The 59,289-nt window shown below is 46.3% G+C and overlaps 1 protein-coding gene across 3 annotated transcripts; it reads left to right on the top strand.

The window, feature by feature from the left end:
• The first annotated feature begins 17,761 nt into the window (after nucleotides 1–17,761).
• On the top strand, nucleotides 17,762–55,401 carry LOC102574907 (albumin). 3 transcript variants are annotated; one of them, XM_014609379.3, is made up of 14 exons: nucleotides 17,762–17,897; nucleotides 18,713–18,773; nucleotides 19,591–19,723; nucleotides 25,426–25,640; nucleotides 26,406–26,538; nucleotides 29,979–30,076; nucleotides 33,636–33,765; nucleotides 34,588–34,802; nucleotides 44,934–45,066; nucleotides 50,572–50,669; nucleotides 51,025–51,163; nucleotides 51,827–52,050; nucleotides 53,519–53,651; nucleotides 55,200–55,401. In XM_014609379.3, the coding sequence occupies exons 1-14, from the start codon at nucleotides 17,813–17,815 to the stop codon at nucleotides 55,287–55,289; spliced, it is 1,887 nt and encodes a 628-aa protein (XP_014464865.1). In that variant the 5' UTR covers nucleotides 17,762–17,812; the 3' UTR covers nucleotides 55,290–55,401. The 3 variants fall into 3 exon arrangements, with proteins under 3 accessions (XP_014464865.1, XP_006265717.1, XP_019349099.1); XM_006265655.4 differs by having other exon boundaries at nucleotides 55,029–55,291; XM_019493554.2 differs by lacking the exons at nucleotides 18,713–18,773; nucleotides 19,591–19,723 and having other exon boundaries at nucleotides 17,812–17,897.
• The last annotated feature ends 3,888 nt before the right edge of the window (nucleotides 55,402–59,289 follow it).

Below are 59,289 nucleotides of genomic sequence, written 5' to 3'. Positions count from 1 at the left end.
GGGTGATTAAGTAATGAAATAAATTACCTGCAGAGGTGGTGGAATCTCTCTCCCTGGGATATTTTATCTGTGAGGTAGACACACACTTGGCTGAGATGATTTTGTCAGAGATGTTCTGCTTTAAGCAGGGGGTTGGACTAGACAACCCAGCAAGGTTCCTTTCAGCTCTATTCTTCTATGCCTCCATAAAGAAGACAAAGATTTGCAGGGCATCCATAACTCAACATGTTACTTTTGGGAACCTTTACGGCCTAAAGTTTTCATAGTTTCATAGTTGGTAGGGTTGGAGGGGACCTGAGTAGATCATCAAGTCTGACCCCCTGCACTGGGCAGGAATGAATGTTGAGGTCAAATGACCCCGGCTAAGTAATTATCTAGCCTCCTAAGAAGGTGGATTCCTTCTTACTCCTTCACATTCATGTCTCAAAAAAGATTTGTATAGTCCACTAATTTATAATGGCTGGAGTTTGTTTGGGTCATATTTTGAGTCCCTTACTCTTTTTAAGGAACCCCTTTGTTCCACACTGTAACGTTCTTCATATTTTCTTCATGCAATAGGTTCTGTTGGCAAGTTCTTTTGAGAGATCCTCAGATTTTTGGAGGAGTGCTTTTGTTTGTTGCCAGGGGCAACTTCAGGGTGTCAAGGAGCTCCAGGGACAGCTTTGGGCTAGTAGGAGTCTCCAGGGGCAGCCTCACAGTCATGAACGACGCGTGCCCCCGGTGGCTGTAGGGGGCACAGAGGTGGCGGGAGCACAGTGGTGGGATGGCAGTGGCAGTAAGCATGGAGCTCTCGCAGATGCTGCTGGTGCTGTCAGTGGCAGGGGGGAATGGGGTGGCCAGTGCCAACCAAGGGTTGGCGACCACCCACAGGCACCACCGGCAGCATCGGCAGCAACCAGCAGGGATCATGGACTGACCACAGAAGCTGCCAGTGGTGTTGGTGGTGGGGTGGTGAGTGGTGACCTTTTTGTAGGGAGTGCACCGTTATGCTCAGGGGGTGCACATGCACCCGCATGCACCCCCTACATGTTGCCCCTGCTCACAGTGGCAGGGGCCTCCAGGGGTAACCTCGGGCTGGCAGAGGACTCTGAGAGCAGCCTCAGGCCTTAGGCTGGCTAAGCCTCTGGCCTGCGCACCATGGATGCTCCTTGCCCTCCCCCTGCCAATGGCAGTCAGGGCACCAGGTCCATGAGGGGCTCACTGATCACCTCCTCCTCCACCCCCACAGTAGGGTACCTGGAGAGCTCTCCTCTAAACCCAGGCCTACAGGGCAACCCTGAGACCATGCACACTATGGACAGTTTGCAACAAACACTGAATTTTATTTTCCTCCCGCACACAATAATAGACCCCCCCACAACAACAGACCCCCTTCTTTCCTCCCTCCCCAAAACAGATCCTGTCCTTCCCTCCTTCCCCAACAGCACACTCCCACCCTTCCTCCCTTCTTCCCTTCACCACAGTGACCAAGCAGTTTGCTGCTGTGTCACTGGGCCCACAGCGCCAATGTTCTGGGGGTGAGGGGCCTCCACCTGGCTGGGACATGAAGCTGGTGATGCCCCCGCTCTTCCGGGCAGCCCTATCTGGAGAGGCACTCCAGGCCAGGACGCCTGCTGTGCATGACCTGCACCACATGTATGCCCCCGGTTAGTGTCACCCAGAAGTGTTGTGATAAGCTGTTTCAGTGCACTAAGGGGTGCTCGACCCCCTATGCCCTGCTGATGATGATTACCATGGTTCTCTGGATGCAGCTGAGAATGTGGCATGGGGTCCTAAGCTTCAGTGGTGACCCAGGCAAGCCTGCACTTCCCTGAAACATGTGCCACCACCTGGAGGGGTATCTCTGCCTATGCTATGAGTGCCTTATCCCTGCAGCTGAGGAGGAGATCACCACTGCCATTGATGAGTTTCTCCACATGTGATGGGACACTGGCTGCTTATCTCGGGGCCTGTGGGGCACTCAATAAAGTCCTGAACTTCATCCTGCCCCCCGCCCCCTGCCCCGCATTTGTGTGTGTGGAGGGGAAGACTCCAGCAGGCAGGGGGGTTGAGCTCATCTAGGCAGGGTAGGGAGGAGAGGGGAGGGCTTCCCCACTCACCCATGCAGAGCCCCTGGTTCCAGACATGCACCCTGGGAGCAGGTGAGTGAGCTGGTGTGGGCATAGGTGGGTGCAGCACCCACTCCCCCCAGACCTCCTCTCTGTGCAGAGCTCACTGGGTGGGCATGGCAGGTGCTCCCAGTGGTTGGACTCCATGTCCGGTTTCAGAAACATGGTCCAGCTGGCTGCAGTGTCCTGGGGCACCAAACCATGGAGCCTGGCCACCTAGACAGTGGTCCCTTCTGGGAATAAGCTACAGCTGCTCAGTGCAGGGGCCATCCCTGGCTTGTCCTCCATGTCAGTGGCATGCTGCCAGAGTAGCCAGGGCAGGGGGTGGACTGCACTGCCCAAGCTGTTGGGTGTGACTGAGAGTGGGGAGTGCACCAGGACTTGGAGCTGGTGCCCCAAGGGGCCCTCCCCTGCTGAGTCCTCTTGCTCAGTAAGCCCTAGTGCAGGCTCTGGCAGCCTGCTCGTGCTACAGGACCTGTGGCAGGCTTCGCTAGGGTCTGTTGGGCCCAGGATGCGGTCAAGCTCATGCAGGAATGGCATGTTACTGTGTGCAGCCATGGATCGCTGCTTATGCTCCCACACATGGACCCACTGCACCTACAGGGCCTTCATCTTTACACAGTGCTGTATTCGCTCAGCCATGGCTGCATAGATATGGGCACTGGTCCTCGTCACCTGTCTAAATTTGCACTGGACCTCTACAGCCCCGCAAATTGTGATTAGGTCCACCATCTCCTCCTGGGTCCAGTTTGGTCCCTGGGCCTATGTCTCCACTGTCAGAGAGCCTGACATAGCAGCAGGTGCCAGAGGCCTTGTTGGGGGAGGGAGGGGTCAGATGGGGGCTCTAGGTGGTGGCGTCGGGTACCATGTGCCTGTTACCATGGGGTACAGTGCTTGGGAGGCAGGCTCTGCCTGGCAGGAGTCCCAGGGGCTAGAGCTGGGGTCTGGGTGGGCTGCAGTGCCCAGCATGTGCCTCCACCAGGAAGGCATGGTGTCCAGGGGCCAAACAGCAGCCTGCATAGGCCACAGGGGTCAGAGCCAAGGTCTGGAGGGCTGCAGCACCCAGCATGTGCCTGTAGTGGTGGAGCACTACTCATGGGGGACACAGCAGCTGGCATAGGCCCCAAGGGTCAGGCCAGGGGTCCTGATAGCATCCTCAGGCAGCCAAATACCTGCCTCTGGCACATGGGTGGACAGGCTGCCAGCCACCTGGCTCAGCACCAAGCGGGAGGCTGCCCTCTGCTGGTGTAGCTGACCAGGCACAAACTGTGCCTAATGTTAATGTCCACATGTGTGCTAAGGTGCATTAGTTTAAAGCACTGTTGGCTAGTAGCTGTATCTGTCAGTATTAACAAACGGTGCTGTGTATTAATCTAATGCACAGTAATTACTGTGTATGTGTAGATGGTGATGCTTTACTGAACATTAGATTAGTTTAATGCACAGTAAAGTGCATATGTAGACTTGCTCAGTTACTGTCAGAAATATTTGGCTTGATACTTCTCATAACACTTAGATTGGAAAAATAAAAAGGATTATGTTGTAAAATTCTGAGGTACATCAAAGTCACCAGTGGGTACAAGAAAGATTAAATTCATTCATCCTCTCCTGAACTTTGTTTCTTTCTTGGTGATTTACAATTATGTTTAAAATATTACCAATATTTTGCAAAAAAAAATCATTATTATTTTCAAGAAATTTAAAAGAAAATCTTTAAAAATCTTTATTTTTCAAATCTGCAGATTAATTAATTGGTCATTGCCCTGTTCACAGGGAAGAAGCAAATTTTTTGTTGTAAAGACTGCATTTCTTGCATATCACATGCTCCCAAATAACTTGTTTTGGGAAGGCAGAATGAAAGAAAAAAAAATCTTCCATCATGGCTAATTGCTGACTATAGGGAATCCTTCTGCTGTGGTTGTGAGAGGATCAACAGTGTAGCTCTAACCCTGAAGGATAAACTCTGCCCTTCCCTTCCTGAGACTGGCAGAGGGAGAAGCACAGCATCCATATTAGAAGCATAGGGTATGTGTAGACAAAACAATATTTCCTGTTTATGCTGACGCAACTGAGTTTCTGTTTGCATGACCTTGGATTTCCCACCACTCTAAAGTCCATTTAGCACCTTAAACTAACACTACTTGGAGATGTGTTAATTTGCAGTGTTCTCCAGTTACGCCTCTCCAACTGTAGATTTGTTTGTGCAAACAGCCAGAGACTCCAAAGACTTCTAATTAATCTCCTTCGCCATGAGGGGGCACTGTGTTCTAGCCTTTAGCCAGTAGGTGCTGCTGTGTGTTCTTTTTTAACTTCCTCACTCCTCCTTTCTGCCTCCCAGCACACAGTGGAGTGGACATAGTTTCAGGTCAGGATGGGTTCACTCCGAAAAATTTATTATTATTTTAAAATAGGGGAGGCCAATAATATCTTAATTTTCTACTCCCTCTTAGTTCTTCTGCCCCCCACCACCTATATTGTATGTCATCCTGCCCCTGCCCATGTACCCTCCTGTCCTTGCACCTCCCACACCCTCTGTCATGTGCTGATACTGCAGTGGACATAACTCCCGAAGACAGCTGCAGCATCACTATAATGGTAAGTTTTTTGCAAGTAGTTTGAAACTTTGCAGTGAGTGGTTTTACATGATTTCCTTCAATCTTGCAAACCTTCTGAACTTCATCACATTCCATTTCAAAACCACAACAAAAAAAGTCCAGGGGCAGGATACTGCTTGCCAGACCTGACATCATCCAGGATATGCAGCATCCTGGGTGTTTAGATAATATGTCCCACCGACCTTGTGTGCATGTGGGGTGGGGGCAAATATCCGGTTTCTCAACTGTGCTCCAAGCCCCCCTCCTCTTTCTGTTCTTTCTTTCCCCCCCTCCTTGCAGAAAACTTTCATGGGTGGAACTTGCTGGGGGCAGCAACCAGCCCAGTAATGAATAAAGAGAGTGAAGAGAGTGAAATATTTCAGATTTGCAGGTTTGTTTGTTTTTTTAAATATTTTGTATATATTTGATATTGTTAAGCTGCAGTGTTTTTAATAAAGCTGGCTGGCTGAGTTGGGCCATGATAATCTGTTACAATGTAACTTTCAAATCTTTGCTGGCCATAACCTTAGGTAGGGAGGGAGGGGCCTCCTCAGGTGGGGGCCTCAGGCACAGTCCCCTAGGGGCCCTCTCAGGTAGAATCCCTAGGCTTGGTCCCCTAGGGGCCCCCTCAGGTGGAGATGTATGATTGGCTGGACCAACTCAGCTGGCTGGCTGAGTCAGGCCATTCTAATCTCCGTTACATTGTAACTTTTGAATCTTTGCTGGCCACAAAGCTTAGATAGGGAGGGAAGGTGTGTGTGTAGGGGGGAAGCTTTTTACTTTCTGTTATCCTTATTTATTTAAACTACATTCTGTTATTTAAACTACTTTCTGTTATTCTTATTTATTTAAAATCTTCCTTCTTTCCGCAAGTCAGAGAAGAAACTCAAGGAGACAGAAGCCTCAAGGAGAAAGAGTGATGGGTGGGTGTCAAAAGACATGTACCCCGGTCCGAATTTGCTGGGACATGGCCAGTAACCAGGAGGAGGGTGAGAAGACTATGAAATGGGCCTGCAGAACTTGTGCAACTTGACAGATGCTCGGGCAAAAGCCAGTGAAGAAAGCTCAGCTTCCTTTGTGGCCAGCAATGATTCCAAAGTTACAAGGGTGCAACAGACAGGTGTAAGGTAGAGGTGGGCAAGTGGGGCAAAGAGCCTGCAGGCCTAGGCCTACTACCCAGACTCTAGAAGTCTTGGCCAGCAACCAGGAAGAAAGTCTCCAGAATTCAGAAAAGAAACTCAAGCCTCAGCTTCTGTCATTGCAGAGGTTATAGCTCAGGAGCACAGTTTCCTTTGTGGCCAGCTATGATTAGAAAGTTGCAAGGGTGCAATGGAGAGGTATAAGGCAGAGGTGGGCAAGTGGGGCAAAGAGCCCGAAGGCCTGGGACTACTACCCAGACCCCAGGAGGAAATTTGCTGGGGGTCATGGCCAGCAACCAAGAAGAAAGCCTCCGCATTTGTGGCCAGCAACAATCCTCTAATTACAATTCCATAATACGCTCATTAGCAAACAGGGCCAGCACCCAGAAGGAGGGCTAGAATAATATGAAATGAATCTGCAAAACTTGTGCAACTCTTACCATACTCGAGCTGATGCTCAGGCCAAAGCCTGCAAAGAAAGCCTCCGCAATTCAAATAGTACACAGAAGAGAAGCCTCAGCAGTACTTGTGACCAGCAACAGGAGGAGAGCGAGAATAATATGAAATGGACCTGCAGAATTTGTGCAACAATTCAGGTAGACAGAGGAGAAGCCCTAGCAGTACTAGTGCCCATAAACAATTCAAATATTAAAGTGTATAAAGGCAATTCATAATAATTCATAATTCTTAATAATGTACATATTTACTTTAGGGGTGTAGGTTGAAGCCGTGTTGGTCTAAGGACATAGGCAGACAAGGTTCCTTGGGTGAATCTGATATCTTTTATTAGACCAACCCAAATAGTTGGAAAATAGTTATTAAGCAAGCTTTTGGGTTCAAAAACCCCTTGTCAGGCTAAGGAAGTTTCAGCAGTTGGTGTGTGCTTTTCCTGGATGGAATGAAAAGTAAGGAGATGGTCTAGCTCCATCTTCTTTCAAACCACCCTTCAGGTAGTTGAAGGCTGATATCAAATCCCCTCCCAGTCTTCTCTTCTCTAGACTAAATAATCCCAGTTCCCTCAGCCTCTCCTTATTACTCATCTGCCCCAGCCCCCTCACCATTTTTATTGCCCTCTGCTGGACTCTTTCCAGTTTGTCCACATCCTTTCTGTAGTGGGGGGCCCAAAACTGGATACGGTACTCCAGATGTGGCCTCACCAGTGTCAAATAGAGGGGAAGAGTCACTTCCCTTGACTTGCTGGCAGCACTCCTACCAATGCAGCCCAGTATGCCGCTAGCCTTCTTGGAAACAAGAGCACACTGTTGGCTCATATTCAGCTTATTGTCCACTGTAACCCACAGGTCCTTTTGTGCAGTTGCTGCCCGGCCAGTCAGCACCCAGTCTGTACTGGTGCATGGGATTGTTCCATCCTAAGTGCAGGACTTTGCACTTGTCTCTATTGAACATCATGAGATTTCTTTTGGTCCAATCCTTCAATTTGTCTAAGTCTCTCTGAATCCTAGCCCTACCCTCCATCACCCCTGGAGGACTGGAAAAGGGCTAACGTGGTCCCCATTCTCAAAAAGGGGAGGAAGGAGGACCCGGGCAACTATAGGCCAGTCAGTCTCACCTCCATCCTTGGTAAAGTCTTTGAAAAAATTATCAAGGCTCACATTTGTGAGAGCCCGGCAGGGCAAATTATGCTGAGGGGAAACCAGCACGGGTTTGTGGCGGGCAGATCGTGCCTGACCAATCTAGTCTCTTTTTATGACCAGGTTACGAAACGCCTGGACACAGGAGGAGGGGTGGATGTCGTATACTTAGACTTCAGGAAGGCCTTCGATACGGTATCCCACCCCATACTGGTGAACAAGTTAAGAGGCTGTGATGTGGACGACTACACAGTCCGGTGGGTGGCGAATTGGCCAGAGGGTCGCACCCAAAGAGTTGTGGTGGATGGGTCGGTCTCGACCTGGAAGGGTGTGGGCAGTGGGGTCCCGCAGGGCTCGGTCCTTGGACCGATACTCTTTAATGTGTTCATCAGTGACTTGGACGAGGGAGTCAAATGTACTCTGTACAAGTTTGCAGATGACACAAAGCTATGGGGAGAATTGGACACGCCGGAGGGCAGGGAACAGCTGCAGGCAGACCTGGACAGGTTGGACAAGTGGGCAGAAAACAACAGGATGCAGTTCAACAAGGAGAAATGCAAAGTGCTGCACCTAGGGAGGAAAAATGTCCAGCACACCTACAGCCTAGGGAATGACCTGCTGGGTGGCACAGAGGTGGAAAGGGATCCTGGAGTCCTAGTGGACTCCAGGATGAACATGAGCCGGCAGTGTGATGAAGCCATCAGAAAAGCCAATGGCACTTTATCGTGCATCAGCAGATGCATGACGAATAGGTCCAGGGAGGTGATACTTCCCCTCTATAGGGCGCTGGTCAGACTGCAGTTGGAGTACTGCGTGCAATTCTGGGTGCCACACTTCAAGAAGGATGCGGATAACCCGGAGAGGGTCCAGAGAAGGGCAACTCGTATGGTCAAGGGCCTGCAGACCAAGCCCTACGAGGAGAGACTAGAGAAACTGGATCTTTTCAGCCTCCGCAAGAGAAGGTTGAGAGGCGACCTTGTGGCTGCCTTTAAGTTCATCACGGGGGCACAGAAGGGAATTGGTGAGTATTTATTCACCAAGGCGCCCCCGGGGGTTACAAGAAACAATAGCCACAAGCTAGCAGAGAGCAGATTTAGATTGGACATTAGGAAGAACTTCTTCACAGTTCGAGTGGCCAAGGTCTGGAACGGGCTCCCAAGGGAGGTGGTGCTCTCCCCTACCCTGGGGGTCTTCAAGAGGAGGTTAGACGAGTATCTAGCTGGGGTCATCTAGACCCAGCACTCTTTCCTGCTTATGCAGGGGGTCGGACTCGATGATCTATTGAGGTCCCTTCCGACCCTAACATCTATGAATCTATGAATCATATTTACTACTCCCCCCAGATTGGCGTCATTTGCACACTAGCTGAGGGTGCACTCTATGCCATCCTCCATGTCAGTGGTTACCAACCAGTTGATCTTGATCGACTGGTCAATTGTGGAACCTCTGACAGTCAATCTCAGTCTGTCAGAGGCTCCACGATTGGGAGCAGCAGGACACATGCAGCTGGGCTAAGCCATATCCCCTGCCACCCAGGCTGGACTGGGTGAGTGGGGTCAGAGCCTGGGTGGCTTGTCCAGGAGGTGGCAGGGGGGGACAGGCAGGAGATGGGGTGGGGGGGATGGGACAAGGGGGTGCATGGTAGATTCTGGGATGCCAAAAAGTGATTTTTCACCATAAAAGGGTTGGAGACCAGTGCTCCAGGTTACTGATTAAGATATTTAACAAAACTGTGCCGAGGACCAGCCGTTGGGGCACTCTACTTGATCCCGGCTGCCAACTAGACATCAAGCTATTGATTACGACCTTCTGAGCCCAATGAGCCAGCTAGTTTTTTTAATCTACTTTACAGTCCATTCATCCAGCCCATATTTCCATAGCTTGCCTGCGAGAATGCTGTGGGAGACCATAACAAAAGCCTTGCTAAAATCAAGGTATACCATATTTACTGCTCTCCCTGCACCCACAGATCCAGTCATCTCATCATTGAAGGCATTCAGGTTAGTCAGGCATTACTTGCCTTGGGGAATCCATACTGACTGTTACTAATCACCTTCTTCTCCTCCAAGTGCTTACAAATGGATTCCTTGAGGATCTGCTCCATGATTTTTCCAGGGACTGAAGTGAGGCTGATGGGTCTGTACATCCCTGGATCCTCCTTTTCCCCCCCTCTCAATTATGGGCACTATATTTGCCCTTTTCCAATCATCCGGGACCTCTCCCAATTGTCATGAGTTTTCAGAGATGGTGGCCAGCAGCTCTGCAATCGCATCCGTCAACTCCCTCAGCACCCTTGGGTGCATCCTGTCTGTCCTCATGGACTTGTATATGTCCAGCTTTTCTAAATAGTCCCTAACTGGAATTGATTTGGGCCATATTTTGGGAACTTTACTTTAGGAATCTCTCATTTCATAAGTGGTCCTGTTGACTTCAGCAGACCTGATCAGAGTAAGCTTAGTTTCATCCTGAATAAGGTAGTCAGTATCTGGTACTTTAAGAAAAGGAGTAGCGTTTTATCCCTTTAAGATGGAATCAAATACTGCTGGACTTTGTAAGAGATCTGGATCCAGATCCAGATTTTTAACATCTCAGTGGGCATCTATGTGTGTGCTTTAACGCACAATAGCCTATTTTATTGCACATTAAAGCATCACATAAAAATGTGCAATTATGCTAATGTGTAGTAAAATAGCCTACTGTGCATTATGTGTCACTTAAAAAAGGTGCACTTTTGGTACTGTTCATTAGGGCAACCTAATGTGCATTTATACCACAGCACTGGATGCTTTGAAAAATACCTCGGAGGTGCTTTAGTTCAAAAGCATGCTGCCGCCAATTTCTCCATGCTGACACGCGTTTCGCAGCTTATACAACTGCAAGTGGTGCAGAGCAGTGTGCGTCAACTCCCATGTGGAGCAGACTTGATTAATTGAATCTGCTTTGAAGCAGCAGATCTCTGGTGTGTGTGAGAACCAAAAGGTATGTGTATAAATGCCCAGAGGTACTAAATTTATGCACATTAGGAAAAGTGCATTAATACACGGGTAGACGTGCCTAGTTAAAAACAGCCACAGACAGCACAACTGGTTTTGACTTCAGAGGTGACCCAAGGAAAACATTCAGTTGAATTAGTGCTCTTTCACCAATATTATAAAACAAATCAACATCAGACCACTAAAGCATTATATTTCTCAACAAAATACATAGTGGCAGCCTGTTAAATGTAAGAAAACACTTTTAGCCTGGGTTAATGCTTTTACATGCCTTCCTCTAAAAGGAACATAAGATTAGGGCCAATCTTTATTTTGGAATCTTGCCTTCTGAGAAATATTTATGGGCAGTATTAGTGACTTGTACCATCAGCCTGTACAAAAATTTAAATGCTCTCTCTGTTCACCAGAAACCTTAGGACCATGACAGAAGACATCAGCAAATAGTGACATATTCAGAGATGAAGGTTTGGTCAGATGGAAAATTTGAAAAGGCAATTCAGATTTATGAATTCTCCTATGAACAAATGCCTCAAGTCCAAAACACTATTACTCAGGGCTTAACACCATTCTTTATTTAAGATTATTTAGAGAACCCAAAGGTATTCACAATGGGTGCCTGTACACATCATGGTTTTAATCCTATTTAAATTAAATAGGTTTATAAAATTTAAACTTGTTTATTTTGGAGCGTTGCATCAGTGTTTGCATGCACTAGGTTTTTGAATGAATTAAGCCCAGTTCCCAGCCGGCCATGCCCTGCCACATAGCTATGGGACCAGGGAGCTGGCACATGGAACAAGGGGGCGAAAAAGTGGAAGCAATGAAAAAATGGCAGCAATTAAAAAAGGTGAACTACAAAAAAGTTGCAGTGCCATCTGGTGGACAAAGAGGCTTATTACATGTCTTTGAGCACCTTTGTGTTTACATGCAACAAATCCATGGATATGACACTTAATTTGTGCTGACCCAAACTAAACTACATCTGAGAAGTTTCAGTTTAATGCACCAGAAAGACTTTTAAAGTATCCAGAAAACCTGCTTGTGCAAACAGTCATGCCTTTGCAGCGCAAGAAAAGGCAAATACCTAGTGTGTACAAATGGTCAATATTGTGACTGGAACCTGAAATATTCCATTGGACGTAATAAACTGTGAATGGCTTATGTCAGGGGCCAGCAACCTATGGCCTGTTAGGACCTTTGGATCTGGCCCATGGTTGCAGGGCTTTAGTGGCATTTGATGACAGGGGGCTTTGGCTACAGGTGCTCTTCCATTGCCACCATGGGGAGAAGTGCCAGTGGTAGGTGATGACCCCTTGCCACCATGGAGAGGTGCTGGCTATGGGTGCCCTCCCTTTGCTGCTGCAGAGACAAGTGTCAGTAGCAGCAGGGCCCTAGCACTCACCACAAACCTGCCTCTGACATGGGGTCATTCTGGCCTATATCTGGAAAAGGTTTTCTATCTCTGGCCTATGTGACCAGGCAGCAAACTCCCACAGCCTGAGAGTTGTTCATTAAAGCTATATCTAGCTTGGAACTGCAAATAGCAACCACACAACATGTAGCCATTTGCATGCTGGCTTCAGTTTAGTTAGGTTGAGAAGAACTGTAGTGAAGATATAAATGCACAGGCTTTGTATAGACTGTGTTGCCCTGCAAGGACCCTGGAAATGGACCTGAGCTGCTAGCCTGTGCTCAGGGTTCAAATTATACTTTGACTCTTTGGGTGGGAGGTCTACAAAGAAAATTGGGCTTCCCATCATAATGCCCTAATAAAATTGGAGACCCCCCAGGTTATGATTTTCAAATCTTACAGGGGACTCTCATTTCTTATGGCAGGGGGGAGGGGGCTCAGTTCCCTCAAGCTCTCCCTTAATTCAAACCCTGCCATGCCAACACTGTGAACTCAACCTGGGCCAGTTATACTTTCCTCCTACCTGTGCTGCCCTCACATAGCCTGATGAAATGCAGTTGGATATTTGATGAATATTTCTGAATTCTTTCAGCCTGCAGAACTGCTAATGTGTCAGAAATGTGGTCACAAAGCCTAAGATTGGTTTGTTAGTGATTCACAAACAGGAACTGATTTATAACACGTCTTCTGTGGAACAGTAAGTCAGCCCATAGGACTTAGGGGTATGACTCCAATTTGGATAATCTTCAGAATAAAACTCTTAATGCTGAGATGTGTCCTGTGACAGGCAGAAGTGGGAGGCCAAACAGCAGTATCAGAGACACAGGCGAGGGGCAACAACAGGCTGGTGAGAACAAAGCAGTGTCTCATTCAGATAAGATTTGGGGGGGGCTTTACATTCGCTTGTTGGGTAACACAGAACCCCTCAACGTTCACCAAGCACAACAAAGATGTGTGGCTTGAGAATGAACAGCACAAGAGAAACTAATTAGTAGGGTATGAATTTATGAAGTACCTAGCAATCTGGCAAGCTGTTGGTATTTTACTAAGTTTGTGGAGGGAAAATACCCAAGAAGCCTTACTAAATGATGTTGCTATGCTGCAGCACTGTTGCCAGATCCCTCACCATAAGAATGAAACATTTTGTTTACTTCCTTGCCCCTTGGATTTCAAAGATTTCTTGATTCTTTAGGCACTCCTGATACTCTGTTGCACCCTCAGCTAGGGCTCTCAAAATTCCCCTATCTTTGAGAGATTGCTTTTCAGGCTAATTTTACCCTCTGCCAAAATAGGGTCAATAGCCTCTAATCTGACTGACCTTGTTTTTGGCCAAGAATCCAAGAGATTTTGGTGGTCTAAGGATATGTAACTAGTGCACATTTCTTTCAAGTTCCATGCAGGTGATTTTACTTCTCCTTTTAATATATTTTTTTTATAGTTGCAATTTCTTTTTTGTCAGTACCTGCTGAATTATTGGGTGCCAGAGGTTTTTGTTATGCAATCCTTCTCTAGGGACATGACATGGCCTCTGCTGCCTGTTTGGTAAGTGCATGTTGAGAGCTAATCTATAGTACACACAAATCCACCTCTCTCCCTGGCTGCAAAGAAGGAAACTTCACTTAGATTCTGATCACGCATGAGAGAGAGAATGTCTGTTCAGTTCTTGCCATTGTCTTGAGTCCAATTTTCCTTGGTGATTCTAGTCCTCTCCCTCCCCCCACTGTCATCAGGGCCAATGCATCTGGAAAAGGAGTGTAAAATTTTGGGAAACACTCCTTTCTAGGTATCAAGTTTTGTAAAGATTTTTCAGTAAGTGTGTGATGAAGGAGCCTACTCATGGCTGGTCACCATACTGGCCACCCCTCCATCTACGGCAGTCTGTCCAGTCTTGTCTGCCATGACTTGCTGAGATATACATGATGTAATAAACAGGAGGCTGCCCATTTAATGCCCTGATGCCATGGGGTGTACATATGGCTCCGACCTCCCCTTACCGTGTCCCATGCCTCACAGATGGCATCCAAAATTGTAGTAGCTCCATCCAGAAGCTGGACCAACCTCAGCCCTTGCTGGGCCTTTCACAGTCTACACATACACCCCGCCCCCTCTCACAGGGCCTCATTCACTCCGCCCCCTCTCACAGGGCCTTTCACACCATTCTTCATTGGGCCACTCTCAACCGCCCTGTTCGTTTGAGGGCCTTTGGGCCATCAGGCTTGCCTACTTACACTCTGGGAGATCTGCCCACAGCCATTCAGGTTCCCCATGCATCCTACTCTATGGGTGATGGTCCTTATGCCTAACACTAGGCTGACTTTTGCCACTAGCCCCTCTCTGGGCACTTGACTCTTCCTAATGCTCTTTTGAGGTTGGCCCATGTGCAATCCTTTAGGTCTACCTCAGCTATACATACCCCAAGGTAGCCCTCCAGGCCTGGCTCAGCAAGCCCTACTCTATGCCTGTACATATAGTCCTTCAGGCCTGCCTCAGCAAATCCTACTCTGTGTGGGCCTCTCTGCATAATCCTGCCCCCCTTCCTGGGGCCACTCTTTACCCCCTCACTGGAGCCAACTCTATACCCCCTTCCTGGGGCTTGGGGTCTTACATCCCCAGGGGCTCAGGTGCCTCTCCCCAGGCATACCAAGGCCCCACTGTCTGTTCTATAACCACTGGGTAGTGGGGCTAGGGTTAAAAGGTGCCCTTACCCACCTTTCACTGGGGAGGCAACTGGCCTGGCATTTCTGGGGAGCTACCCCGACACATACAGCCCCACCAGGCTGTCATTCCCCAGCAGGGTGCAATTTTAAGTCATACCTAGGACCAGGAGCTTCCTACCATCCCCATAGCTCCTGCCCTTACCTCCAAGGTATTCCTGAGCAGCTACTCAGCTGGGTGGTGTCTCTTCAGCTGCCAGCAGCAAACTGCTGGCTCAGCTGTGAGGGCCTGAGCTAAAATGGAGTCTGCTCAGCTTTCTCCTCCAATCACATGGTCCTCACAGGGTCATATCAGGGCTGGCCTGCACCTGCCAGCTTCCCCGCTGCCACTCAAAGCCCTTAAAGTGACAGGCAGTGAAGGTGCTCTGTCACAAAGTGTTTATGTGAACAGCTAAGGTTTTCATATGTTATCTTTACAACACTTACAATTTTGCTAATTACTAGAAGGCTACTTTTACTAAAGGTGTCACCTGCAGGGTTTCTTGACTACATGGTTTCTAATCCATGAAGTCCCAAGCACAACTTTTTCTATCTGAGTGCTATAATAGTGTTTAAAACTTTACTTTTTCCTGGAAAGAAGGGGTATCTCCTGAAGGGTGTCTTGACTACATGGGTTCTGATCCATTGTGTGCTGGTTTTAACAGGTGTCATGATCTCTTAAGCAGCTCCCCCACAGCCAGAAGAATACTTGCTACCTTACTGGCTACATGTGAAGAACTTTCTAAGTACAGCTTGCTGTTGGGTATCACTTTCCATGGAGTATCCCTACCCTGTCCTGGAACATTGGAGGGTGTCATCAGTAACTGTTCTCCCTGTCCTCCATTAAGAACTCCATGTCAACTGCTATGAACTCCATATGCTATTGTCTTGTTTTGTTGCTTTGTCCACTGTGTGGGAGTTCAGTGACTTGACAGTGACTGATCCTTGGCTTCTCCCTTTCACTCTGGGTTGTTTCCCTTAATGTTCATCTGCTACGCCTTGATGTTCAAAGGAAAAAAATGGAGAATAAGGGGAGGTAAGGTGTTTGCTACCGTTAGTGGTTGGGGTTGAGGTGAGATCTTTCTTCACAGGGCCCTTACACCCTGCCCTTACCACACCTATGCAGGCACCAATGTGTAGCCTATCTCAGGGTCTCATCCCCCTGCTGGCAGTGTATTGAAGCCTAGTAAACAGCTAGTTGTTCACACAGTAATTACCTGAATTTACCCCTACTTCAATTGGGTGGGAGTCATTGATGAAGACATTGAACACAACTGGGCCCAGGACCAAGCTCTGGGGGATTCCACCTGATACCAGTGGCCAACTAGACATTGAGCCATTGATTACTACTCTCTGAGCCCAATGCTCCAGCCAGTTTTCTATCCACCTTACAGTCCATTCATCCAGCCAGCCCATACTTCCTTAGCTTGTCTGCAAGAATGCTGTGGGAGACTGTATCAAAAGCCTTGCTAAAATCAAGGTATACCACATCTACCTGTCTCCCCACATCCACAAAGACCGTCATCTCATCATACAAGGTAATCAGGTTGGTTAGGCATATTTGCCAGTAGTGAATCCATGTTGACTGTTCCTAATCACTCTTTTCTCCTCCAGGTGCTTACAAATGGATTCCTTGAGGATCTGCTCCATGATTTTTCCAGGGACTGAAGTGAGGCTGACTGGTTTGTAGTTTCTTAGATCCTCCTTTTCCCCTATCGTAAATATAGGCACTGTATTTGTCCATTTCCAATCATCCGGGACCTCTCCTGATCACTGTGAGTTTTCAAAGATGATGGCCAATGGCTCTGCAATCACATCAGCCAACTCCCTCAGCACCCTTGGGTGCATCTCATCAGGCCCCATGAACTAGTATATGTCCACCTTTTCTAAATAGCACTAACCTGTTCTTTTACCACGAACGGCTACTCACCTCCTCTTCAAATTGTGCTGCCCAGTGTAGTAATCTGGGAGTTGCCCTTGCCTGTGGCAAGCAGGGTTTTTATAAGTATGTTGGTAGCAAGAGGAGGATCAGGGAAAGTGTGGGTCCCTTACTGAATGGGGGAGGCAACCTTGTGACAGAGATGGCAAAAAAGGCATTGAGTACTTCCGCCTTTTCTGCATCCTTACTTTGCTGCTCTCCATCCTTTCTTTCCCTAGGATCCTAAATTCAATCATCTTGTGGTCACTGCTGTTCTATAACCACTAAAAGATGCCCAAGTTTCCATCTGCTACTACATTCCCCATCAATTTTTCCCTGTTTGTGAGCAGCAGGTCAAGAAGAGCATGGTCCCTAGTTGGCTGCTCCAACACTGCACTGGGAGGTTGTCCTGATCACTCTCCAAAAACTTCCTGGATTGTCTGCAAACTGCTGTATTGCCCCCCCGGGAGATGTCAGGGTGATTGAAGTCCCCCAGGAGACCCGGGGCCGGTGATCGAGAAACTTCTGCTAGCTGTTTGAAGAAAGCCTCATCCATCACTTCCTTCTGGTCTGATGGTCTACAGCAGACACCTACTACAACATCACCCTTGTTGCTTTCCCCTCTAGCCTTAACCCAGAGACCCTCAGCAGGACTATCTTCAGTTCCATACTGGAGCTCTGAACAGTCATATGGCTGTTTTACATAAAGTGCAACTCCATCTCCTCTTCTCCTCTGCCTGTCTTTCCTGAACAGTTTGTACCTATCCATATACAGTGCCCCAATCATGTGAGCTATCCCACTAAGTCTCTGTTATTCCAATCATGTCATAGTTCCATTACTGTGCAAGGACTTGCAATTCTTTTTGCTTGTTTCCAGGTCTACAGTCTATCATAACTACAGTCAGGAGTGAATTTCTGAATGGAATCCTGCTAGTTGGTCAAACTGGTACTTGTTCCATGGTAGTTCAGGTCATTTTTGAGAATGTATTAGCAAAAAAGAGGCATGTCTGTAGGGTTAGGCTAACAACTTATTAATGCAATCCCTGGAATTACTTATTTGTATCTAGAGAAGTAATTTATGTATTCTTTATCTGTGTGGGTTCTAGGTTGTGGAATTCACAAGCTTTTTCCAGATAGAAGGGTTCAAAACACAAACATATTAAACAAATAATTCAATCACATCCTTTTTTTGCCAGGATATTCACAATTTTGCAATCGTCTTGCTATTAAATGGAAATTAACGATTACCTTTAGTATGGTTTAATGGTTTACAGATGTGGATTAAGAAGAGTATATAAATGAAGACTTTTTCTGCAGTTTTTCTGGCATTCCTGAATCACTGTTCTACACATTAAGCTGCAACCATGAAGTGGGTAGTGTTAACTTATTTTATTTTTCTCTTCAGTTCTGCTACCTCCAGAGATTTAAGCCGATTTGCTCAAGAGGCAGGTAAGAAAGATCTGCATTAACTACTTGCTTTTGTACCAAGTCCTCTCATGCTTTGTAGTACTGTTTCAGTGGTTTTTAATTTTGCAGAATTTCAAAACTGAACTTTAAAGGTCTGCTCCAAAGTCCACTGAGGTCAATGGATAAGCACCCTTTGACTGCAGGGAGTTTTGAACTAAATGTTATAGCCAACTGGGTTTTTGAATAAATAAATCTTTGCAGAAACAGACTGGAAAACTGAAAACCTCCAAACCTGCATAATTACTATTACAAGCCGAACATTTTTAGTTTGACTCAGTATTCTCTATTGTTAGCCAAACAACACAGTACATATTGCATTTGGTAGTTTTTAATAAAAACATGAATATTCTCTCCTTAAAATGATAAAAAAATAAAAATATTTCCAGTTTGCTTAAGTTTTCATCATAATCCCCTTCATTATCTAACCAGTTCTAGTAATTACATGCTATCTACCCACAGTTTCTTCATTATTTTCAGTTAGGTGAGTGATTCTTCACTTCCAGAAATTTAAGTGGTCCTCCTGGAGCAAAATGATTGCCACATTCCAGAGGTGGTTGCACTGCAGTGGTGGGTGAAAGTTTCCCATATACATATGCACACATACATTGAAATGTGCTGTGGGATGCTTCTGAAGTAGAGTTGTATAATTATATGCTATAAAATTTACATGTCAGGCAAACTGTAAACTTTTATTTGACCCCACTTCTCCCAAAGAAAACTGGTGACTTGTACACTCACGGGACATGTAAAACTGAGCCTTGCTATGCTTTTCTTTTTTTCTTTTCTTTTTTCTCCAGAATATAAGAATGAGATTGCTCACCATTTCAACAATTTAAAGGAAGAGCATTTTAAAGCAGTGTAAGAGACCATAAAGTTATAGTTTGTGTAATGGTGATGGTCTACATGTTTTGGGGTAGAAAGGGGAGAAAGTGTGTTATTTATTGATAAAATACAAAGGCCAATATAAACAAGGAAAACTAAAGTGTTAATCTTTGAAATATCAAGCTTCCTTGAGTCCTGGAGCAGTTTCAGTTCTACATTTGGGATAGTCTCAGGAGTTTCTGCTAACTGCTGAAGGATGGAACTAATCTTATTGAGCAGGGTACGTAGAGAAATTCATTGGCTTCTACTCAGATGAGTCAGCTTGACCAGTGTTTTTTTAAGGGGCACATGAAGATAACTAGAGTTGCTAGAGAACCATTTAAAAACATCTTTGGGGAGCAACTTTCTACAGTCAATATTTTTTAGCAATTCATAACATCTGCCTGCATGTGTCCTGGGTATGAGTAACAAGAAACACACAGGTGATTAGACCCTAATCCAAGGTACTTCTACTCAACACATACACTCCTGGAGGGAGATGGGATTAAAGAGGAAATCGGTTGCAGGATTATGCATTTAAGTTTACTCATCTCATATATGAAAGTAATTGGATTCAGTCTTGCACTCACATCCATTTCTTCATGATTATTTAGAAAGCATTGTGTACCCATGAGATGCCTTGGAGCATCAGATTCTCTCTCAAACTTTACTGGCCAGATTTTAACCACAGATTCTCTCTCAATTCTGGTTGCCACGGATTAAAAAAAAGTCTCTGAATCCTTCTTACATGTGAAGAAAAGTGGTGGTTTGGTTTTGTTGTTGTTTGCTCATTCAAAAACATGCCTTTTTTCAGCACCATCATCACATTTGCCCAGTACCTCCAGAAGTGCTCCTATGAATCAATAAGTGAACTGGTGAAGAATGTTGTCGATCTTGCACAAAGCTGTGTTGCCAATAAGGATGCTCTGGCATGCACAAAATCACTGGTAGGCAAAGCATCCATGGTTACAGTGATTCTTCTATTGTGTGATACAACACTTAGTAGTCATTCTTAAACAAAGAAAATGTTAGGTCTATAAACTTTGAAGACACCCAGTTTTTGAGTCTACCAGCAAGTCACCCTCCAACTCGATATTTTTAAACCACCAGATTCAAAGAGCAGAGATTTTCATGACTCTGGAGCCTAAATTCCATTGGCTTTCTCTGGGACATAGATTTTTAATTCACTGCGGGGGAGGGCGGGGGAAGAGGGGAGAAAATGTTTAAACATATTTAGGGGCCTAGAAATGGACATTGAGGCCATGTCCACATAAGCAAGCACGTGTGGCTTTTGAGGCACTGAGAAACACCCCACCCAAGTGATTTGGTTTTCCACGCTGCATATTTGCAGCAAAGAGCAAAATTTAGATACTAGGAGATCCTGGTATCAAAAAAAAGTGTGTGAAAAAATTGGGGTTGTGCACGTGGCAGCGGCATGCGCTGCTCCAAAACTGGAGCCTGACTGGTCAGAGCCATGCTCCAGCTGCTGGCCAGGCTCTATGCACCCAGATCGCCGCTGCTGGAGCCCCAGAAGGCCCCCAGAACCTCAGGGAAGGCTGCTGGGGCTAGTCAGGTGCTGGCCTCAGCCTCCCCTCCCCTACCTCTGAAGCATTTTCCCCCATACTAACCCCATGTGCAGGGGCATGTGCTGGGGCAAAAAGCAACCTGACATATTAAGTATAGTGTTGACTAGAAAGAACTAGTTGATAATATGAAGGGGACTGTAAACTAGGGAGGAAATGATCATGATATGCTAGAGTTCTGAGACAGGGAAATGATTCTAAGATAGGAAGAGCAGAAGGTTAGAAGAAGTAAGATACTAGATTTCAGGAGGGTTGATTTCAACCACCAAAGGAAAAAAATTGGTTAGGTCCCTTGTATGGATAGACTGACAGATAAAGGAGCCCAGGAGGGCTAAAAGTTTTCTAAAGGACATGGTATGGGAGGCTCAACAAGAAACTGTTCTGATTTGGAAGAAAACACAGGAAGAACAGCAGAAGGCCAAATACATGGGGATCTTCTTGGCTCAAAATCAAAAAGAAAACCTACTAGTAAAGGAAGGATGAACAAAACATTAAGGATGTATACCAAGAATTAGCAAGAACTTGCAGGGACAAAATCAGGTATACCCTGTGATATTATGCAATTATGTACCCATGCAATTTTGTGCATAAATTGCATAATTTGCATAATTTAACTGCAGTGGTCTTGTGCCTCCACCTCTGTGGGGCTCCTGGCACTCCAGCTGGGAGCCCCATGATGTGGATGCACAGAGCCATGTGACTGGCCAGCTGGGTAAGTGGGGATGGGAGCTCCTGGCTGCAGGGGGGAGGGTGGGCTTGGGGTTTGTGAGTGGGCGTGGGGGTGTGCAGGATTTGTAGGTGGGTATGGGCTGCACACCATCAGGCTGGGTGGGCTCTGTGCCTCTATATGGGGCTTCTAGCACTCCAGACTGGCCTGATGGCATGTGACTCCATGTGTCCATGTGTGGCTTCCCATTGGAGTACTGGCAATCCCATGTGGAGGGCTGATGGTGCGTGGACTGGGAGCCACATGCCATTGGGCCAGGAGGGAAGCTGCACATGGAGGCACAAAATCACATGCCATTGGGGCAGTTGGGTTCCTGCTTGTCTCTACATTCAGCTTCCCACTGAAGTGTTGGAAGCTCCAAGTGGAGGCATGGAGCCCATCTGGCCCAATGATACAAAGATCCCAGTCCACGTGCCATCAGGCTGAGTCGGCTAGCTCTGTGCCTCCATGTGGGGCTGCTAGCACTCCAGTGGGAAGCTGCACATGGAGGCATGGTGTCCACCTGTTCCAATGATGCATAGCTCCTGCCTGTAGTGCTACAAGTCCCACATCCTGGCATGGAGGCAACCTGTTTTTGTTTGAATGTACGTGCCAGCAGGCCAGGCTGGCTCCATGCTAGCACATGGAGGTTCTGGGACTCAGTAAGAGGTGCATGCTGTCAGGGGTTCTGCCTGCCATGGCCATAAGCACCACGAGGGCCTGCTGCTGCTTGTGGGCACTGTACACCATGGGGGGAGGTGTGGCAGGGGGGCTCATACCCACCCACAAACCCAACACACACACACCTACACCCCCTGTAACTCTTCACAAACCACCTCCACAAACCCCACACCCACACCCCTGCATATCCCTTCATAACCCCACCACAAACCCCACATCCACCCACAAACCTCACATACTCCCATACCCCCCCAAACCTCACAACCCTGTCACCTGCCCACAAATGCCACACCCCCCACACCTCCCACACCTTCAAAAATCCCCCACCCCCCACACCCACCCCACCCATAAAAGTACCAGCATATATTTCTAAAGAAGGTTAAAATAGTCTTATACTTAGTTTAATTTGTAAAAAAAAAAAAATAAAAATCATTAGTTTTGCATAATTTTGAGTTTTCCTGTGCATAATTTTGAATGTTCTGTGCATAATTCCTGGGGGTGTAATCAGGGAAGTGAGGGTAAAAAATGAGCTACATTTGGCAAAAGAAATTAAAAGAATAAGAAGGATCACATTTACTCAGTACTTTCAGAAGTGCTCCTATGAATCAACAAATAAACCGGTAAAGATCAGCTTATATATGCATTTTACAAATATATTGGCCAGATAAGAAAAACTAAGGAAGTTTGAAGGTCCACTGCTAAATAGATAAGGTGAGTTATTAACAGAAGACACAAAGAAAGGCAGAACTGCTCAAAAGTTACTTTGGATTAGTCTTCAAAAATGAAAAAATAAGCTGCAACCAGACAGGTAGTAAAAATTGTATAGACAAGGGGCACGTCTACATGAGAAGCTTTACTTGAGATTAGAGATAATTACTGTGCAGTAACCATCACCGTTTATACATACAGATGCTAATTGCGCAGTAATTGCTCTAACTGGGAGTAAATCTGCTACTTGTAAATACAAGTAGCAACTTTACTCTTAATTACTTACTGCACAGTACAGCACATGTAGACATCTGACTGGAAGCAAATGTGCTCCCGGTCAGTCAGGCAGCAGGGGACAGGGGATTGCTCCCTGCCCTAGGGATCTGCTTGCTAGGGCTGTGTGAAATTTCGCTGGCTGTTTCATTTCAATGCTGTTTTGACTAGTTTTGAGCTCAAAACAGCAAAATTGAAACAAAATGAAAGACTTCAAAACAGTCTCAAAATGAAACAAGGGCAGTCAAAACTTTTCAAAAGTTTCCGAACGTTTCAAGTTTCAGAGCTGGGCTTGCTTGTAGCTAAAGAGAAACTAAGGAGAGGGAGGAGGAAGAAGGGGGAAAGACTGCTCTGATATTGACATGTGCAGCTGGCCAGTGATTGTGATCTTTCCCTGAGGTCCCTTCCAAACCCAGTGCTCTGTGGGAGGGATGGAAAAACTGCATAAAAAGCATTGTTTGAACCGAGCTTACTCTGTGCCTTCACACTTACAGGTGATGCAAGTTTTGCTCTGAACAGTTTGAGGTGCAGTTTCCCAGAAACCCCTGAACCTATCTCCCTGAAACTTGTCAGGCTTCATGGCCCCAGCAGGGGCTACCATGCTAGCAGTTTTCACCCTGCTCTGCCTTAACACACACGTGTTATGAGTTTTGCTTGTCAGCAGCTTGAGGTGCAGTTTCCCAGAAACCCCTGCACTTGTCTCCTTGAAAGCTGGCTGGCTTCATGGCCTCACCAGGGGCCACCATGCCTGCAGTTGTCATCCCACTGTGCCTTAACACATGCACATGATGCAAGTTTTGCTTTCAAGTCTTTGAGGTACAGTTTCCCAGAAACCCCTGACCCTATCTCCTTGAAACTGGTCAAGCTTCATGGCCTCAGAAGGGGCTACTATTTCTGCAAGTTTCATCTGAGTAAGGCAAGAAATGACAAAGTTATAGGCAGTTTTGTGCTTCCCCATTACAGCCTATGGGCAAAACGTTGAAACAGCATAGAAACAGTAAAACAGTTGCGATGAAACAAAATGGAACAGCAGTTTTGAAACTAAACAAAACTCAAAATGAAACACTGTCCCATTGGAACAGTGATGCCTAAGTCGAAATGAAATGGTGCTGTTTTGCACAGCCCTACTGATTGATGCCAGGGTCGGGGCAATGTTTGTGATCATAACTGGGGAGCAAGGGTTAGGAGATTCTTATCTCCCAGCCCTGGCCCCACAGTTGTGGGGTCCAGGCTGGGAAATTCTTATCTCCCAACCCTAGCTCCATGACTGTGGGGCCAGGGTTGGGAGATAGGAATCCCCCAGCCTGGTCTCCATGACTGTGGAGCTTGAGCTGGGAGAGAAGAATCTCCCATCCTCAGCCCTGTGACCATGACTGCGATAGGAATAGAATTTAGGAGGGTCTTGATAGATTGGAAAACTGGGCTGGAGGCAAGAAGATGAAGTTCAATGCAGACAAAATGCTTCTGTCAGCAACAGGAGGATGATCAGGGAAAGTGTGTTTCCCTTACTGAAGGGGGGAGGCAACCTAGGGCACTTTTCCACATGATGAGGGTTTAATTCTTAGGGTTGCATTATATGCTCCCTAAATTGAAATGGTGGGTTTTAATTTAAACCTACCATTTCAATTTAGGGGTTTCCATCACTGTTACGGCAAAGGGCCCAATCCTTTTTTTTTTGGTGGAGCCTGCCTGCCTCTCCCACAGCTGGAGGGCAAGCTGCTGGTGGGGTGAGCAGCCCCTGAGCTGTGGGAGGCCCCAATCCTTCCCTCTGCAGTGGCAGTGTCTCCTGGGGCCACCTAGGTAGCCCAGCCTGGAGGCAGCACCTGGCCTAATCCAACTCTATCCATACCCTGAGGTGTGGAAGCACGTGGCCTGATAGCAGCCTGCCCAGGTGGCCTTGGGGGGCACTGCCGCCATGGAGGGAAGGACCGGGGTCCCCCTGCAGCTCAGTGGTCACTCGGTCCACCAGCAGCTCAGTCCTTGGCCATGGGAGAGGCAGGCAGGCTCCACTGAAAAAAAAAAAAAAAAGAATCCGGCCCCTCACCACTTCTGCCTTCACTCGGCACCTGCTGAAGGCAGAAGTAATGAGGGGCCCGATTCTTTTTTCCTGTGGATCCTGCCCACCTCTCCCATGGTCAGGGGATGGTCTAGTAGCTGGAAATGCATCGGTGCAAACTAAACTACTTCAGGATGTATTTTAGTTTGTAACAATGCAAACTCATTTTAAACCCGCAAGCTCCTACATGTGTATAGCGTGACACCATTAAGCCACACAAAGTGAAATTTTCATCATGTGTACATGGCAATGGCATCACATGTACAAGTGCCCTTAGTGAGAAAGGATGAAGTACTCAATTACTTTTTCACATCAGTCTTCACAGGCAAGGTCAGCTTCCAGACTACTGCACCAGGCAGCACAGTTTTGGGAGCAGGCAAGCATCCAACAGTGGTGAAAGAACAGGTTAGGAACTTCGCACAGGCCTAGTAAACATCCAGTTTTTTTTTAACAGACATCTAAATAATCTGAAATTTACCTACCTAAGAATCTTGCTCAGAATGGCCCATAAATTGTAGCATGTATTGTAGCTCTGTCTTCTTGTACTGAAAACTAAATATGCAGACATTTACACTATGCTGTCCGTAAGCACCCTTAATGCTGACCAGTGGCAATGTTTGTATTCTACCCTTCTCACTGTAGCAAGCCATTTTCTTGGATGAGATTTGCCAAATCAAGAAGCTTCATGATTCCTATGGGGCAATGGCTGACTGTTGTGCTAATGCTGACCCTGAAAGAAATGAGTGCTTCCTATCATTCAAAACGACCTATCCCCCCTTCCTTATACCATATCAAAGACCTGAGCCTGATGCTGTTTGCAAGGAGCTCAAAGAGAACAGACAGTCATTCCTGGGACAGTAAGGAAACTCATTATTATTATACAGATTGTGGATCGTATTCATTAGGGTGCATGGGACGTGTTGGCACTCAGAACCACAGGGTCAAAAAGCTGTCACTGTAAGTGTAGGAATAGCCACACATCCATGGTGCGTATACTTTCACAGGGCATTTGTGTGGATGTTAGAATAATGAGCTAGCCAGAATTCTTCAAAATTTGAACTTGTGAAGCAATTTCAACTAAACATTAGGATGATTTAATTGCTTCCATTTAAAGATTTTCCCCCATAAAATAACATGTCTTCACCTTCAGGTTTTTTTTCTTGAAGTATTTTGGGAATTTCTGATTTTTAACAGAAAAAAGAGAACAAAATTGTATAAGAACTCCATGTCCACTTTTCCAGTATTTCATTCTTCCTTTTCCACCTTCCCATTTTCTCTGTTTTTTCACTTCCCCTTTTTTCCACTTCATCACTGGAAAGGACAGAAAAAAAAAAAAGAGAGAGAGGTAGCAATGAAGCTTGTCAGCTTTCCCCCCTCACACCACTGAATGTTGAATATTTGGCAAAAATATTTTAAAACTGAATTCTTACAGACTTGGTGTGGCTAAATATAAGGAATTCAAATCATTCTCTCTCTCAGTGAGTTCTCATTTGAAGATGTGCAGAGGCAGCACAAAATGTCCCATCAATAGGCACCACAGTTTCATAAAAGCCCCATATAGATTTGAGGTTATTTGTTGCTCTTGCTGAAATACCTGACTTCATGTTTTCTTTGAATTACAGTTATGTCTATGGAGTTGCAAGACGGTTGCCTTTTCTATTTGCCCCTACAATTCTCGCCCTGGGTGATGACTACGAGCTTGCAGTTGAAACCTGTTGTCCAGTAACTGACATTGGTGTCTGCTTGGAAGGAAAGGTACAGGCGGTCCTCAGACTTAAAACAACTGGTTCCTGAAAACTGCGTCTTGGTTCCTGAACCAAGGCCCGATACCCTATTTTTACCAAAAATAACCCAGAATTTTGTACTCAGTCAATTATAGATGAGTAATATAGCTACATTAATATATTTATATTGTAAATAGCAATCATATTGATTTGGAAGGACTTCTTTGAGGTGACTTTGATGGACTTTTTGAAGGGCTCTTGGTTGAACGTTTTGAAGGGTTCTTGGCTGGAGTCTTCTCAGGAGTCTTGGTGTAACAGGGGGCTTCTTGGGGCCAGTTTGATATTGGCCCGCCCACCTGTCTCTGGGCTAACCACCTACCTCTCCCACCTACCACACCTTGATGATACATAATTACTATGTTAATTAGGTGGGAGGCTGCCCATTTTGAACCCCGATATTCAGGGGAATATCTGCAGCTCCATTCCATCCCTACACTGCGGCCTAAGCTTTGCAGATGGCATCTCAGGCAACTAAACTCAGCCATACCCTTCACCCATTAGCCGTGGTCCCCTCTCTGGGACCTTCGGCTCCACCTTAGGCCCTGGCCCCTTCGGCTCCCCCGTAGGCCCTGGCCCCATCTCAGGCCTGTAGAGATCCTGAGCCTCTTTGCTCTGTGGGCACACCTTGCGGTGGGCCCCTGACCCTTTTGACCCCTTTGTGGGTCCTGGCCCCAGCATGGACCAGTCAGGTACCCCAGGTCAGGTCTAAGCTGCTTGCCTGCTTTTACCCTCACAACTCAGCTAGAAACTGAGCCACAGACCTTTCTACACTCTCATAAGTCTGGGCATTACCCAGCTAGGACTGTGTGGGGACTGGAGGTTATTAGGCACCCCTGACCCGCCTTTCACCAGGGAGGTAACTGGCCTGGCATTTCATGGGGCTGCCACACCACCGGCACTCCCACCAGGCCACCCATCCCCGGCAGGGTGCAGTTTTAGGTCATGCCCAGAACCAGGAGCCTTCTCCATCCCCATAGCCCCAGCCCATAAATCTCCAAGCTGCTCCTGAGCCTCAGCTCTGCTGGCTAATGCCTCTCTCATGGCTGCTAGCAGCAAACTGCTGCTTCCCTATTTATAGCTTGCTCTCTAAAATTGCTGCTGCAATCAAGCACCTGGCTGCTGCCTGCTTGGGCACTTAAAGTGGCAGGCCTCAACAGTGCCTTGCTATGCTTGGCTGCAGGTTTTTCTAGAGTCTTGTCTGCTTTCTTAAAGAAAGTGGCTAAGAAAGTCTGGACAGATGTTCTCCTCTTTTGCTTGTAAATTTCTCTGTAGCAGCTGTGCATGTTAGATATGCCCCTGTTCACTGATGCACTGCGTTCAATGTTGGGGTCATGTTCCTCAAACAGGGACATGGCAGCTTCCAAATATTGAAATGCCTCAGCCAACACGTTTGTTGTCAAGACTTTACGAGGAGAAGTCTCTTCAACAGTGGGTGCACCTTCTTTTTCCTCTGCCACTTTTTGCTGTTCCAATTCAATGAGGTCCTCATTAGTTAATTCTTCAGAATGTGATGCCAGCAACTCATCAACAGCACCTGGTACAACGTATTAGTTGAGTTCTTGCCCATTTCAGCAACATTGTTGGTCACCTCTTCAACAGTGTCTGGAAAGCCTTGGTAGTCAGACACAAACTCAGGACACAATTTTTTCCAAACACCATTCAAATTTGATTGTTTGACTTCATTCCATGTCTCACCAATCTTCTTAACTGCATGGTAAATGTTGAAGCCCTTCCAGAATTCCTCAGAGTTGGTCCACCTTCCTTCTCAATTGCCCTGATGCGCTGGGCAAATGAGCACCTAAGATAGTAGGCCTTGAAGGATGAAAATAGTCCCTGGTCTATGAGTTGCAACAATAAGGTGGTGTTGGGGGGCAGAAACACCACTTTGATGTCAAGATGTATGTCATCAAGGATGGTTGGATGACCAGAAGCATTGTTGAGGATTAACAATGCTTTAAATGCAAGATTGTTTTTGCTGCAATAATCCCTGACACTTGGCACAAAATGATGATTAAACCAATCCTCAAAAATATTCTTATTGACCCATGCCTTAGGATTGGATTTCCATATCACTGGGAGAAATGCCTTGGAATAACCCTTGAAAGCTCTGGGGTTTTCTGAACGGTACACAAGTAAAGGTTTAAGTTTAAAGTCACCTGCAGCATTAGCATCAATCAAAAGAATGAGCCTATCTTTAGCAGCTTTGTACCCTGGCATGGATTTCTCCTCTTTGGCAATGTAGGTTCTCGACGGCATTTTTTCCCAAAAGAACTCAGTTTTGTCAACATTAAAAACTTGCCAAGCATAATACCCACCCTTTTCAATGTTTTCATCCAATGTCTCCGTAGTAATTGCTCTACATTTCTTAGAAACATCACTTGCACCAGATTTATGCTTTTCTGCCATTATTATGGGGAAAAAAACACTAAATTTTAAGAAAAAATTTGGAAACACAAAGATTTATCACGTAAAAATAGCATTGGAACAGCAACTAAGAGTCCTGAGTCAGGGAGATGGACGGTACAACAGATCAGTGCAGGGAAATGGGCAGCACAGCGAACTTGTTCGCTGGCATGGCATGGCATCGGATCAAGCATCATAAAGTCGAAACTGATGTCAGAAAGTTGAAACAGAGTGTCAATTTATAAACGTCATAAGTGCTGTTCACCATAACTTGAATGTCGTAAAGTCGAGGACTGCCTGTATTCAGATTTTCTATGTGAGTGTCAATCCATTTTTTACCATCCCCTTAACATTACATGCTGATTTTAGCAATTTTAACCTCTAAAGCAGCGGTTCCCAAACTCTGACAGATTGTGCACCACCAGTTTAAAACGATACAATCTTAAGTACCACCACCGACATTTTAGTTCAACCTTAAGCACCACCAGCAAATTTTTGTCTTATAAAGTAATTATAATAAATCTGTTAACACGTACCATGGACAGGTTGTCTGCGTACCACTGGTGGTATCCATACCACAGATTGAGAACCGCTGCTCTAAAGGACAATGTCTAATCTAGTAATTTTAAAATAAATTGTGGATCTTCATTGTAAGCTGTAACTGCTTGTAAATTAGGAGTTAATATTTGTCTCCCAGCTTTCCCTCCCACAGTATAATATGAGTTTTGGTGCATGACTACAAGCTGTGTACTTCAGTGAAATCAGCTGAGTTACTGACACAGCAAGATATAACACCACAACAGGTAGGGTAGCCAGTTTGGGACACAATATATGCACTGAAAGTTAACTGTTGGATTGTGAGTGGCTAAGGCTCATATCAGGAACTCTTGGTTTGTTCTCATCATAGCTTTACATGGAAAGAGTCCTCTGTGTTTCTAAACAGGGGTTTCTTTTCTAATCCATTAAGTGCAACCATTTCATTTGACACTCTGTGTTTTATTACTCTAGATCGCTGCCCTTAAGGAAAAGGCCACAGAAATGAGTCTATGGCATGAACACTCCTGTGGAATCTGGAAGATGTTTGGAGAGAAAACTTTCCAAGCACAGTAAGTGTCCTTATCACTATTTTACAATGAAATGGACTGTTTGCCCCGAAACCTGAAGATACTTCAGAGAAATTTCAGGGTATGGACAAACATACTTTTTGACTGCTTTAAAGGGTAGATGGGGGGCTGTCATTTGGGAGCCTGCATCAGCTGTTACATGTAACTGCTGCATCTGGATGATCCTGGACATTTCAACACTGACCGGAGAGTAGCTACCCTTAAAAAAAATTAATAAATAACCCCCTCACCTCAACTCAAACACAAAATTGCAGAACAAGGAATCATACACAGATTTGATGCGTTAACTCTGATCTCAACAAGGACTATGGATATCTCATTGCCTGGGCTAGCTGTTCATTGATTGATTTAGATTGACTGATTCATTTGATTTATATGCTGCCAAAGGCATTCCCAACAAAGGCTGTGTGGCTTACAACTTAAAAACAGGAGAGAGAAGTTAAACTCCTCCTTGCCCCCCCACCCCTGCCACCCTTTTTGTCACTCACCCAGAGGAGTCTCCTCCCCATCCCCCAAATCTGGTGAGGCCTTCCCTCTCCCCAGGCAGGGCTGTGCCTTTCTTCCTTCCTTGCCTCCTCCTCCCCTGTCTTTCATAGAGGGGAGTGCTGTGTAGCCCATTCCACCTCCCTGTCTCTCCACCAACATATTACAGAATTTATAAGCATAATACAGGGTAAAACATGAAATCTGCCCTCCTCTGCCTCTGGACCCACTGAAGGTCAGAGCCAAAGGGTACATCACTCTTCACTGGGCACCAGCATGGTCCTTGCCCTGGGTGCCCCCTCCAGGATGGCCTGGAAACAAGCCCAGGATGGCCTGTAAAGAAGTCTAGTTCAGCTGGTCATGTTGTGCCTGATTTCAGGCCAGGCCTTCCCCCATTCTGGGTTAGGTACCTAAGGCTGGGAAGCAGTGATGGAGGCAGCTCCCACCTGGCAGGGGCTTGCTGCAGGCCATTGTGACTCTCAGACAGTCAGTCCAAGGAGTGATCTGAAGTCCAGGGTGGTCCAGCAGGGCCTGCCTCACCCTGGTTTCATAGTTTCATAATTGTTAGGGGCTGGGAGGGACCTTACAGATTATTGGGTCCAGCCCCCCTGCATTTGGGCAGGAAAGACTTGGCTGATTCTCCAGGTGTTGACTTCCTTGTTCATCTCAACTGACCGAACCAGTCCACTCATTATGTCTCTTAACAGTGTTCGTTCCACCTGTCCCTTTTCCTTCTATATAAAATCTTTTTTTTTCTGCCAGTCCTTTCCTAGCATCTGACAAAACAGGTTGTGGCCTGTGAAAGAGCATGCCTCTCTAAATCAGCCTTGGTGGTGCCACCCTGCCCTATCTTCTGCCTGATTTCAGACTAACATGGCTAACCAGCAAATGATCCTGTTGTAAAACAAATTAGCTAGATTGCCCTAACTTTGACCTTGAATGAAAAAGAACTAATGTGGGAGTGGTTTTGCTACATCTGTACAGAATCACTCAGACATAGTTGTTGTACCATAACAGTTTATAATTGGTATCCTTTGATATCAATACAATTTGTACATCTTTCAATATTTCAGAAACAAATCAATGTAACCCACTTATATTTTTGATCAAGGAGTCACAGTGTGCATCTATATGTGCCCCTGACTGTGCATTTGGCACTGCACAGTCATTTAGCACTTGCTTTAGTATGTACAAAATTACTGCTCAGTACCTGCGCCATCCCAGCAGTGCATGGTCATTTTTAGACACTACATCGCCGTAGTGTGGGCATCATGGTTTGTGCCCACTGATGCTAAGGAGTTATGTCACTGTCGGTGATTGCTATGGCGATGTAACATCTCGTGTCTATGCACCCACTGTGCCAGAAACCATTCTTAAACTTTGCATAAAGATTAAGTCAGGCAAACCTGTGCCCAGTATGAGCAAGTTCCTGAAATACTCTAAACAAAACACCCAAATTGATTTTAGTATGTAATGAACTATGGCTTGTTGTGTTGTACTGCTTTATACCAAGGAAAATATGCATAATCTTTGTTGATGGTGATCACTGAGTCAAGCACTAGGAACAAGGCAGGGTAGATTTGCACTTTGTACATTAACTAAATCAGAGATATATAAAGCTGAATAAGCTATCTGTAGAATCTAGGACCCCAAAGGTGTTTTGTCAGTTGTGATATTATAGAAAATTGTGTCATTTAGTTCATTATCAGTTACTCCATTGTGTTTGACCCAAATTTTGTCAAGGTGATAAGCACATTTGGAAACTACAGTAAGCAAGCCTAGATTCTGATCTAGAATATTTGAGAAGCTACAGTCCTGGGATAAGAGTATGTCAGTTGTACTCCTTGTCTCTTATATTTTTTAGAGTCTAAAGCCACCTGTAGCAGGCTGGCTGGCAAAGGCTTGCAGCAGGCTGCACACTCTAGGCTGGAGGAGTCTGCAGGCTTGCAGGGACTATAGCCAGCTGCAGGAAGTCAAACCTAATTACAGGTCTCCCCAGAGGACTAGGCCTGCTGAGGTAGATAATTGGAGAGATAATTAGAGATGGAGATAAAAGAGAGACAGGGAGGAGAGGAGCAAAGCAAGGCTAGTGGTGGTGCAGCACAACTGAGTCAGGCTACACAACTGAGCAGGTGGCAGCAGAACTGAATCAGGGTCTGGACAGAGATCCAAGGCTACAAGGAGGGAAGCAGCTGTACCACAACAAGGGTGGTGGGGTCAGGCAAGGCGGGGAGACCCCAGAATCTTGGGGTGATAACAGCGTGGGGCTGGGGCTATGGCCAGGCCAGCCATGATCTGCTGCCCTCACACTCATGCAATAGGTGTGGATTCCATGGACAGGGGTGTGCAGGGAATGAATCACAGCTTTGCCCTGGCCCCATGCTGTCATTGCCCCAAGATCTCAGCTCTGGCCCCAGCCAGTCATGCACTGTCAAAGCCACGCAATCTCAGGATCTCCATGGAGATTGGCTGGGAGCCATACAAACAGGGCATATGGGTGGGTGGGGAGCTGCTTCTAGGGCTGGGGCTGTGGATCCTGGCTCTTCCCTGGCCCCGGCCCCAGCCCCAGCCCCAGCCCTGCACTGTCACCACCCCAAGATTCCAGGGTCTCCCAGGCCCCACTACCCATCTCGCTCCTGGACACTGCTCCCTGCCTATCTGCAGCCCCATCCCAACTGCCCAGCCATGTGCTCTGCCCACATGGGTCCCATCCCCAGCAATGGGTGCACGGTGGGTGGGCCAGGATTTCCAGGCAGCAGGGTTGGATCCGGCAGTGGCAACTGAAAGGAGCTGTCACTGCTGGGGCTGCCAGGAAATGGAATCTATCTGTAGGCCAGACATAATCCCTCCACAGGACACATGTGGGCTGTATTTTGCCTACCCCTGTGCCCAATAAGTTAAGATTTATCTACAGCATTTCTGGGGAAGACTGGCAACCTCTCAAAATTATCCAAAATGTGAGTTTTTAGGCTGGTCCAAAATGTTAAATGAATTTCAAGTATCTTGTTCATCAGTGAGCCTGACAAACATGTTTTCCCATCTTTTTCCTTCATTCTAGGAAACTAGCTCTTCTTAGTCAAAGGTTTCCTAAGGCTCCATTTGAAGAGGTTTACAGAGTTGCAAACAATCTTAAGGGTGTCTACAAAGAGTGCTGTGATGGTAACATGATGGATTGCATGCATAACAAGGTAGGTTACAGATGTACTTTTAAGAATTTACATATTTTTAAGAGAGCTAGGAAGAACCATATTTTCTACTGCCTGCTCGCTCAAAGTTCTAGACCTGCCCATTCCTTGTAAAAAAAGGTTGGCATTTAAAGCCTTAAACATTCAAACATATACCTACTAAATGCTATGGAACCAGGTTACACCAGCTTGGTCTATAGCTCTTAGATATCATTGCAGATTAATTATAACTTGGGATATAATCTGTCTGCCTTAGTTTCTGAAGCTCAAAAATTACCATAATGATTAGGTAAATGAATGGGAAAATGTATATGAAAAAATAAATGCAGCGAGAGACACCCAATGCTTCAAGGTGCCTGTCTATATGGAAGTTTTTCCATCTCAAAGACTGGCAATATCCAGAGTTAGCTTTCTGCTGCTGTGGGGTTTTTGCCTGTACTAGTACCTGGCAAAACCATGTGTTGGAGAGTGGCAGTAGGCACTGGCAGGGACTGGGTCTTAGGGACTTCTGTCTAACACTAAGGGATGGGGATAGCCTCTTCAAGGGTGGGCCATGCAGTATGGAGGAGGAGGCTGGGTGGCTGCAGGACCCACAGCTCTGGGAGGCTGCAGGACCCATTGCTGGAAGCACATCTAATGCTTTATTTGCTCTGTCTGCTCTAGGCTGCTCTTTGCTGATTGCATCCTCATGATAATCCTCTCTAGTAAATCAGGCATTTCCTTAGAAAATTGATAAGTCAAGCATTGACTTGAGCACTGGAAGAGTTAGGAAAATAATAACGCAAAGAAATCCTTTTAAACAATACTATGTTGTATCTTTTGCAGGCACAGGTTGTAGAATATGTGTGTTCCAAACAAAATGTCTTCTCCAGCAAAATCAAAAAGTGTTGTGAGAAAGCGGCGATAGACAAAGGCCAATGTGTTGTTGAGGCAGGCCGTGATGAGAAACCTGAAGACTTGCCCCTGATAGCTGGGAAGTATGTACAAGATCCAGATGTGTGCAACCACTTTGTGGCAGGTCACGATAAATTTCTGGCAGAGTACGTAATGCATGTTCTTGTATTTCATGTTACTTGGTGCATGTACACAAATAGTCAGACTGGCATACAATAAGTAAAGTAATATAATCTGCCAAATTTAAGGGCCTAATCTTCTGCTAGAGTAAATCTGGTATCCTCTTTAGAGTTATGTCATTTTACAGCAGCGGAAAATCTGGCCTTCAGAGTATATCTTAGAGGGGGTTTTTTAGTCCTATCTTAGATTCATAGATTCATAGCTTGTAGTCAGAAGGGACCACAATGGATCATCGTGTCTGACCCCCTGCCCTTGGCAGGAAAGAGGACTGAGGTCAGATGACCCCAGCCAGGTGACTATCTAGCCTCCTCTTGAAGACCTCCAAGCTAGGTGATAGCACCACCTCTCTTGGAAGCCCATTCCAGATCCTGGCCACCCTTACTGTGAAAAATGTCTTCCTAATATCTAACCTAAATCCACTCTCAACTACTTTACACCAGTTATTCCTAGTCACTCCCTGGGGCGCCTTAGTAAACAGCACAGCACTTCCCCTATTCCCCACTGACCTCCCCTAATAAATTTATAAGCAGCCACAAGATCTCCCCTCAGCCGTCTCTTGTGAAGGCTGACGAGATTCAGATCTCTCAACCTTCCTCCGTAGGGTCTATTACAAAGGCCACTAATCATGCGAATGGCCCTCCTCTGGACCCTCTCGAGATTCCCCGCATCCCTCTTGAAGTGCAGCGTCCAAAACTGGACACAGTACTCCAACTGCGGCCTGACCAGTGCCGCATAGAGGGGGAGCATCACCTCCTTTGTTCTATTAGTCATGCACCTGCTAATGCACGACAAGGTGCGATTGGCCTTGTTGATGGCCTCGTTACACTGCTGGCTCATGTTCATCTTGGAGTCAATTATGACTCCAAGATCCCTCTCAGCCACTGAGCTGCTGAGAAGGACACTCCTAACCTATAGGTGTGCTGGGGGTTCCTCCTTCCCAGGTGGAGTACCTTACATTTATCTTTATTAAATTGCCTCCTATTTCTCTCTGCCCATTGATCCAACCTGTCCAGGTCAGCCTGAATCTGCTCCCTGCCCTCCGGTGTAGTAACTTTGTCCCATAACTTGGTATCATCAGTGAACTTGGAGAGGGTGCTCTCCATGCCCTCGTCCAAATCGCTGATGAGGATATTGAATAATATCAGTCCAAGGACCGAACCCTGAAAGACCCCACTGCCCACCTCCCTCCAGGCTGAGAAGGAACCATCCACCACAACTCTCTGGGTGTGGTCCCTAAGCCAGTTGGCCACCCACCTGACCATGTAGGTGTCCACTCCGCAGTCTGCTAGCTTCCCAATGAGGATAGGGTGCGAAACTGTGTCGAAGGCCTTCCTAAAGTCCAGGAAGATGACATCAGCCTCGGCTCCCTCGTCCAGGCAGTGTGTGACCTGGTCATAGAAGGCTACAAGGTTTGTCAGGCAGGATCTACCTGTGACAAACCTGTGCTGGTTTCCCCTCAGCATCGTTTCCCCTGCTGGGCCTGCACAAATGTGTTCTTTGATTATTTTCTCTAGGATTTTCCCAGGAATAGAGGTAAGACTGACTGGTCTAAAGTTACCCGGCTCATCTCTTCTTCCTTTCTTGAAAATGGGCACCACATTGGCCCTTCTCCAGTCCTCAGGGACCTAGCCGGAGCACCACGAGTGCTTGAACAGCTGTGCCAGTGGCTCAGCTGTGACACTGGCCAATTCTTTCAGCAGCCGTGGATGGAGGTCATTCGGGCCTGCTGACTTGTACCCATCCAGCTCCTCCAGGAGCTCCTTAACTATTTCAGACCTAACCGTAGGCGGACTGGTGCCATGTGGACCTCCATCAATGATCGAGGTGGGGGAATTGGCTGTTGGTGCATAGAAGTACTGAAGCGAATACTGGCCTTTTAACTATCTGTTAAAAGGCCAGCATGTCCCTTATGTTGTTTCATCCAGTTTCCCATGATCTAATTATCATAATAAGTGACTCTTCATTGGAGACAGCATTGAAATCTAGCTAAAATCCAGGCATATTGCATCCACTACTCCCCCCCTCCCCCATTCACAGAGCCTAGTACTTTATCATAGAAGGAAATCCAGTTGACCACGCATGGGTTGTTCTTAAAGGATCCATACTAGCTATTCCTGATCATCTTGTTTCCCTCTCTTTAAAAATAAATTCCTTAGGATCATAGGAAAGTAGGGTTGGAAGGGGCCTCACTAGATCATCTAGTCTAGGCCCCTGCCCAAGGCAGGATCATCCTTGGCTAAAGCATCCCAGCCAAGTGTATGTCTAACCTGCTCTTGAAAACTTCCAAGGATGGAGATTTCACAATTACTCTACGTAGCCTATTCCAATGCTTGACCACCCACAGAGTCAGAAAGTTCCTTCTAACCTCCAATCTAAATTTCCCCTGCTGAAGCTTGAGGCCATCTTAGTTGTCATGGAAAAGAGCCAATTTCCATCCTCTCTGTAATTGCTCTTCAGGTATTTGAGGACTGTTATCAAATCCCTCCTCCTTGATGACCTTTTCCATGATCTTCCAAGGGAGGTGGTGCTATCCTTTACCCTGGATGTCTTTTAGAGGAGACTGGACAAGCACCTGGCTGGGGTCATCTGATCCCAAGTGCTCTTTCTTGCCCAGGGCAGGGGGCCAGACTTAATGATCTACTGAAGTCCCTTCTGCCCCTAAAAATCTATGAAATCTATTAAATGTATTAAATCTTTCCAGGTATCAAGGTCAGATTAATTGTTCTGTAATTTAAAGATTCCCCTTCTTGCCTTTCTTAAAGATGGACACTATATTTGCCTTTTTCAAGTTGTCTGGGACCTTCCTTGACTTCCATGAATTCTTTAAGATAACAGCCAAAGGCTCTGAAATTTCCTTAGCCAAGTCCTTGAATACTCTGGGATACATATCATCTGGCCCTGTTTACTTGAAAACATCTATCTTTTCTAAGTAATCCCAAATCTGTTCTCTAGCAGAGCACCAAGTTGTGCCTGCTACCTTAAAGGGCAGAAAGCAGCCTGACCAGACTGCTCAGAGGCCTAGGCACAACCCCACAGCTGCAGGTTGCCTGAGCAACAGCCTAAGAGGGTAATTGGCCAGCACCTGCAGCCAGTCAGGTGACTGGGAGGGGACAGGCCACTGAGGATATATAAACCCAGGGCTGGAGCTAGTTAGAGGTTCTCTCTTGCCTAGTAACTGCCAAGGAAAGGTGCCCTGAGCTACCTGAGACTAAGTGCTGCCTACTTTGCTGCCAGAAGTACAGTGAGGCTTCAGGAGTCTAAGATACTTAAGGCTAAGAGACGTGGTCCTAAGGGGAGAAGTTTTACCTTCTTAAAGAGACAGAAGCCAGTCTCCATTAGTGTTATGTTGTGGCCCAGTGGGTTGTATTTGTGTTGTGGTTTATACTGGAGGACCGGGATGAGGCTATAAGGGTAGTTTTGGAGGTCTCATTAGTGCTTGGAGAAAAGGGCACAGGATCTGGGCAAAGCCCAGTGATGGGTGCATAGAACTGGGAACCAGAGAAAGGGAGGCATGGAGCTGGGTGTCAGAGAGGTGTGGAGCCAGGTGCTAGAGAGGAGGCATGGAGCTGGGTGTCAGAGACACGTGGAGCTGGGTGCCAGAGGAGGCGCAGAGCCAGGTGCCAGAGAGGGAGGCACAGAATCAGGCACCAGAGGGAGGTGCAAAAAGAGAGACGTGGAGCTGGGTGCCAGGGATAGGCACAGAGAGCCAGACAGAGAAAGGTGCAGAGTCAGGTGCCAGGGAGAGAAGCACAGAAAATCAGGCAGCTGTGAACTCAGTGCCTGAGTGGTATAGAGACACAGGAGCTGGAGGGCTCTGTGCCAAGAAGGCACATAGAGTTGATAACAACAGTGTAAAGTCTGCAAGGGATGTGACATGATAAGGGAAGGTTGGAGTCATTTGTAATCCCCTAGACATTGGGGCATTAAAAGGGAAGCTTCCTGCACTATTGTAGCTAGTATCTTAACAGCAAGGCATGGCAGAAAAGACTGGGCAGAGTGCCCTAGATAGGTGGGTGGTTTGGTACTGAGAGTACTACTACTTAGTACTGGTAACCAATTTTAGTTGTGAAGACCAAAGTAAATGATGCATTAAATACTTCAGCCTTCTTCACATCATATACACATACTCTATGTTTAGTAAGAGACTTAAACTTTCCTTGGCCTTTTTTCTACTCATGACATCCCTGTAGAAAGATTTTTCCTGCTTTTTGTGTCCCTTGCTAGTTGCATCTCCATTTGTGCCCTGCCCTTCCTGATTTTGTTCCTGTTTGCTTGTGTTACACTTTTATACCTCTTCCTTGTAACATGGTCAAGTTTCCACTTTTTGTACAATACTTCTTTGAGTTTTAGTTCATTGGAGAAGTCACCATTTAGCAAGGCCAATATCTTGCTGCATTTCCTATCCATTCTTTGTACTGGGATAGCCTACTATTGTGTCCTTAATATGGCCTCCTTAAAGTGCAACCAGTTCTCTTGGACTCCTCTTCCCCTCAGACTTGCCTCCCAGGAGATCCTGTCCACCAGTCACCTGAGTTTGTTAAAGTTTGCTTTCTTGAATTCCAGTGGGTATGTACAGAAGTACCCCATGCACGTTTTACAGCATTATGATATAGAGCACTTTTTTATAGCACTATAAAGTTACAGTGTTCTTAAACATGACAGAAGTGCAGTGTTTGGTTGGGGGGGGTGGGGGCTCTGAACCTCCCAGCACTCTCCACGTTAGGAGGAAGGGGGTGCTCTTGGGGCTTCTTTACTGGTCAGAAATTTGACTAGTGTACAGAAGCTATTCAACGCACTGTAGGTTGCTGAAGTGTTGTAAAATATAGCACTTAAAATGTAATAACTCATTTAACAAGGGTTAATTTAAAGTGCTGTACCCATTTTAAAGTGGCGTAAAACTGTGAATTTCTGTTGAGTCATGGCAATCAAACACTTTCATAGATTTCATAGACATTAGGGCTGGAAGGGACCTCAGAAGATCATTGAGTCCAGCCCCCTTCCCCAGGGGAAAGAAGTAAACTGGGGTCAAAGGATCCCAGCAAGATAAACGTCCAAATGTCTCTTAAAGGAGCCCAAAGTAGGTGCTCGCACCACCTCTGGCAGCAGTCTGTTCCAGGCCTTTGGGGCTCAGACAGTAAAGAAGTTCTTCCTTATGTCCAGACTGAAACGGTCTTGGAGGAGTTTGTGATTGTTTGACCTTGTCATTCTTTGGGGTGCTCTGGTGAACAGGTGTTCCCTGTGGTCCTGATGTACACCCCTTATATACTTATAGGCAGCCACCAGGACCCCGCGAGCCTGCACTTTTCCAGGCTGAAGAGTCCCATGGCTCTTCATTCATAACCTTCATCATAAGGCCTCGTCTCCTGCCCTCTGATCATGCATGTGGCCCTCCTCTGGACTCTCTCGAGCTTTTCCACATCCTTTTAAAATTGTGAAGCCCAGAACTGGATGCAGTACTCCAGCTGCAGCCTCACCAAGGATGAGTACAGGGTGAGGATGACATCCTGGGATTTGCTTGAGAAGCATCTATGGATGCAAGCCAGAGTTTTGCTCACTTTACCAGCTGCGACATCGCATTGGTGGCTCATATTCATCTTGTGGTCAGTCATGACCCCTCAAGTCCCTTTCGTCTCTGGTGCTAGCACACATAGCACTGCCAAGCCTATAAGTGTGCTGTAGGGTTTTTTTCCCTGAGGTGGAGTACCTTGCATTTTTCGATGTTGAGCATTGCTGACTGACTTGCCAGCTTTATGGTGGATAGTGAAAGTGATCAGCTCATGGTTACTGTCTCTCAGCTTCCCTTTGATCATTAGGTCACTGACTAGATCATCCCCCCATTGCCAGTACCAGGTTGAGCAGTGCTTTGCCTCTTGTCGATCCATAGACTTCTTGAGTCAGATAGAGCTCATCCACGCATGTGAAGAAGCTTTGCAACTGTTCGGATTTGGCTGAGTGCTCTTCCAATGAGATGTCTGGGTAGTTGAAGTCTCCCATGACATCCATGCACCGGGAGTGTGCAGTCTCAGCCAGTTCCCTGGAGAATTCCTGGTCGAGCTCTCGATCCTGATTAGGTCTGTAGTAGACTCCTACCATTGTGTCCCCTGTGCCATGTCCACCATTGATTTTAACCCATAGAGTCTCCAGTCATCCACCCTGGATGTCAATGTCAGCTTGCAGGGACGTGTGGCTTTCCTTGACATAGAGAGCTACACCCCTGCCCCTTTTGTCCACACAGTCTCTCCTGTATAAGGTATAGCCATCTATACCTGTGGCCCAGTTATAGGTGGAGTCCCACCAGATCTCCATTATCCCTATGAGATTGTAGTCATTCTTGTTTAGCAGGAGGACAAGTTCCGCCTGTTTATTTCCCAAGCTCCTGGCTTTGGTGTACAGGCACTTAAGTGTCCCATTGGAGGCCCTAATCCTTCCTACACATCATTTCGGGGCTGGGGTAGAGGTGGGTTCCCTTGAGTTCCTTAGCCTGCTGGATTTGCAAAAGTTGCCCAGTGGGTTTGCTACGGCAGTAATCCCCCGATCCCCTGGCAGGCTTAGTTTAAAGCCCGGTTGAGCAGGTCAGCCATTCTGACCAAAGAGCAGACTGTAATCATGGAAGTCGAAGCCTTCATGATGACACCAGTGCTGCAGTCTTTGGTTAACTACCTCGATTCTCCTCTCCCTCCTCAACCTATAACCCGAAACTGGGAGGATCGAAGAAAACCTCCAATGACCAATCTCATTTCCTTCTACGACCAGGTGACCTATCACCTGGACAAGGGAGATGAGATTGATGTCATATATCTTGACTTCAAAAAAGCCTTCGATCTGGTGTCCCATGATCGCCTCTTGGAGAAACTGGCCAATTGTCGCCTTGGGTCCTCCACAATCCACTGGCTGGAAAATTGGCTCCGGGGTTGGACCCAGAGGGTAGTAATTGATGGAAGTCACTCATCGTGGTGTCCTGTGACCAGTGGGGTCCCCCAGGGCTCTGTCCTTGGACCCATACTGTTCAACATCTTCATTAATGATGTGGACACTGGAGTCAGAAGCGGACTGGCCAAGTTCGCAGATGACACCAAACTTTGGGGCAAAGCATCCACACCAGAAGACAGGCGGATGATCCAGGCTGACCTGGACAGGCTCAGCAAGTGGGCGGACGAGAATCTGATGGTGTTCAACGCCGATAAATGCAAGGTTCTCCACCTTGGGAAAAAAAACCCGCAGCATCCTTATAGGCTCGGCAGTGCTATGTTGGCTAGCACTATGGAAGAAAGAGACTTGGGGGTCATCATTGACCACAAGATGAACATGAGCCTGCAATGCGATGCTGCGGCTAGTAAAGCGACCAAAACGCTGGCTTGCATCCATAGATGCTTCTCAAGCAAATCCCGGGACGTCATTCTCCCCTTGTACTCGGCCTTAGTGAGGCCGCAGCTGGAGTACTGCGTCCAGTTTTGGGCTCCACAATTCAAAAAGGATGTGGAGAAGCTTGAGAGAGTCCAGAGAAGAGCCACGCACATGATCAGAGGTCAGGGAAGCAGGCCCTACGATGACAGGCTGAGAGCCCTGGGGCTCTTTAGCCTGGAAAAGTGCAGGCTCAGGGGTGATCTGATGGCTACCTACAAGTTTATCAGGGGTGACCACCAGAGTCTGGGGGAACGTTTGTTCACCAGAGCGCCCCAAGGGATGATGAGGTCAAATGGTCACAAACTACTGCAAGACCGTTTCAGGCTGGACATAAGGAAGAATTTCTTTACTGTCTGAGCCCCCAAGGTCTGGAACAGCCTGCCACCGGAGGTTGTTCAAGCGCCTTCATTGAACACCTTCAAGATGAAACTGGATGCTTATCTTGCTGGGATCCTATGACCCCAGCTGACTTCCTGCCCTTTGGGCGGGGGGCTGGACTCGATGATCTTCTGAGGTCCCTTCCAGCCCTAATGTCTATGAAATCTATGAAAACATCACCTATGCCTCAAACCACCTAATCCCTGCTCCCAAAGCCCTGTAGCCTCTCATGACCTGATTTTGATTGCTCTGAGCCATGTCATTCATGCCCACATGGATAAGGAGCATAGGGTAGTGGTCGATGGGCCAGATGAGCTTTGGCAGCAGACCTCCAGGGCTAAGGGGTTGGGGCAGCAGATTGTGCCCTCATTCCCCTTCAGGAGGGAGTCTCCTACAATGACCACTCTACATGTAGCTTTAGAGAGAGCAGGGATGGTAGCTGTGAGTGAGCCTCCATTGCTTGCAGGAGTTGGCAGCTCTGCAGGATCTACTGGGGCTGCAAGAGCTTCGTACCTGTTGGAAAGCTCCAGAGGGGAGGGGACCCTGGTGCAGCAGGCCTTGGGGCCATTGACTACCTTGGTCCAACCCCCTGGCAGGACAGTATGGGAGATCCTGGAATCCTCCCTTGTCCTGGAAGGTGACCTTGGTCTACCCTCAGCCTCCAGGGGGTGAAGGGTCTGGCAGTAGGAGTCTGTCTCCTGCTTACTGTCCCTGATGGCATGCAGTCTCTGGACTGCACCCTGGAGCTCCTTTATCTTGCACCCCAGAGACTCCAAAGTAGAGCAGACCTCACAAGGGGAGGTGGCTATGCTCCCTGTCCCACGTGCCTGGAAATGTGCCAGGCAGCCCCTGCAGCCGAGATCCAGAGGCTCTGTCTGCATGGAGCCTGGAACCTGGATTATGTCTGGGTGGAGACCTCAGAAGTACCAGAGGGGAAGGTCTCAGACCAGGCCTTCCACCATTTTAAATGGTGAAAAAGCAACTTCTGTACACACCCAATGGCTCTGTTCTGCTGCTGTCCTTCCTTCCTTTCCTTAGGGTCCTGATCTCTATTTTATGGTCATTGTCCCCTAAATTGCCTTTCATGTGCACATTCTCAACCAGTTCCTCCTTATATGTGAGCAGTCAATTAAGATGAGCTACTTGCCTAGTTGGCCTACGTACCATCTATATGAAAGTTGTCCCTGACACAGTCCAAGATCTTGGTGGACAGTCTGTCCTTTGTTGTGTTTTTTTCCAAGCTGATGTCACAGTAATTGAAGTCCCCATTGATCACCAGGCCCTGTGATTTAAATGCTTCTGTTAGTTACTAGGAAAAACAGTCATTCAGTTCTTTCACTTGGTTTGTCTATAGCAGACACCTACCATGATATCATTCCTTCTTAACTTGATCCACAGGTCTTCAACAGGCCTTCTTCCTGTTTCTTACCACATATCAGAACAAGTGTGTTTCTTTTATACAGAGAACAACACCATGTCCTTTCTTCCACATTTGTCTTTCCTGAAAGAGTTATATTCAGTATGACAGTACTCCAGGCATGCAAACTTCCCCAACCAATTCCAGTTATCCCATACTTCCATGATTATACTAGAACTTCCATTATTCCTGCTTATTCCCCATGCTGCTCACATTATCAGTATATAAACATCTTAGCTAATTGGCTGATTGTCTTAATTTCTCTTGAATGCCTTGTTAAAGATCCCCTTATTGACTTCTTTTTTTTGGCTTTTATCTAAGTCAGCTGGCCTTTTCCTTACCTCTGGGCTTTTATCTCTGTCCCTCACTGAACCTAATTTAAAGCCTTCCTCACTAGGTTAGCTAGCTTGTGCACAGATATGTCCTTTTTCCTCATCATCAAGTGGATCCCATCTCTTCCCAGAATTCCATCTTCTTTGAATACCATCCTTGGGTCAGCTAATCCAAAGTCCTGCTGGAAATGCCATCTAGGCAGCCATGCATTTATCTCCAGGAGCATCTGTGTCTAGCAGGGCTTTTACCTTTGATGAAAAGGAATGTTGATGATATAACCTAGCTCCTCTTTTCTTCACTTTGTTCCCCAATTCTGTCATCACTTCTGATGATTTTTAGAGATGAAGCTAATCTATGATATCCCTGGCTGTTGCCCCTCTAGCAGCTGACATGTTGATAGGGACTATATAATGCTAATGTCCTACTAAAACAACAAAGTACATTTCAAGCCTGGTGCTGAAAAAGTGGTCCTGTATTGTCAGTTCTTCTGGTCATATTCATCATTAGAGAAACCAGGTTTACTTTATTCATTAACTCAAATGCTGGCTTGTTTCATGTGTTACAGGTTTATCTATGAATATTCAAGAAGGCACCAAGAATTCTCGACTGAGATGCTTCTAAGGATTGCTAAAGGATATGAAGAAGTCCTGGAAAAGTGCTGCAAAAATGAAAACCCTTCTGAATGTTATGGAAAAGTGGTAGGTATCAAAGATTCATAGATTCATAGACGTAAGGGTCGGAAGGGACCTCAATAGATCATCGAGTCCGACCCCCTGCATAGGCAGGAAAGAGTGCTGGGTCTAGATTACCCCAGCTAGATGCTTATCTAACCTCCTCTTGAAGACCCCCAGGGTAGGGGAGAGCACCACCTCCCCTGGGAGCCCGTTCCAGACCTTGGCCACTCGAACTGTGAAGAAGTTCCTCCTAATGTCCAATCTAAATCTGCTCTCTGCTAGCTTGTGGCCATTATTTCTTGTAACCCCCGGGGGCGCCTTGGTGAATAAATACTCACCAATTCCCTTCTGTGCCCCCGTGATGAACTTATAGGCAGCCACAAGGTTGCCTCTCAACCTTCTCTTGCGGAGGCTGAAAAGGTCCAGTTTCTCTAGTCTCTCCTCGTAGGGCTTGGTCTGCAGGCCCTTAACCATACGAGTGGCCCTTCTCTGGACCCTCTCCAGGTTATCCACATCCCTCTTGAAGTGCGGCACCCAGAATTGCACACAGTACTCCAACTGCGGTCTGACCAGTGCCCGATAGAGGGGAAGTATCACCTCCTTGGACCTATTTGTCATGCATCTGCTGATGCACGATAATGTGCCATTGGATTTTCTGATGGCTTCGTCACACTGCTGACTCATGTTCATCTTGGAGTCCACTAGGACTCCAAGATCCCTTTCTACTTCCGTGCCACCCAGCAGGTCATTCCCTAGGCTGTAGGTGTGCTGGACATTTTTCCTCCCTAGGTGCAGCACTTTGCATTTCTCCTTGTTGAACTGCATTCTGTTGTTTTCTGCCCACTTGTCCAACCTGTCCAGGTCTGCTTGCAGCTGTTCCCTGCCCTCTGGCATGTCCACTTCTCCCCATAGCTTTGTGTCATCTGCAAACTTGGACAGAGTACATTTCACTCCCTCGTCCAAGTCGCTGATGAAGACATTAAAGAGTATCGGTCCAAGGACCAAGCCCTGCGGGACCCCACTGCCCACACCCTTCCAGGTCGAAACCGACCCATCCACCACGACTCTCTGGGTGTGACCCTCCAGCCAATTCGCCACCCACCAGACTGTGTAGTCATCCAAGTCACAGCCTCTTAATTTGTTCACCAGTATGGGGTGGGGTACCGTATCGAAGGCCTTCCTGAAGTCTAAGTATACGACATCCACCCCTCCTCCTGTGTCCAGGCGTTTCGTAACCTGGTCATAAAAAGAGACTAGATTGGTCAGGCACGATCTGCCTGCCACGAACCCGTGCTGGTTTCCCCTCAGCATAATTTGCCCTGCTGGGCTCTCGCAAATGTGAGCCTTGATAATTTTTTCAAAGATTCTGCCAAGGATAGAGGTGAGACTGACTGGCCTATAGTTCCCCGGATCCTCCTTCCTCCCCTTCTTGAAAATGGGGACCACATTGGCCCTTTTCCAGTCCTCCGGGACTTGGCCCGTGCGCCATGAGCGTTCAAATATTCCCGCCAGTGGCTCTGCAATGATGTCGGCCAATGCCTTCAGCATCCTCGGATGGAGCTCATCCGGGCCTGCCATATCAGTATTTCTTCACACGCAGTATTACAAATAGAGCATTGAGATTGCTGAGATTCTTTCATATGGTTTTAGAAGCAAGAGCTATTGTCACAAGTTTAATTCCAAATTCCCCAACCAGACCAATGCCCTGCTGGAAAGTGAGTGTTACTCCAGGATGTTACCCTCAAACTTGTATCTGGGGCAGGATGTTATTATGTGCTCCATGGTTTGGTCAGGGTTTCCACAGTCACAGTCAGGCAGGGTTTTTAGGTACCACTTTTACATCAGGTGGCCACACCAGCCATGTCCAGTGCGTATCCTATTAAGGGATGTCCACATACGCTGTGGAAGGTTGAAGCCTAGTTGTTGCATTGTTGGTTTGGAGACAAGGTGTTTCTTTGGATAAGGGTTTTCCCAATGCTTTCCTCCAAGATTCTTCAGTGTTGTGATATAGGGCGTGCTCGGTTCATGTCCAAAAAAGGTTTTTGTGAAATAATGTGACAAGTTGGGACATCTTGAAGGTCCCTCTGGATGGGAAGGTCCGGATTATTATTGATATGCATTATTTCTCTGTATGTTGCTGCATCCCATCGAGTAGAGGGAGGAGTAATGTTTGAAAGTACTGGTAGTCACTGCACTGGAGTTGATATCAAAGTTACAGAAATAGTTCTCATTACTGAGTAGAGTTGTGTGTTGATGTGTTTGGTATGCCAACTTGAGGCCCAGATAGGTGCAGAGTACTCAGCTGTTGAGAAGACCAGAGCTATGATACAAATGAAGAGGAGGACCAACCAACCTTGCTGAGCTATGGGGAATAAAGCAGGATCAGAATTCTGAAGAGATTCTAGTTCTAAAGAATTCATTGTAGGTTAACCCATTGGAGAATCTAGTACTCCCATGGAAGAGGCACCAATTCCATCTTTATCATTCACAATAAAGTCCTGTGGCTGCCTGGAAGGAGAGAACAATTGGAATAGCTCCATATGTGTTTCCTTCCTACCCCTAGATGTATAAAATAATGTGATGGTCATAGTCAGATTCCTAATGGACATACATCCACATCACTAAAACAATCTTAGAAAGGCACCTGGGTTAATAGCTTCAGCAGAGGCCAAAAATTCACTGAGCTTGGGGCAAGACTTATCCATTGACCTCTTTGTTCGGGAGTTCAGGGACAAATGTGAAGAAGCTTGTATTGCCACTAATTGTGTTGGACAGGGGATGAAAAGAAAGCATAATTTCCATATCTAATAACCCTATTTTTAGAAGTATTAAAGTGGGAAGGAGATGGGCATTTTATAGATAGTAAATCAAATGGATTTTCCTGTTTATCCAGAACATCAACATCTTAACTATAATTTAAAAATTCTGCTGTGGTTATTGAAAATATTGTGCTGATACATGGAGGACCCAGGAGGGATCAGAACTCATGTGTATGGGGTCCTGTACAAATATCTGTAACATGCAGACTAAATGGTAGGGATCTTGGGGTGTTTTCACTTTTCTATTCAACATGTTACAAGGATCATCTGGACATCTCTTATTTGATCAGTTCCCTGCCATTGCAGGGGACTTGGGCAGTGGGGACACCTCAGTCAATCATGTGCTCTGTCAAGGGCATTAAGTCATTTCTGCCATAGCCTATTCTACCTATTAGACACATAAGTGGACCTTAGATACCACAGTGTGATTCCAGTCCAACCTTCACAAGTCTCTGAAAGGATGTTAATATAAAAGGTTGGTTGATCCTCCTCACTGCTTTTTTGGACTCAGTCTTAAAGATTTGTATGACTATATATCACAAAAGTAAATGATTAATGGATTTTTAGAGATGTCAACAGGCTGAAATGGGATCATAATTATATACCAAATAAATGAAATAGGATCTGAACTTTAAATGAAAGCATTTACTTCTTAAGAAGCTAACAGAAGTCACCATCAGATTATAGACTCGCAGAGACGAAGGGTTGGAAGGGACCTCCAGAGATCATCTAATCCAACCTTTGCCTGAGGCAGGATCATCCCTATCTAAACCATCCTATAAAAATCCATAGACTAACCTCTTATCAAAATTACACAGCTGACCTTGACACAATACAAGACATGAATGGCATGTGCCCCCGGTGGCTGGGGGAGGACGGCTGCACCGGTAGCAGCAGGAGTGCAGCGGTGGGAGCCTGGCAGTGGTGAGGAGGGGAGCTCTTGTAGACACTGCCAGCAATGTCAGAGGCGAGGGGGAGGGGGTGGCAAGTGCCAACCAGGTGTTGGCAACCACCTACAGGCGCCATCGGCAGTGTTGGCGGTGGCCAGGGGCAATTATGGACTGCCTGCAGGTGCTGCTGACAGTGTTGGTGGCACCTTTTTGCAGGGGGCGCATGTGCACCCACGTGCACCCCCTACACCTTGCCCCTGATACAAGATATAACCCCTTATTCTTCCACAAGTAAAGCAGAGGAACCACAGTGACTGATGTACTGCTGCTTCAAGGGTTGTTAAAATATACTTGAGACATACCAGGAAGAGGACCATGGCCCCCAGGTACAGAAGAAGGCAAAACCTCCCACACACCATACTAAGAACATGTGTGTGATTATATTATTTTCCAGGCTCTATGGGCTATAAGAATAAATGAGCAAATGGTCCCTTCTGTCCTTTGAAATACTATGAAACTATCATATTTCCCTCAATCCTTGAAATTTACATCTCTCTGGGCACATCTACATGTTCACATTTACTGAGCAGTAAACTAAATTAATGTGCATTAACCAAAAATTACTGTGCAGTATAGGCACATGTCTACACGTGCATGCCTGTACTATGCAGTAACTATGGTGGCTAATGCCAGTTCAGGTGTAAATTTGATACTTGCATGATACAGATATCAAATTTATGCCCAATTAGTTACTGTACAGTAACGCATGTGTAGACACCTTACTGCACAGTAACAATGTGCATGTGGACTGACCTGGGACTAACTGTGTCTGTGAACTGACTTGTGGTCCCAAGTCAGACCACACACAGAATTAAGGCACTTTAATGCTTGCATGTGTAGATGCTGGCCTATTTCTGCTTACTGCACAGTAACTTACTGCACTGTAAATTTAATGTGATGTAAAAATGTGTGGATATGCCCTCTGAAAGCAAAATCCAAAGTGATTTTTTTCAAGCCCCAGAAAACCTGAATTTCACTTAATGCTGAAGGAATTCTGGGGAAAAAAAGGAATTGAAGAAGATTTGCCAGTGTTAGAAGATTAAACCCACCAGCTTGTTTAAGTTCATATATGCAAATCTTATACTCACTGTTTACATGTATATGTATGAGTAACATTTTCTTTAGAAAAACATTCAGAGAGACAGAAAACAAGGTCCTGTTTAAGTACAGTGACTATATGGGACACTGTGAAATCTATCTGAGACACTGCCTGCTTGCCTCTCCCCCGACCCGCTGCTGCTGCAGGCTGCAGGGAGTCAATGGCCTGTTAGTGACCCAAAGTTCTTTACTTCAGAGATGTTAACAATCACCTGTGAAATAACAGTTAGTGTTAATACAGTTTCCTATTTCCCAGAGCCTGTCACTGTGCCCATGTCCCACACCTGGGATGCTTGTTTTAATTTTCATCAGCCAGCCAGGACCAGCATCCAAAATCTGGGACTGTTCCTGCCAATCTGGGACATATGGTCATACTATGTTTAAGTAAATAAGGATACACTCCAGCAGCACAATGAAGCCCTGCTGAGTAATGAAGATACACATGCTGAGAGCACTTCCTGAAGTGGTGAGGACTCTTAGGGGTGTGCTGAGGATGGATCTGTTAATGGTAGGATTCTTAATTAATGTGTAGGCCAGAATTATACCTTAGAACTAATAGTAGATAAAAGTGGATGCATACTTTTCTTGCTTGGATTGGAATCTGAGTATACCTTTCTCAGATTACATTATATGCTGTTAACAAGAAATATATTTACTTGCAGGAAGAGAAACTTCAAAGTCACATCCAGGAGACTGAGGCTACTGTAAAGACGAACTGTGATCTTCTTAAAAATGGAGGAGAATTTGAATTCCAAAAAGCGTATGTTGTTCCTGAAAAGCACCCTCACATATAAGTAGTGAATATTTGGGGTTTGGTAAAAGTGAAATTTTCCAGGCGCAGATGACCAGAACCAAGGCACAAAAAGTGTTCAGCTGGCACTTCAGAAAGCACCAATACTGCACTGTAGGGACAAGACAGTTTCATAAGTGGTGCAGAGAGCCAGTCCCTATTAAAAGGTGCAGAGAGACAGCTCCTATTTCTGCTACTCCCCTTGCTGAAGCAGTACAGCTTTAGACAGACTGCTTTGCACTTGGAGCAACTATTTTTGGTACATGACTTTCTGCCAAGAGTTTGTTCAACAGTGATCATCCAGCATGGAATCTTGTGATTTCAGGGTTCTTATCCGCTTCACCAAGAAAATGCCTCAAGTATCCACAGAAACATTGCTTGAAATCACAAAGAAGATGGCAGCTGTTGGTGTCAAGTGCTGCCAGAAATCTGAAGACAGTCGCCTACTTTGTGTTGAGAGATATGTGAGTAGATGTCTTCCTTGGTCTTTGTCTTTGTTTAGATGGGTTTTCTTTGTAGAATAAGGAACAGGCATTCCTTCTGTAAATAAATCCCCTTCTGTCCGTGGATTGGGACATTCCATCTACCCCTCTGTTTTTATCTGGCTTCTTGGTTCAACCTGGTTACCGCCCTCCTTCTCCCTGAACAATAAAGGTATTGAGTTACAGCATGACTGGCTGATTTTCTCAGTGAATGCCTGATTTGAGAGGGGACAGAGCATGCTTTTCGCTCCTAGGAGAGCTTGGCTGTTTATTGACTAACTCAGTCATACCTGAGATTACCCTGGGAGGCTATGGGCTAAAACAAGCACCCAGAAACCTTACCAGTGGGCAAAGAAATCCTAAGACTTGCAGGGTCTGTGTACCTGGGGCTGCACAGAGCTCCAACAGAGACCAGTGCCTGGGTGGTGGCAGCGTTACTCCAGGCTTGTGGGGGTTTTCAAAGAAGGGGGCTGGCCGGCCATGGGCTCCACTGGGGAGACTCAAGAAGTGTGGCTTTGGGCCTGGCACAGTGAGGTGGGTAGCTAGGCATAGCAGTGCCCCTTACTGTGCTGCCACACCTTGTACTTACATTAAAGAGAAAATGGCTTTGACTCTTATTTTGTTGTTCTTCCTTTCTCTATGCAGCTTAGCATTGTGATTCAGGATATGTGCAAGAAACAGGAAGCAACACTGATAAATGACCAAGTTGCGCACTGCTGTAATGAATCCTATGCTAACAGGAGACCATGCTTCACCAAGCTAGGAGTGGATGAAAACTATGTGCTCCCACCATTCAATCCAGACATGTTCAACTTTGATGAGACATTGTGCACTGCTCCTCCTCAAATATGGCAAGAAAACCATCTTGGGTAAGACCTTTCTAATTCACTATAGATTTTCTAAGAATTAATATCCTGACATGGAAGTTCACCAGCTTGATGGACTGGCTATACTAAGGAATTATTTGCAGGTAGCCTGGGCTTGGGAGCTTATGTCAACACAGTTGCAAAGTAGGATGGCATGGTGACTCAGTCCAAGCCAGACCATGGCAGAGGACAACTAGGAAGAAGAGAGTCTTAGTTGGCCAGTTTGCTGCCAGCATCCTGAGAAATGTGGCTTGTGGGATGGATTTTTAATAATTAAAGGAATATGGAGCCTTTATGAGGTAACAGTGTGCCTTTGTTGCAAAGAAGGCTGGTTTATAGGGATACATTAGTAGATCAGGGAAAGTGTTTATTCACCTCAGTGTAGCAGTGGTGAGGCCACATCTGGAGTACCGTGTCAAGTTTTGAGCCCCCCATGACAGAAAGAGTGTGGATAAATTGAAGAGAGTCCAGCAGAGGGCAACGAAATGGTTAGGCGGTTGGGGCAGATGACTTCTGAGGAGAGGCTGGGCTTATTTAGTCTGGAGAAAAGAAGACGGTGGGGGGTAGGAATTTAATAGCAGCCTTCAACTACTTGAAGGTTGATTCCAAGGAGAATGGAGCTAGAGACTCTTATCAGTGGTGGCAGATGACAGAACAAGGAGCAATGGCCTCAAGTTGCAGCAAGGGAAGTTTAGGTTAGATATTAGGAAAAACTTCCTCACTAGAAGGGTAGTAAAGCAGTGGAACAGGCTACCCAGAGTAGCTGTGGAATCTCCATCCCTGGAGGCTTTTAAGACCCAGCTAGACAAAGCCTTGGCTACGATGTCATAGTTGGAGCTGCTCCTGCTTTGAGGAGGAGGTTTGACTAGATGAATTCTGGAGGTCCCTTCCAACTCTAATTTTATATGATTCTATCATTCAAAGAGGGTCTTTTGTACCTAAAGATAAGGTGAGACAATAATTGAAGACAAATAGGAGAAGTGGACAAACAATGCCTTGAGTCTGAAGTCACAGACAGAGGGAAGCAAATGGGGCAGGCGAAGGTTTAACAGAACAGCTCCATGCTCAGGGCATCCATGATATATGGACAGTGCTGGCTGCCCTGGTACCAATCACAGCAGGGTGATCAGCTGCTGGTGCAGTGGTAGATATTTTTGCATCCTCCCTCTCCTCAGTTATGCTATAGTGGACAAGCATTAGTTTGATACTTTTCTGTATTATTGTCTCATATTCAGCATGCAGGACCTCAATTCAGGCTTCCCTGTAATCCATGGAAAGAGTCCCATCAGCTTCACTGGACCCTAGATCAGATTCATAGTGAGCAAGGGATTAATTTTCAAAGCTGACTAACAAGCACTTCTGAGCATTGCTCATAACCCCAGTCAAACCCTGGACTGGCACAGGTCTCCAGCCAATATCAAATTAAACCCCAGTAAATTAGCTCAGATTAACTTTTTTGATTTCATTCCAGAATGCTCATCAACCTCATTAAACACAAGCCCAAGATGACAGATGAAGAACTGCAGACAATTGTCACAGGCTTTAGTGGTATGGTGGATAAGTGCTGCAAGGCAGCAGACCATGATACCTGCTTCGGCAAAGAGGTATCCCTTCTTTTTTCATAATACAGGGCCTAGTCTTGATCAATGAAAGCATAGGCAAAACATATCTATATCTACATTTATTTTAAATGGTTCAGGCACCACAAAATAAATCTATTTTTATCTATTTATGTCTCTTAACTATACATTATCTACAGGAATTTTAAAATACAAATTCTGAACAAATTAAGTTGAGATAAACATACTCTGCCCCTGGACACCTCACATTAAATGGAACAACAGAAAAACAGTTTGAGACCTGTAGGTGGATTCCTATTTATGTCCAGTACTAATCCATTATGTGAAGGATTTATCTGTTAGTAGTACATTAATGCATGAAATAAATATCCCTCTAGGCATTTATTAACTGAAATACCAATATTACACTATATTTAAGTACATTTTTTTCACTTATCATCCAGATACTACAATGGGGGTCAAATTATACACACCTAGAAAGGGAACCAACTGACTATGAACTAATTCCATAGAAACATGATGGTCTAGAGCAGTGGTTTTCAAACTATGGTCTTTGAAATCCTGGGGTTCCATGGTATGTTATCAGTAGGGTGGCCATCATAGAGGACAGTCCAGTTGTCCTCTGTCTGCTATTGATACGAAACTGGGCACCTTTATGTCCTGTATTTTTTTTCTTCAAGAGAAAAATAGAGGACATAAACACGCCTGGTTTTGTATCAGTAGAGGACAGAGGACAGAGTAGTAGCAAACCAGAATGTCATCTATGATGGCCACCCTAGTTATTAGGGGTTCTGTGAAGAGATTGACTATAATGGCATAGCATGCTGCAGATGGCGTGCTGCCATTCCCAGGCCAGGGTGCCTGCCTCTGCATCGGCTATTTAGGACAGAAGTAGTAGGGTTTCTGCAGCAGAAGAAGTGATATGAAAGATCTCTGTGACTTTAGGTAGTTTGAAAACCACTGGCTTAGAGCATTGGCGATTCGTGCCTCCTAAATCTGGGGGAGCACCAGATTGCCAATGGGGGGGGGGGGTCCCCCCGTGGCTGATTGCCAACTGGGGGGGGGGGGGGGGGGGGAGAGGTGGCGGCCTCCCAGCTGTTGATTACCAAGCCAGTGGCAAAACTGGAAATGCACTTCCAGTTTCGTGGCTGGTGCTTCCAGGGGGTGCACGGCTGATCTCAGTCGCATGCACCCCCTATGTGTCACCAATGGCTTACAGTATATTTACCATAGAGGAGCACATAGATTTTAAAGGGAGAGGGACAATAGGAACAATCTGATTTGAACTTCTGTGTCACCAAGATTCCAACAGTTAGACAGCACAGAATCTTTCTGATTAAACGCTGTGTCACTTGCTCCCATTGATCATCTCTCACAAATATTTTTCCTCTCTTTTCCTAGGGTGCAAACCTCATTATCAAAAGTAGAGCTACATTAAAATCAGAGTCTAAAGCATAGCAGATAGGTGCACTGCTATTTATGGACTGTGCATTTAACTCCTCGGAGGAAATGGTCATGTAGGGCTACCTTCTTTCCTTCCATCCTTCCCTCCCTCTGTTTGTGTTATTTTAGTACCTGGAGTCTTTGTTCATGAGCCAAGATCCCAGGACAATGCTGGGCAGCATACAAAAACAGGAGAGAAGAACAGCACCTTCCCTATGAGTGGTATTTTGACCGTTCTGCTGTAACAAAGCAAATTACTGCTGTATCAGCAAGAGCCCCAAAACTCTAACTTTGACTTTACATGATTTCCATTCTGCTGAGATGTAAGGGTTGGGCCCAGATTCATCTGTAGAATTCTGACCAAACCCCACTGGGGCATGGGGAGGGTAAATTCAATGTTGGGGAAGTGTTTATGTTTTGCAAGGAGGCTTTCTTCAGGCTATCCATACAATATGTAGTCACAGAATGGTTCTTTCTAGATCCATCTGCAATGGCCCTAATTGTAATCTTCACCCTACACCATGGCTGGAGAAAAAGACTGGGTCAGGTTCACTTGAACTGTAACTAACTGTAATTGTAACTGAGTTGGGGATCTCTGTTTTTAAAGAACTAGAGCAATGCCAGAAAAACTATGTGGATATCCCTCCTATAGAGCTGAAATAGGAAGCTTGTGATTTAGCATCCTGAATAATTTTATAGTCTCAATCCTGAAAAAGGTAATCATGCACCCTTTGGGGTAAACAGGTAGGGGGTAAAATGGGGTAAAGTCAAGGTAAGCATAAGCAAAAAGTCTTTTCAGGCTAACAGCCTATTTGCACAACCCTGAGCTGTGTTCTTAAAATTAGTGAGATTATGTGAAGAGACTTCAAACTCCTACACAAGTTCACCACAAATGGTTGACTTGCTACCACTCGGAGCATTTTGATGGACCTTCAAAAATAATCCTTTTTCTTTCTAGCATCTAAGTCACTGGTTGGGGAGGACTGAATTCTTTTATTTGACTTCTCTTGCTCTTTGTTTCATTCTGGTGCCAAGAAGAGGTTTTAGCATTCCATTTAAAAAGATATTCAACATTTTGCAAAAATTATTGGCTTTTCCAGAAGCTATTCATCATCATCCTCTGGTAGACTGAATAATAATAAAGCTTTAAAATATTTGTTGTTCCAGTCTGATTACTTAATTGTTAAATGTGTCTTTCACAAGGTACACCTAAAGTAGAAATAGCCTTAACATGCAACAAGGGAGACAGAGGCTGGCTATTTATGTGCTTTGACCTAAAAGAAACAGGTTTAGGACTGATCTCTCTTTTAGAAACCTTGAGTTTGTTGGCAAATGTATGGCATATTTAACACTCTTCGGTTCTTTAACTAATTTTAGAGCTAAGTGACAGGCGTTGAGTGCATGACCTGAGATATCAGGGGAAGAGCAAGACTGCTTTAACACTCTGATACAGAGGTGGGCAAAAAACAGCTCATGGACCAAATCTAGCCTGCTAAGGGATTTTTTCCGGCCAGGTGTGAGTCCCATGGTCCCATCCAGCCCAGGTGCAGAAGGCAGCCTGGGCAGTAGCACATGCAGCTGGTCCCCCCATCTCTGGGCATGAAACGAAGCTGGGGCAGTACAGTGGCTGGACTTGCTTCCTGACAGCACTAGCAGCAGTAGCTCCTTCCAGCTGCCACTGCTGCCAGCCCCAGCCCCACTGCCTGGGCACCCTGGCCAGTCCGCCCCACACCCACCACTGGGGGTGTCACCCACGTGACAGTGTGTGCAGCCAGGTGAATGGGATGGGGCCATTGGTGGGTGAGGAGTGGCCTTCGGAAGTGGGACAAATAAGTGGAGTCAGGATTGTGGGGTAGGATCACAGGGGCCTGGGGTAGAGCTGTGATCTTCTTTCTGCACATTCCTGTGATGGGTGTTGGTTCCATGGGTAGGGGTGTGCAGGGAATGGATTGCAGCTCTGCCCCAGCCCCCAGCCCTGTGCTGTTGCCACCCCTAGATCCCAGACCCCACTCTCGTTTCCTGCTCCTGGATGCAGCTCCCTGCCTACTTGTGGCCCATCCTGTCTGCCTGACCATGCAGCTCTCTGCCAGTCTCCATGGAGACCTTGGGATCATTGAGCAGTGATAGCAAGGGGGTCTAGGCCTGATAAAGAGCCATCATCTGCCCCCCCACACCCCTGCCTGTAGTACCTGCACCTGTTGCAGGGTCATGCAGAGAGCAGATTGTGACTCTGCCCCAGGCCTGGGCCCTAGCCCTGAGCTATCATGGCTCTGTGATCCCAGCTCCAGCCCTGCATGCCCATCCTGCTCCTGGATGCTGCTCCCCACCTGCCTGCACCCCCCTTCCAGGCACCTGGCCAAGCACAGAGCAACTTTTGGTGAGTTTTGGTGAGCTGCTGTGGGGGAAGGGGGTGATGACCCAGCCTGTGACAGCTCACCAAATCTGCCTAAGTGGCCCTCCAGTCCAAATAACTGTCCACCCCTGCTCTGATGTGACCCAAAGTGAGCAGCAGGCACTTTGTTAAAACTCCTGGAAACTGGGGATGTGAAAGACATGTGAGGAGCAAGAGACATGAAGGACATACTGCTGTCAAGGCAACCAAGGAGGGGAAAAATGGTGTGGATCACCCATAAAAGCACAGGCAAAGATGAAACCTGTGGGACCATTCTCACCAAAAAAGAAGAGCTGCAGACCCCCAGAAAAAGCTTCTGACTGCCTGAGTAGGAGGAGGCACTCTGTTCTTAGGACTATGTAAGACTTATGCAAAGTTTGTGTTGTATCTTGACTTAGACTAAGTTGTATGTTGTTGCGTCGTCATATTTTGTTGGGTCTTAGGTAAACTTTTTCTGTTGTTTCTTTGTCTTACGCTTGAAATTGAAAATGGCTGTGCTCAGTAAATGCTCTCTTCAGAGAATGGGCTTTTGTTATCCAATCATTTTAATGACTCCAGTGCCATCACCCAGAAATCTGAGGGCCATGTGTAGAAGACACCAGCAAATAGTAAAATAGTCACAGGTGAAGTTAATTTGATCAAAAATTTGAAAAGTAGATTCATATATATTTCTATGAGCAAAGATCTCAAATTTAAATCTCTGTTACTCAAGGTTCGATGCCAATGAAATCTGAAATGTATCACTGGACATAGTAAACTCCCAACGGTTTATGTGAACAGGTGCCTAGACCCCGAGACTCTGAGGGTAGTCCATTAAGGTGATTATCTATCATGGAATTGTAATTTGCAAGCACACAATGTGTACCCATATGCATGCTATCTTCAGTTGTTCAGTTGAGAAGAACTGCGGTGATGACACAAAAGCAAGGACTTCACATGGGTCACATCAACCTACCAGAACTTTGAATATGAACTGGCTTGCTACCCTGTGCTGAGGCTCAAGCAGCTGTGCTGTCACTGAGCTGAACCTCAAAAATTCAACAACAGGAATAAAGAGGAGCAGTTTGAAAATGGACAGTATGGCACAAACTTTTAACCTCAGTTATTAGGGTATGAAATTAGACCTCAGTTGGACAAATGGTTTTACTAAGCTTGCAGAAAAACAAAATCCCAAGAAGCTTTACTAAAAGATGTCAGTGTGCCATAGTACACACAGTACTGTTGCTAGCTCCTCAAGCATAAGAATGGTTGCTTTTTGCTATTATATTGCATTTGCTTGCTTCTTAGTCCATGACGCCATCCATTTCATGTTGTAGACTTTTAGATTAATTTTGAATATTTAGTTTGCATTGTAAGAGCTTTAGTAGGCCTTGGGTGTGTCTATGGGGCATTTGATGTGGGAGCAATTTACTCATGAGTAAACTACTCATGAGTTAATGCTCCTGGGCAGGCTTCTCCATATGCTGGCTTCTACTTCCGCTAATGGCAGTAAACTGCTTCCAGTTCCTGGGCCCTGGAGGTTCCAGCCGCAGCTGCCTATGGCTGGAGACCTGGGTCCTTCTCCTGCAGAGCTGGCATCTGCAGGGCCCCAGCTGTGGGCAGAGCCAACCCTGAGGCTGCATCCCAGCTGCCAACCGTGACCTCTCCTCTGAGTGCAGCTGCAGGGCCTGCAGAGCGATGAGAAAGAAGATGTTTGTAAAAGTTTGCAGCATTTCTGAGATAAGATGCTCTGTACCAGGGGCCTGTGCACTGACCAATCTCAGATCTGGGGTTGTGCTTGCATGGGTGCCCCAGGGCCATAGTAAGTCAGCCAGGCAGGCCTGGGCT

The sequence above is a fragment of the Alligator mississippiensis genome, chromosome 2 (genome assembly GCF_030867095.1).
Source record: "Alligator mississippiensis isolate rAllMis1 chromosome 2, rAllMis1, whole genome shotgun sequence".
Lineage (NCBI taxonomy): Eukaryota > Metazoa > Chordata > Crocodylia > Alligatoridae > Alligator > Alligator mississippiensis.
The sequence above is the reverse complement of the archived record's forward strand: the minus strand, read 5'-3'. Positions and strand labels throughout refer to the sequence as shown.

Bases quoted from the DNA above. Each gene is read 5' to 3' on its own strand.
- LOC102574907 (XM_014609379.3), top strand. From the start codon at position 17,813: ATGAAGTGGGTAGTGTTAACTTATTTTATTTTTCTCTTCAGTTCTGCT. The intron at 18,774-19,590 runs GTAAGAGACCAT...GCCTTTTTTCAG, and splicing joins GAAGAGCATTTTAAAGCAGT to CACCATCATCACATTTGCCC. The intron at 25,641-26,405 runs GTAAGGAAACTC...TTTGAATTACAG, and splicing joins AGACAGTCATTCCTGGGACA to TTATGTCTATGGAGTTGCAA.